Consider the following 68,318-nt stretch of genomic DNA (forward strand, 5'->3'; position numbering starts at 1 on the left):
TCTCTCTCTCCAAAGTAAATAAAATCTTTTAAAAAATAAAGTACTTTCTTATGTTCAAAAGGAGAAATCTTGTCTGAACCTGTGGAAAATTTGAGGTTGGAGATTAATCACTCAGGTATAATATCATACCAGTTTGTGATGAAGAAAAGAAAGAACAAATCTTTAACCAAGAAACTCAGCCAACCCCTCTAGACAGATGGGTTGTCTATAAAGAAGCGCTCTGACAAGCCATCCCCCCAACCCAGTGCTGCTGTCAGCGTTCTCGCTCATAGCCAGGCAGTCTGAAGGCTTGCTTTGGGTGGAAAAAATTGCCTTGGCCTTGGTTCAAGTCTCTTCGCTCTCTCTCGTTGACAAGTCTTAAAAAGAAATCAAGAACCAGAAAGAATGAAAGGATTGCCCATTTTTCCCCATTCAGAGGGTTTACTGCTTCTAACATTCATCCTGAAGTTCTACTTTTGATCTTTCCCACCCCCCCGCACAAATCAATAGTTGTCCGAACCATATTTACAAAATGCAAATAGTAATACCATTAATACATTAATAATTAGTTTTGGCAAATGATATCAACAGGGTGAACAAGTGTATAAATATATGTGAAAAATATATAAATATAATTTGTAGTATGAATATGTGTTCATGTGAAGCAGCAAATCAGCCGATTTAAATTTACCAAATGCCAACATGAAATCAATTCAAGTCAGTCCAGCCATGAGCCAGGCTTCATGCTGAGGACAATTAGACCCAACCCAATGGATCCGCCAGTTCTGCAGGCAAAATAGGGTCAGATACTGGCATTTGACTATGATTCAACCTCATAGAAAAAAGAAAGTCACAAACCCGGGGTTCAAAATTTTAGAAAATAGAATTTTAGAAATATTTTAGATATTTATATTTATAAAATATTTTAGAAAATAAAATGAAATAAAATAAAATAGGGGCACCTCAGTCGGTTAAACATCTGGCTTGGGCTCACATCATGATCCCAGGGTCCTGAGTTGAGGCCTACATTGGGCTCTGTGCTTAGCAGGGAGTCTGCTTCTCCTTCTCCCTCTGCCCCTCTCCCCGGGCTCATGCTCTCCTTCAAATAAAGAAATAAAATATTTTTAAAAATAAATTAAATATTACACAAGTATCAGAAAAATGAAAAAGTCCCTCATATTGTGACCCTCCAAGGATAATTTACTTTATCAATAGTTTAGTATATTTCTAGACTTTCCCAACATGTATGTTTCTATTTCTTCTATTTGTTTTTTAAGAAAATTTGTTCATACAACCCATATTGTTTTACAACCTGGGTTTTTTTTTTTTTTTCCATTTAAGTATATATCTGGAACATCTTTCTGTGTTGGATCCATCTCATTCTTTCCAAACTGCTGCACAGTATTCCATTGTAAGACACTGGAATTTATTTCACTCTCCCTCGTGAATGGACAATCAGGTTGCTTTCACTTTTTGACATTTCAAACATGGTTGCAGTGAATATCCACGAACTTAGATCTTTGAATCCGTAAAATCAGTGTTTTCTAGCTTAAAACCCTAAAAGTAGAATCGTTAAATCGAAAGATACAAACCTTTTACATCTAACGAGCATTGTCAGATTAGAGGAAATGGATTTTAAATTGACCTTGGAGATCAGGAAGAAAATGGGGCTAGGGTTTCCAGACTGAAGTCGCTGCCTGGGAAAGGGCGCAGAGCTCTAAGAGTAAGCAGCATGCTGATTCCTGGAAACTATGATTTAGGGCACTGGCAGATGAGGCCAAAATGTAGCTTGGGGGCCGATTGTGCTTGGAAGGACCAGGCAGTCACAGCACCTCATTAGGTCTTACTTTCTGTCCCTGTGATTTTTTTTTCTCAAACTCTCACCCATCTTTGTTGTTGGTGACTGAGCTGCGATGGTGCTGAGGACAGTGGCTGGACAGTGGCTGTGGCTATGGCCCTGTGTGAAGTAGTGTCTCTCTACTTATAGGCAAATCAGTAGGAGGGGGACTTCCCCATCCCTCCACCCAATTCTGAGCCACCTGAGCTCTGGCCCTTGGCTGCCCATCAGGAACCAGATGGCCAGGGCTTGAATCCAGCTCCGGATGCTCACTCCCAGTAGGACCTCAGGTCAACCTGCTACCTCCCGTGTCTCAACTGATAAGTGAAGATAATATCAGCCTTACACCCTGTGGTGTCTCCACAAGGACAGCGTGAGATTTTACCTACAAAACCAACAGAAGAGGGCCTGGCATGTACAAGAGCTCCTGGACTGTCAGTTCCCGGGGTGATGGTTCAGTGACAGGTCATCTGCAGCCCCTCTCCTCTCCAATGACAGTGATCCAACACCTCTCAGTGTGGGGGGAAGGGAAGAGCAGGGGCTTTAGCAGCCAGTGGCCTCAGATGTAAAAGGGAGAAAACACTCTCTACTTCTACCTTCAGGCTTGTTGCAAGAATCCAGGTAAGCTACGTAAGGGACCTTGCACCCAGCTGGAACTCAGTAGCGCCTAGGTGGAAATATTATTCCTACTGATATTATCAGAAGTGCCAATACATTGTTGTGTACGTGTCTCCTTCATCTTCAAGGAGTTATTAATTCCCTGAGCCTCTCCAAGGTGGTAGACAGAACCAAAGTCCATATGTGATGCCATTGATCAAGCAATAGAGCAGGAAGTGTTTAAGATGGACAAGAGCCATTTGGAAATCACTGAGGCAATGATAGGAACAGAAGTGATGGGCCGTATTCCGTGATGGTTAATTTTATGTGTCCAGTTGACTCGGCCAAGGAATATCCAGATAGTTGGGAAAACAAGGGAGCTGTTTCTGGGTGTGTCTGTAAGGGTATCTCCAGAAGAGATTAGCATTTGAATTTGCACACAGAGTAAAGAGATCACCTCCTCCAATGCAGGTTGGTACCATCCAGTCCCAGAGCTTGACCAGAAAGACAGGATGCAAGAGAGATGATTTTGTTCTCTCTGCTTGAGCTGAGACATCCATCTGCTCCTGCCTTTGGACACTGGACATTGGTGCTTCTGGTTCATCAGACCCTTGGACTCAGACCAGGATTCTTGGACTTGGACTTACACCATCAGCTTTCCTGGTTCTCCAGCTCACACAAGGCAGATTGTGAGACTTCTCAGCCTCCATAATTTCATGAGCCTATTTTTATAGTAAATATCCTTTTATATCTATCTGCCTATATCTATATCTTTACCATACTGGTGTTGTTTCTCCAGAGAATCCTGACTAATACAAGAGCGGTAGGCAATAATGATAGAATTAAGAGAGACAGATGGAAGCTTACCTTCCTTTCGCTTGGAGGCTGTGGAAACGGTCTTCCCTGGAATCTGAAGGGAGAGAAGGGTATTGAGGAAGAAGGGAATGCCCTCAGAAGTGGAGAATTTCAGAGACAAAGCATATGTGGAGAGGAGCAATGTTTAAATGAGAGAACCTGAGCCCAGGAGTATACGAAAGCTTTCCAAAGTGTATGTGGGCACAAATGGCTCAGAGGAAATTAAGTTCCACATGCTCCATTTCCTTGCAAAGTCTCTCCTAGAATTAATATTCCCAAGAACACGTCTGTGGCCAAATGTCCTAGAGATTTTCCTTCCCCACCTTTCCTTTAACAAACACCCATTCCCCATTTTTAGCTATTATTTTGTTGTGGTGGTTGACTATTCCCTAAATGCATAGATTTTCTATATTGGGGCATGATTTTGCCCAGAGGGGAGTCTTGTAAGATTCTCATGGGGAGATCAAGAAAAAGATATGATCAGTCAACATCAGGAAACTGGGAGAGGTGTCCTAACCCCTTGTGTGTGGTGAAAGATAGCCAGATCAGAGCTCTCATTACACTCGGTCCAATTCATGTATCAGAAGGGATCCTGACACACGGTGGGCTGCATTCTGTAACCGATGAGAAATCGTCAAAAACGATTTTTTCAATGAATTGCTTAGATGACATTGCGCTTTGAGAAAAATGACCCTATGTTCGGAAAAAAAAAAAAAATCTCATTTTTTAAAAGAAGCAATTGCAGTAGCTAAATATTTGAACGTAGTTAAATATTTATAGATTCACAACGTTAAATATTCAGGTTACCTCTGGTAGGCAGATGCTCCCTGGCATCAGTCACGGCCTCACAGATGCGTGTCTCTCTCATTACTTACTTCTTTCGTTATTCTTTTAAGCCCTTTCAAGTCACCTAATTGCTCCAGCAGCCAGGACATTTTTATCAACCCCTGTTAATTAAAAGGCTTAACTTCCAGTGCTCTGTGCCTAGAGCCAGAACTCATCTGGAATTCTTCAGCTTGGTCCTCGGCCAAGGACCTACTACCATAACCCCCCGCAGTACCTCCAGCCCCGTCCCTCGCCTGTTCGTTCCTGGCCCCCTCTGAAGCCCCTACTTCCCCTGCCCCTGCCCCTGCCATCTGTAAAAGAAAGGGGCAGGCTCTCCCTGTGGGTCTGCTTCCTCTGTAGGAAACAGAGGACAAATTAGGGATTGTCCTGTAAATCTTGTGGCTTGGGTCAAAAGTAATAGGACAGAGCTCTGTCATCTACTTAATCATCTTCTGTGATCATAGGTGACCCAGATGATCATCCCCCTTTATCCCTCTCACTCCTTACCCTCCCCCCTCACCTTATATGTGCTGCTGTAGCAAGTCCTCCTTCCACCTTACCTTAAAGTTAACTCCCAGGCAGAAACTAAATGAGATCCAAATAACGTCTACACAACACACAGAGCTGTCGATCTCTGTCCCTGAGGTCCTTGGGTCTACCCCAGATAGTTCATCTTCCTCCTCAGTTCTGCAAACGTGTGTCCTTCCAACAAACCCTTTTCTGTCTAAGCTGGCTTGCATTGCGTTTCTTTTCACTCACACATTCATCAATGAACACGCACACAAATATAGAAATTTCTGATTCTTTATCATCACATTGGTAGAACAAGGGGCCGCTGCTCTATTCTTCCACAAAACAATAAGGCTGCTCTGATAGGCAGTACACACCAGGAACGCACAGATGGATACCGTATCCATTCACCAGAATCAACAGACGTTTTGAGTTCCAGATAGAAGTCACTGCCCCCATGAATTTGCTATCCAAAGAGGGCACTCACCACTAATTTTGACAACTGTTATAGAAGAAGGGCCAAACTCTGGCCATGATGGTTGAGGACAGGAAGAGTAATACCCCATTTGGGGACAGGGGAAAGCCTTTGTGGAAGAGAAGCCATCTTTGCTGTGCACTGAAGGACAGTGAGAGTTCCAGCCGGCCAAGATCCCAGAAAGGAACATTCCAGCCAGAGCACTAGACGCAAAAGCAGAAGAGCAACTAAAGGCAAGTAGGGAAGCAGCGGCCATGCTGTGCCTGCCTTGCGCGAAGCCAAAACAGCGTTCTCTTAATTTAATAAACAACCGGAAGAAGTTATAAAATGTTTCTGAGCCAAAGAATGACACGATCTGAGCTACACTTTAAGAAGATTAATCCAGGGGCGCCTGGGTGGCTCAGTGGGTTAAGCCGCTGCCTTCGGCTCAGGTCATGATCTCAGGGTCCTGGGATCGAGTCCCGCATCGGGCTCTCTGCTCAGCGGGGAGCCTGCTTCCCTCTCTCTCTCTCTCTCTCTGCCTGCCTCTCCATCTACTTGTGATCTCTCTCTGTCAAATAAATAAATAAAATCTTTAAAAAAAAAAAAAAAAAAAAAGAAGATTAATCCAGTGGCATTATGTGGGATGATCTCAAAGGCAGAGAGAAGGCAGGCAGAGAAAGGAGTAAGAAAGCCGAGGAAATCATCTTAGGCGGCAGATAATGAGGGATGGAATTAGGACAGTAGGAATGGGAAGGAGGGGGTTGATGGACGGAAGGCATACGGCAGAAGTAGCAACTGACAGGCTTTGACAAATGTACGCATGAAATCTTTCACCAAAGTGTGTATCGTTCTTATCTGGTGTTACTTAGGGTAGTCGGGATTGTAGACCATCTGTCATCGATGCTAAGAAGTGAGACAGATTTTTATCCCCATCGGAAGCAGGCTGTTGGACACTCAGGGACCCGTGCTTACAGGGGGTGCAGCTGGGAAATATCCCAGGGCAGGGCGTTTCCAGGGCCAGCCACGGACTCAGTGCGATGCCAGGGATCACATCAGACTCCTAGGCCCCCAGCACCTCCAGAAGCAGAACAGCCCGTAGGCAGCTGGATTATCAGTGAGCTCATAAGTTGGCTGGGGATCCTGTTGGGCTGCACTGCACTCAGACACTAGCCTGCTTCACGGTGCCCCCTGGGAGCAGACCCAGGACCCAGGACAGGGACCGAGTTTTTGTAAGTGTTAGAGGACAGTGAGTGCGGCTGCCTGTCTCTCACTGGCATCCCAAGCACCCAGCACCCAGCCAGCCTATACATAGAGATGCCCAATAACTGAACGCATTAGGATTTCTAGAATGTCCAACCCTACTATGGAGCCACCCCCCCCCAGCTGCCACCCCTCTCCTTCTGCTAGCATCCTGTCTGCCCCCGCTCCTCTCCTGAAGCATCCCAGAAAAACTGAGCTTCCTATGGCTTCAGCTGCAAGCTGAGAGGGGCCAGAGCACGACCCCCACTGCAGGGGAGAGCAGAAGCGGGAGCAGGAGAGAGGGCTGGGAGAGGACCGGCTTGCAGAGACAGGAATCCAATGCAGCCCCACCCCCGTCAACTGCGAAGGCACAGAACAACTGAATACATTAAATAATCATTTTTTAATTTGAGTCGGTAAAGCATTTGGGAATAGCAACAGTGTGAACAACCCTCACAACCCAATAACATTCCAGGCGGACACCGCGGTGACTGCTTGTCTCAACACTTGTTCCCCCCCTCTTATCTCTCTATTGCTTCCAGCCACGATTTGATGAATCTCTGTGCCAGGAAAAAAATAAAACTTATTAAAATTATGCTGTCAAACTGTTGTAATTTTCTTTTATCTTGCTCTCAGCTGTTTAAAAAAAAAAAAAAAAAAGAAGCAACAAACTGTTCTCTCCCAGGCCCCAGAGCCCTCAGCTTGGAAACAGTATGGGTTTCAGGTCCTTCTGCTTCTGCCTTGCACGAACAGGGGGGTGTCTCGTGTACTAATGGGGGTGTACAGAGGTCTAGAGAGAGAAATCCCTTGTGGTTCCCCTCCCCACTGCTGACTCTATGTGGGTCATCATTACATATGTGTGAGACATTTTGAAATAGAGAAGTTATAATGATCAGAATTCTGCCCCCCCCACACACACACACACAAACGCACACATGTTCAGGCAAAAAGCCTCGACCTCTACTGGGCTGCGGTCATGTCCATGATCTTGGTCCTACAGATGAGGTCAATGGGAGCTACTCAGGAACTGCTGAAGCAATGATCTTGGACTGTGGAAGGTAAGGGGCCTGCCAGTCTTCTTCGGGGGACAGGGACCTTCATCCCTTCATCAAGGATGCCCTCCCTGCAGATCACATGGCCTGGTGAGCCTCAGCCTTTTGTGGCCAGTGAAATGAAGACCACAGAGGTGGGACCTGCCTCAAGAACGAGCTGGTGAAAGTACCTCCGGGAAGCACTTTCAGCCACAAGCTGGGAAAGAAACAAAAGGTTTGGGGGCCTGGCAAGCAGCAGCAGCTATACTGGTGGAGCGCAGACCTTTCCAGAAGCTAAGATAAAGAATCAACTCTCTGTGGTCACATGCATCGCCTCAACTCTTGTATTTCCGGGTTGTTTGCTTTGGATTCACTGTCCATGCATTTCCTCATAAGATTCTTTGGGGAACGGTCCATCCTCACGGCAGCTGAACAAAGGGAGGAGAGGGTATAGGCTGCTGGACCAACGTACCCATGAGTGATCAGGCCACTGCTTGGCCACTTGGAGGAGTGGTGGCCAGGGCGGGCGCCCAGGTGGAGGCCAGGCAGGTGGGTGGGGGAGAAAAGTGAAATGTGGGGGCTGGAGGTCAGAGACCCATCCTCCTGGGGACAGCCCCCATTCCCCCTTTACCTCCTCTGCCTTCTCACCTCCATTGGCTGTGCTGGAGAGTGTGGCTGGGGACTGGGGAAAGAGAGGTGTTTAGATCAGGGACTTGCATTTGGACAGAAGGGGCGCAGCAACTCACTCTGCCAAGGTTGGCTGAGGGACCTTGGACAGGATATTGAATATCTCAAAGCCTCAGTGTTTTTATTTGTTAAAAGGGAATAATGTTGTTGTTGTTGTTGTTATTGTTGTTGTTGTTGTTGTTATTGTTGTTGTTGTTGTTTTAAAAATTTTATTTATTTATTTATTTGACAGACGGAGATCACAAGTAGGCAGAGAAGCAGGCAGAGAGAGAGGAGGAAGCAGGCTCCCCACTGAGCAGAGAGCCCGATGCAGGGGTCGATCCCAGGACCCTATCATGACCTAAGCCAAAGGAAGAGGCTTAACCCACTGAGCCACCCAGGCGCCCCAAAAGGGAATAATGTTAATGCCTACTTCAGGGGCAGGTTGGTGCTGGAATTCAGTGAGATATTCTATGTACAAACTGAGCAGGATTTCACTGTCTCATCAGCACATTACCCCCTCCTCCCCTGAAAAGCACCCTTCCTCTTTCAGGGAACTGCCTTTCCTGACCCTTTCACTTGGGTGGCCACATGGGAGTTGCTACCTTTAACACGACCTGGACCACAGTGACTGATGGAGAGGCAATCACCCTTTTTCAGCCATGCTAAAGCTAGTAGACACCCTACAACCACAGTCATTTGTCCAGAGAGGGTGTGTGTCCCTAAGCAAGTCATCGGAACTCTTCAAAAGGAACAGGGAGTACAGATGTTCAAGTCCTTGGCTCTAGTCCCCCGCCCTCTGTGATTTACCTCTATGCTAATTCTTTATTTTTATTATTATTATTTCCAGTTAGCCACTGTATAGTATGTCATTAGTTTTTGATGTAGTGTTCAATTTTCATTAGTTGCATGTAACAACCAGTGCTCATCTAATCCAAATCATGTCACGAGCAACCAAAGAATCCTATAAAAACCAGAAGTGGGATGTTGAAAGTGGCAGACCCTAAAAAGGGTCAGTGGGTGGGTGAAGGTCAGGAGAGTGGTTTTGACATTCCCTTGAAACTGGGCCAGTCTTGGTGACTGTCTCCACAAAGCAAGTGGAACGGAGATGACACTTTGATTTCTGAGTTTGGGATAGAAAGAGCCACGGAGCTCCTGCAGGTTTATCTTGGGACACTCAGCCTGGGAGACTTCAGCTGCCAGGTACAGAGCCCAGAACCCTAAGGCCCCCAGATGGAGACAGCTTGAGGAGAGAGAGTTGCCTGAGGAGCCCAGCCACTGGAGTCTTCCCAGCCAGGCAAGCTTGTAGGATGAAGAAGCCTTTGAGACGACCCCAGGCCCAAGTGCTGCCTGAGGCCGTGGTCGAGAATGGCCCGGCTGAGCTCAACCTTCAGAACCAGGAGCAAAATAAATAACTGTTATTGCTGTCACCATTGAAAACTGAGGTGGTTTACTGTGCAGCAACGGATGGCCAGAACAGCAAATGGAAGGCAGTCAGCATCGCTTCACTCTGCTAGAGATCTTACCTGAAGAGTCAGGTAAGCTATTTGTTACCAGATTATCTGCCAGGTCTGGGGACTCAGCCCACTGAGACCAGAGCTCTAGGGGCTTGGGTCAGTTGAGAAAGAGTAGTTGTTCATACTGCCTGTAAGTTTCAGAATCACAAGAAGCTACACCAGGGGCACCCGGGTGGCTCAGTTGGTTGAACGTGTGACTCTTGATTTCAGCTCAGGTCATGATCTCAGGGTCCTGAGACGGAGACCCGCAGAGGGCTGCCTGCTCAGCAGGGAGTCTCCCTCCCCTTTCTGCTCCTCCTCCTGCTCATGCTCACTCTTTCTCTCTGACTCACTAAAATAAATAAATCTTAAAAAAAAAAAGAAGAAGAAGAAGCAGCAGCAGCAGCAGCTACACCTAGAACTAATGAAAAGGAATGATGTATAGGAGTGGACATGACTTTGAAACATTTCAGAACGTGAAGGAAAAAAGCATGTCTGTGGTTTTGCACAAGTCCATGCATTTTGTGGTTTTGCACAGAAGGTGCCCGTGCATACCCAGGTACCGAATAGCCAAGGGCGTATGATAGCAGACTTCCCTACCATGACTGATCAGGAGATACAAACGTGGCCCCCCGCGAGCCATCCCAGGGCCTTCCCGGCCGTTGTTCATGCTTGAGCTGGGATGAGACTAGTGGGGCAGAGGGAAAGACCCTTCCTCTCTAGACTCGAATCTATAAAGACAAAAGATCAAATCTGACCGTGGAAGCGGTTCTAGCCTCATGAAGAATGACGCCAGCACACAGAGAAGAGAACTGGTGCAAACCGGGGAAGCCTGTCTGGGATTTGAGGACCTGTGTTTTCCACCATTGTTTATGCCGGCCAAAAATTCACGGCCAAAGCTGTTTAACTCAATCATCTGCAACCAAAAGAATGTTTAACACCATTCCAGGGACACAGAAAGCCCCAATAAATGCTTTTCACATGTAGTTGTTGCCCATTGCTGTGCTTCTAGCAGAAAGGGTAGAAGTCAACTATGTATGAGGAATGTATTCAAAGCCGCACCCCACTGGGGCTCAGTGGCCCATGAAGTCAGCTCACCTCATCCCCCTACTGGGAGCCCGTAAAGTATAGGAATGCCCAGATCCCGTCTCACACCCCTTAATGAGAATCTTTAGGGATGGGGCCTCGGTGTCTGTATCTTGTTAAAATTCCATTATAGGACTTCTGATTATATAAACACAGGTGTTTATCTCTACTTCCTCCCCAAACCTGATAAAATGACAGCAAAAGAATTAAAGAGCTAAAAACATGCAAACAAACAACAAACAGGAGAAGACTAAACAGATGAGAAATGTCAATAACATTTTGTACCGTGGAAATTGTATGGGAAAGGCAGCAAACAAAGCCGAATCCAAGTGCCTGCAGGGGAAGGCAACCAGAAGCAAACCTATTTATACCCCAGGACCCCGGAAAGCTCAGGAATTCATAATACTAGGTTCTCCTGAAGGCAGAGAGGCACAAAGCAGGTCCCAGTGAGGAGGTCTGTGTCCCAGGTGCCTGCCCCACCTACGTAGCCAGGCAGGAGCCCTTACCCTGCCAGGCAGAAGATGAGGTTCATTCGGAGAGGATCAAGGAGCCAGGTGCTGGAGTCTGGGGCTTAGGCACACATGAGGGCAAGAAGAGCTTCATCCAAGAAAAGAAGAATGAAAGGAAACACCGCACAGACTTTTAGATGCAGAGAACCAGCTGGTTTCCAGAGGGGAGGGGGACCCAGGGAGGGGCAAAGAAGGTGAAGGGGATTAAGGAGTACAGTCTTCCAGTTATAATATAAATAGGACATGGGGATGTAATGCACAATATGGGGAATACAGTCAATAACACTGTAAAAACTATTTCTGGTGACAGATGTTAACTGGACTTACCAGGGTGACCATTTCTACGTTGTACACATGAAACTAAAATAATACCGTATGTCAATTACACTGCAGTAAAAATTAAAATAGGAGACCTGGGGGCTCAGTTGGCTGAGTGTTCCACTCTTGGTTTCCATTTGGGTCACGATCTCAGGGCCATGGGATCAAGCCCCAGCTCTGTTCTGCGCTCAGCGTGGAATCTGCTCCAGATTTTCTCTCCCTCTCTTCCTCTGGAGCACCCCCACACACACACACAACCCCCTGGCATGTTCTCTCTCTCTAAAAAAAAAAAAATGTAATAATATTAATTAATTAATTAAATTAAAAATAAAGACAATACTACTGGCTGAATGGAGAACCTTCTGCCCCCTTCTATTCTTGCTCCTCGAGCTTAACTGAAACTCTGAAGGCAAGAGTAGAAACAGTTCCATTCTGAGAAAACTGCTAGGATCCAGGGAAGGACGCACAGAAGAAAACGTTTTTATATCCCCAACAAACAGCCAAGTCCCCATCTGTTGACCATACCAGTTCGCAGTCCTGCCCACGCACACAGAGCTATCACTTAGCTTGTGGGGGCCTCACACTCCAGTATCGGTGACAGTCAGATAAGTGAGGAAAACCACTGCAGGGGAAGAGACACCAGAAGCAATACACAAGACAAGGAAACCTGGAAGAAATAAAGACAATGCAGAGACTAGAAGAAAGCTTCTGTAGTATTTACAAACATGTGTGTGCACACAGGCACACACACGTGCACGCACACACACACACACACACACGTGCACGCACACACACAGGGATCGTCCCTTTCTCTCACTTCTTCAGTAGCTGCTAACAAGTTTTACTATCTGCTTTTTTTGGGTTGTTATTTTACTTTTCAGAAAGACTTCGTCCTTTCTGCCGCTTCACAGTCTCAGTTTTCAAATAAATTGGCAGTTTTCTGCTTTTCATTTGGGAGCTTTGCACACAGAAAATGTCAGTCCTGGAGTCTGCCATAACCACTGTTATGGCCCTTTAACCTCCCATCATTCTTTGGAAGTCAAAATCCCCTAGAAGAGAAATGCCGTCTTTTGTCCATTTAACTAGGTAAGGACATGCTCGGGAGGGCTCTGCGGGGACACAGACAAGCACAAACGCCGGTACCTCACCTCCTCTGTGAAATGCAGAGACTAGCTTGGGAGCCAATATTGATAGATCTTGGGATAGGAACAAGACTGCCTTTCACCAAGGAATGTTTCATTTGAAATTACGAAGATAATGCCAACAGTGCCTGTCTTTGGGCTTTTTCTGAAGAAATGGTATATATATTAAGCTGGGCTGAGCCAACCCTCTCCTCATAAAGGCAATGACAGAAACTTTCAAGATGCGTTGGCTCTTAGGCACTGAAAAGCTCATAGAGCACCCATAAAACGCCCCTCAAAGGGTACAATGTTGCTACACAGCAAGAAGAGGATTTTCTTCAAAAATGCAGATATATGCGATTTCTTAAGTTCTATCTGCTCCTCTACGTGATCTCAACATGTTGGTTTTGACAGTGTCTCGGAGGCCCCCCTCCCACTCTGCAGAGGTCCTGAGCAGCTAATGCCCAGTTTTTAGCAGAGATCACCTCTTCCAGAGGAGCGATGATGGAATTAGGACTGGCTCCAGGCCGATGTGGCCACCTGTATGTCGCTGAAGCAGACAGTAGAGAGATCAGGAAGCAGGGGGAACATAACTACCCAAAGGAGAAATGTTGGGTACAATGATGGGCCAGTGTTCATGAGGCGGTTCTCCTGGGAAGTAGTTAAAAACAACTCTGTGGTAACATGAGAATATTATTTTCTTCAGCCACTAAATTGTATTTATGCCGTAAACCACCTTATAGATTATTAGAATACCGGAAACCACCTGTGGATCGAAAGAAACAAATGGCAACATTCAACAAGCAGTAGAAATCTTTAAATCATCCCAAAGTGGGTAATATTCAAGGCGTTTCACCTGACTATTTTAAAATTGTTCTCAATTGCTAAAATAACAAAGTCTTTTGCCGTATGCCTAGTTTTTTCCCCCATCATTTCATTTTAAGCCTTACAATACTTTTAGGGAATGAATAAGGCCTGCCATTACTCTCCCCAATTTACGAAGGAAAATAAGGCTCAGGAAAGCTAGGAGGTTGTCGAAGGTCCCGCAATTAGCAGGAATAATACCTAACTCGGTACAGTACTTTGTAAGACGCGAAACACCTTCGAAAACATCAGAGCCCCTGGAAGCCTCCCAACAGTCCTGTGAGAAAAATGTTACTAGTAGGTTCATTTCTCAAGCAAACGGAGTCTCTGAGAGGTGAGAATGTTCACGGTGGCCAGCGCTGTCCACAAAGACCCAGATCCCAAATCCTAATCTCACCCTCTTCCCACTTGAACTCAAGGTCTATTGCCCACAAGGCAACTGCCCTTTCTGGTAAGTCATCTGCCCTTGAAGAAGATAAAGAAATAAATCCTTCTCCTCCTTGACTGGCAATAGTTGAGCCAAATGCTTTGAAAGCCTTAGTGTTCTTGGGCGCTACGTTGACTCTTTCAGCAACAATCCACCCGACAGTCCGTGTAAACTGATTTACAAATAGAGGATTCCTGAGAACTTGTAGAAGTCTTAACATGTCCATGGATAGCACAATATTTGGCATTTTAGATCCAGCCAAGAAAGGCTGTGGCTTTAGAAGAGCTAAGTGTGTCTTGGCATGCCATTGCTAAACCCTGAACCAAGCCTACGTCCTTGAAAAAGCATAGGTGAGGTAATAATAGCAAACCAGGCTATATTAAGTGTCCACCTGCAAAATGTCAAGCTGTCTGTGTGCCCCAGACACCTTCCCCTCTTCACGGTAATCTCAGTCAAGGTCCCTGTGGGGGACAAGGCGGCAGGGAGGTGGGGTGCGTCTACTAACAAAGCCCAAAGGTTATTAGTCTTCACTTGGCATTTGGTTCATTTGGTTACTTCTCTTATTTTTCCATTCAAAGCTAACCTTAATTCGGCACTGATTTGGGTGTCTAAATATTTTCATTTCTCAAGCAAAATTTATTTATTTTTAATATTTTATTTATTTATTTGACAGAGAGAGAGATCACAAGTAGGCAGAGAGGCAAGCAGAGAGAGAGGGGGAAGCAGGATCCCCACTGCGCAGAGAACCCGATGCGGGACTCGATCCCAGGACCCTGAGATCATGACCTGAGCGGAAGGCAGAGGCTTAACCCACTGAGCCACCCAGGTGCCCCTCAAGCAAAATTAAAGACTTCCATTTCTACACCCCTTGCCCCCAGTAAGAAGCAGCTTCAGTGACAACTTTTTTATGAAAGTTCCTCATGACCCAACAATGGTGCTTCATTCATCTGACTTGAAAGACAGGGTTGTCAGAAAATCTGTAAGCTGTTTCCACAGAAATCCCCGAGTGCTGTGAATAGTATGTCTGTCCGGCTCCAGCTTCAGCACAAAACTTGGCGTGGTGGAGTTCATAAAACCAGTCTTCAGATGCCATAAATGCCCCATGGGTTTTGTGTTGACTCTAGAAATGCCATACTCTGTATTTAATCTTTCCACATTCCTGAAATACCAGAAGTTTCTCATGTGCTTAGGGTGCACTTTTGGGAAATTGAAATGGCTTATTGCTTTTTAAGTTTTGTATAAATACTAACTACTACTTCTCCTTTCAACGTTTTTACTTTTCCTAAACAAAGCGAAGGCAAAAAGAAAGAAAAGAACTGAATAGTGCTTTGCAAAAGTCCAAAGTTTTTCCGTTTTAGTTTATCGAATTCTGATGTCACTAAGAAAGTAGTCTTTGAATTAATACTGAGTCTCAATGTCCGTGGAAAACTGGGTCCCAAGAGAATTGCTGGGGCTTTAAAACAGAAAATAGTTCACATGATACATGCAACCGCCATAAATCTGAGAAGACAGCTTATTAGGGAAGCTTCTCTTTGAATTGCAGCATGAAAGACTGATCTAGTTAAGAGAGAGATCTTGACTTCGAAGAGAGAAGGTAGAGTCGGTGCCTATGGTGATTCTCAGAGTATGCATTTGATTTTTTTTTTTTTTTTGCAATTAAATAAAAATGTTGGAGCCTCTTGATTGCTCATGTTTGCTTCTGTTACAGCTGCTCCCTGGGGAAACGGTATTTTTGCCATCTGTAAATTGGCAGTAACTCCCAGCTTTTCTTTATGTCACAGCATATGTTATCAACAGTTTTCTGTTTCGCCTGCACTGGATCTGCTCCTTTAAATCCCTACTTAAAACTCACTTTTCCTGTGCTTCCCTGTGTTAAGGCCCACCAGCCTCCTTCGGTCTGTCACTACCATGTGTCTTGTTCCTTCCCATTCAATTCAGCACCTACTACATGCCTGCTTATCGCCCGGCTCTCCACAACCTTCACAGGTAGGTTCTGATGTCCCAGTTTTACAGATGACCGAACTGAGGTCCTGAGAGATGACAAATAACTCACCTACAGTCACAGAGTTTATTGGTGGGAAAAGTAGCGGGGCTACAGACCACAGAGCCTGGCCCATCCATTCCAATGTGCTCTACGTTAAATGACGTGCCACGTCATTCCTGGAGCAGGAAACAGCACATGAACGTCTAAGAACCTCAACACCTTATAGAAAGGTCACACCGATCATGGGCGAGACTCATAGACTCAGCAGGTCTTTGAGATCATCGAGTTCAGACTTCTTTTTTTTTTTTTTTTAAGATTTTATTTATTTGACAGAGAGAGAGAGATCACAAGTAGGCAGAGAGGCAGGCAGAGAGAGAGAGAGGGGAGGAAGCAGGCTCCCTGCGGAGCAGAGAGCCCGATGCGGGGCTGGATCCCAGGTCCCTGGGATCATGACCTGAGCTGAAGGCAGAGGCTTTAACTCACTGAGCCACCCAGGCGCCCCGAGTTCAGACTTCTGATCAGCACTCCAATCAGCAATTCCCTCCGCAACAGCCTATGCTTGAGCTGTTTTTAAATTAAAAAGAAAAAAAGTGGAGAATCGCTGTGGATTGGATCGCATTTATGTATCAATATCCATCCAGCGGTTGAGTTTCTGCAGCAACGTTGCGCTTGGGAACAATTGTGCAAACGGCCTTGCTCAGGTTGAATCAAAATATTCCCACCAGCAGAGCCAGGCACCCAGGAGAGACCTGGCAAGTGAGTGGACAGCGACACATGTCGCTGTTCATGTGCCTTCCAGGGACCGACGCTCTCGAAAGTGGGCCCCGAAAGAGCTAAACAGCATCCTTTCAAAGCAGCACAAACAACGTGATAAACACCAATTCCAGAAGATGAGGAATCCCTCACGATCCCACCAGCCGAACTAATCTGTTTTCATTCTTCTTGCTTCCTGCTAGTCCTTACCCACATGTAAACACGATGTTTAGAGTTGTAATCAAGTATACGTGCAATTTGCTCTTCTGCTTTGCGTGCTTGACATTATAGCATAGCCATTTTCTGTTGCTACACAGTCTGCATAATTATAATTTTTAGTGACTGTACAAGAGTCCATCAAATTGGCACAACATAATTTCCTTAACTACTCTTGTTTTAGTTTTTCTTTATTATAAATTACTCCACTATGATCATCTTGATTTTTACTGACTTTTCCCCCTTCTTTTGGATTATCTCCTTGGAGTCAAAAATTAGCATACTCTTTAAAAAACAAAGTCAGTGCAAATGGCCTCTGTTTTGAATTTTGTGACATGCTAAAGATCCCTGTCCTTAGCAGAATTGACATCAGGTGTGGCTGTTCTTTTATGTATTAATATTTAGGTGTCCCACAGCTTTGTGTCATAAAGAGATAAAACTTTGCACTCCATGAGCGTACCTTCTAAAAGAAAATAAAAAGAGAACTTTTTAAAGAAGAGTAAAATCATTTTCACGTCCTCCCCAAAAGAAAGTTTTTCCAAAAATTTTTGTTATCTTGGGGTGCCTGGACGGCTCAGTCATTAAGCATCTACCTTTGGCTCAGCTCATGGTCCCAGAATCCTGGGATCAAGCCCCGCATTGAGCCCCTTGCTTGGTGGGAAGCCTGCTTCTCCCTCTCCTACTCCCCTGCTTGTATTCCCTCTCTTGCTATTTCTCTCTGTGTCAAATAAATTAATGAAATCTTTAAAAAAAACCTTTTTTTTAATCTTTCCCTTTTAAAAATCTGCTACATTCACCTCCTATACTCTTCAAACATGAGTTTTTAAGCAGGAGCTTGGGGTCACTGGATTTGTTATTCAAGGAGATCACTTGGTCCCCAACATGGGAGGTGGCTTAGACAGAGTTGAGGCATAGCTGGGGTCCGGTTGAGAGATCCCAGAAGTAGGTCAGGCAGGATGGCGTGAGGCTCCGAGGTAGGCATGGCAGGTGGAGTGGGGATGGCCAGAAAGGGGCAAATGCTGGTGACACTTCTTAGAATGGTCAGGACTTGATCAATTCGGTGTGTGCATTAGACAAGTGCACCTGTTGGCCAGCTCTCTGGAGATTTTCAGAAGAATGATCCTGTCCCAGGCTCAGGTTAGGAAAGCTAGATCACTGCCAAGTCAGAATCATTTGAAGCATTCCAGAATCTCTGAGCTCACTTGCCCAAAATGTCTCTAGAGAGAGTCATTCATTGAGGGTGACATCCTGCCTCGCCATCAGCCTTCAATTACAAGGCAACCTGCTCCTGAATGAATGACACACTGTGACATTTTTCCAAATGTGGTAAGGATGAAGCACCGGGCTGGGGAGTCAGAGAACTGAGTCCTAGTCCTTCCTGCATGGTCATGGTAAGTCACTTGATCTTGCCAGGCCTCAGTTTACCTAGCTGTAAAGTGGGGATAACGAGGACTCTCCCACCTGTTTCACAAGCTGTTTTTGAGTATCATGTGAAATCACCTGTGTGAATCTCTTTGTAAACTCTGATGTCGGATGGCCTGGGGAGTAGAAAGAGGCAGGAAGTTGATCACATCGCCGGTTGTTGCTGACTGATAGAAAGCAAGGCTTTAAATGAATGGGACATGGGACAAGTAAATTTTGGTGAGTGTGCCTGAAGGGTTGTCTCTGTCTGCTTGGGCTGCCATCACAAAATATCACAGACTAGATGGTTTAAACAACAGACATTTATTTCTGAAAGCTCTAGACGCTGGAAAATGCAAGATCAGCTTGCTGGCAGATTCAGTTCCTGGTGAGGGCCCTGTTCTCTTCCTTGCCAACAAACACCTCTTGCTGTGTCCTCATAAGGTAGAGAGAGTGAGATTTGATGTCTCTTCCTCTTCTTATAAGGGCGTTAATCCCAACATGGGAGCCGCACCCTTGAGACTTTATCCAAACCTAATTACCTCCCCAAACCCCTACTTCCAAATGTCATCACACTGGGGTGGGGGGGATGGGGGTCAAGGCTTCAACCTCTGAATGTGAGGGGGACACAACATTCAGTCCATAACAGGGGAGAACACAGCACTGACAGGAACAGACCCACAAAGGAGGCTGATGGAACTCGGAGTACCTAGTGCAAGAGGATCCCTGAGGACAGTGAATGAGGGCGTGAGTCCCAGCTCTGCCCCTTTCTAGAGCTCCATGACATGGACAAGTTACTAACCTTGTCACACCTCGACTGCCTCATCTAAAATGAAGCCTGGTTCCTTCACCAAATATTTTATTGAGTAGCTACTATGTGCCTGACAATGCTCTAGGTGCGAAGGATGAAAAGGTAAACGAGACTGGCCACATCCCTGCCCTTGTGAGGTGCCCATGACCGTGGGGGATGGGGGTGCTCTGAGGTCCTGTGGGGGTCCCATGGGGGTACTCTGAGGAGTTCCTGGTATAAACTACATGGCACGGCGGTTGTCAGAATAAGTGTTCTAGAACTGTTAGCTTCTATTATCATGTGTCATCATTTTTCCGGGGTTGGTCCTGTGAAGACACTATATGAGTAGAACAAATGAATAGAAATCAGGGGCATTAACCCCGAGGTCCATTCATATATTCCCCTCTGTTCGTGTTTGCTGTCGTGGGTAGAACTTGCAGGGTCACCCCCACACCGCTCCTTTCACTGGGGAGCCAATATCTGCGCTGCTTAACCATTCATTCTCTGGGCTTCCTTCTCCACTGAGTCCAGAAGGGCATTGCTTATTTAGAAAATGACATGTTCCGAGTTATTAATACATTCCAAATATTAAAATTTCAGTGGAAGCACTGGGAAAATCATGGCAGGATCATAATTTAGGAAGGCCAGGTGGCTAATGAATGCTTGGTGCCCAGGAATATCTTGATTCCTCTGCCCCTCTCTCCCAATTAACAAAGGCGCTGATGATCTCGGGGCTGCTTCTGGCCAGCTGGGATAAATCAGCCTGCTGACAGCTGCCCAAATGATGTATTTTAAGGGCACGGGCCATGTGGCTCTCTATTGCAAAGCAATTGGGGTCACCGTGTTTGCATATGGATTAACTTGCTGTGCAGGGATCCTACGCACTTACTGCGCACGCTGTGGGTTGACAAGTGGTAGCGATTCAACAGTGATAACGAGGAGGAAGACCTGACGACCCTTCAGAATGCCCCCATCTTCATTTCTCTCTATTCCTATTTTTAGGACTTCTAGCAAAGAGAATGCAATTGACGTTCCCTATCTATTTTCTCAGCCCCTATTCTTAGAAAGAATTTCCCACAACTGACAGAAAAAGGTATCTGGATGAGCATGGATGGAATAAAGAAAACCCATAAAGATCCATACAGATGGGACTTGAAAATTATCAGCGTGGCTCATATTCCTAGTGATTCTAAGGCAAGATACGTTGAAGTTATGGTCATGTTGAATACACTGTTAACTGGAGGAGCCATTCTCTAGGGGTCCCCAGGGCTAATCCCAGTGGGCTCAAGTGGTAATTGCTCTGTTGTGAACAGTCTAGAAGTCCCTGAATATTTTGTCTCGATTCCCCTGAGCAATCATGTGTGACACAGGGGAGATGACTAACTTAGTCCTTATTTAGCCATTCAATAAACTTTTATCAATGACCTACTATGTCCAACACACCATACCAAACATTGGAAGGATCCAAAGACATAGGAGGCAGTCCCTAGCAAGCCAGAAACCTGCCGTTTCAGAAGAGCGATTAGGAATTCACAAAATAACCACCACACAAGGTCATACAGTTCTCATGCCAACTTTTCTGTGATTCTTGGGACCTGTGATCATAGGTCCCAGATTTTCTGGGCTAGTTCTGATAGCTCATGATCTACGTCATTTTCCCCTCTAAATCTTGGAGGTACTCCCAAAGTCAGAACCCAGCCTCTATTTCTCAGACTGCCTCTTTGATCTGGAAGCAAGGCAAAAATCCTCTGATTCTTAGCTAAAAATGGTGGTCCCTGAACACACGAGTAGCTTATACCATAAGGTGACTGACCGTTCATAATTCTACAACAAGCACTTAATGAGGAGCATGAGCCCTTTCAGCAAGGTTTTCTGAACCATGACTTGGCAAATGTTTTCGATGGCCCTTGGACTGCTTTTCTTTTCATTTATTAGTTAACGATGTATCTGCAAATGAACAACAGTGAACAAGACACAGTCTTGACCTCGCAGAAGCTTAGGTGACAGTCTAGTGAAGAAAACAGACTCCCCGCCTCAAAAAAATAGGGAACGATGTTCCTGGGGAAATGGCCAGAGCATCTCCCATGCATTCAAGGACTTTATTTATTTATTTTTTTATTTACAGATTTTATTTATGTGTTTATTTGAGAGAGAGAGAGAGAGAGGGCATGAAAGTGGGGGGAGGGACAGAGGGAAAAGCAGACTCCCTGCTGAGCAGGGAGCCTGATGGAGACCTTGATCCTGGGACCCCAGGACCCTGACCAGAGCCCACAGCAGACATTTAACCGACAGAGCCACCCAGACGCCTCTCATTCAAAGAGTTTAGACTTGACTCCGATGGCACCGCCAGCCACTGTGGGCTCCTCCTAAGCTGAGGTGCGAAGGGGTATGAGTTGCACTTTAGAAGAGCGGATCTTGAGAGGGTACCAAGAGAGAGAAGCAGGCAGGGTCAGAGGGAGGTGGGAGGATGGGGAGGACGGTCTCGTATCCTCCTGGGGATGACTGCCACAGAAAGCTCCATTGAGAGGGATGACAGCTCATGAGAGTGAAGGCTGAGGTGGAGCCAAACAGCCATGAAACAGCCCCTGGGCGGGGGGGGGGGGGAGGGCAGGAGCAGCTATCCCCCCAGTTACTCACCCACAGTTCGGTATCACTATGTTCTGAGCACTTTCCCTATACTTTGGCATTTAGCTAAGGAGAAGTAGGCAGCAGCAGAGGGATGAGTAGTTAAAGATAACTTGAAAATTAACTGATCTATGTGGATGAACACAAATTTGAAAGCCTCAACATGGGCTAAATTGAAGGGAAGGAACTCTGCTTTGATAATCCCCAAAGGCAAACAATCCCTGGTACTTAGCATTGGAAGAGGACGCTTTTTTTTCCTCCAGTGCATCTACCATCAGTGCAAATGCTTTTTATTATGCCGATACAGGAGTACTTGCTATATTAACTCCAGACTGGCCAGGTAGCAGAAAATGGGAAAGGAGAAGCAAATAGGACCCGTGAGCCAATTAGTTCATGAGTGCAGGGATACAGGGACTCTAGAATAATGCACTAAAGTTAATTGTCCATGATAGCTTTACATCAATGTCCTCTTCGTCTCTCTAAGCTGGGGAGTGTCACCATCAGAAACTTCTAGGGAGAATCCTGCTGCCTGTGTGGAGTAATTCCGTGTTAGTGGCTCTGTGGAACCCCCCTTCTGTCTTCGACGACTTGTCCCTAAACTGCTTGCCTTCTCCTCCTAAATGACCGAGTGTACAGAAGGAAGTCGTGGCAGAACTAGTGGGTATGATGCCAAGCATAATAAGTCCGTCAGAGAAAGACAATTATCATATGATCTCACTCATATGTGGAATTTAAGAAACAAAACAGAGGAGCGTAGGGGAAAGGAGGGAAAGATAAAACAAGATGAAATCAGAGAGGGAGACAAACCATGAGAGACTCTTAATCATAGGAAACAAACTGAGGGGGAGTGGGGCGATGGGGTAACTGGGTGATGGGCAGTAAGGAGGGCACTGGACATTATGTAAGACTGATGGATCACTGAACTCTATCTCTGAAACTAATAATACACTATATGTTAATTGATTGAATTTAAATTAAAAAAAAAAAAAGAAGTAGTGGCAGAAAGCTGTGTGTAAAATCCTGATGTCAGAGCTCTGTGCCCTTTTCCATGCCTCTTCTGGAGGAGGGAGGTTCTGAGGCCTCCATTCCCCAAAGACAAGAGCAGGTTCTGATTGCCTTTGTCCATTCCAGAACTTTGTCTCACCACATTCTTGCCACAGTCTTTTCTCCTAAAGTTCCCACATCCATTCATACGACCTTTGTCATGCTCTCATCTCTGGCTGGGGAGTCCATGGGGGAACATTCTCCTGTTTTCCTTAACTACCTCTGCAATTCCTTCACGGTTTTCCTTTGCCACGTCCCTATCGAGCCTACTTGCAACTTCAAAACCAACAGTGACTCTGAAGCCAGACTTCAGTAGCCTCAGATCCTGGAAGCCATCACCCCCACCCTGCTTCGTCACCAGGCCTACACGTTAGACCATGTTCCCACACAGAACCGGTCCACCTATAAGATCTCAAAGACTAAGTTCTCCCTCTCTGGTTATCTCTAGAACTCTTCCTTTTCCTGTCCCTCAGACCACCGCCATCAGGCCAGCTTTCCCCTCTCCTCCCAGTTCACCACCCCGTCCCTACTTCACAACCTCCCCTCCCAGCCCACACCCTACAATTACCCGGCCCCCTGACCTTCTGCCCTTCCTAAGACCATTTTCAACACCCAAGGTGATGGTTAATTTTTTTTCTCAGCTTTACTGAGGTACAGTGGACATATAAAACCATAGAATATTTAAAGTGTACAATGTGAAAATCAAATAAATAAAAATAAAAGTGTACATTGTGGTGATTTGATACACATATACATTGTGAAAGGATCCTCCCACCCCCACTGAGTTCATTAACACACTGTGATGGATAATTTTATGTGTCAGCTTGACTGAGTTTAGGGATGCCCAAGGGGGCCGGTAAACATTTCTGCCTCTGTCTGTGAGGACATTTACATAAGAGATTAGCATTTGAATGGGTAGACTGAGTAATCATTGTGTGAACCAATTCCTCACAAGGATCTCTCTTTCTGTATTCCTATAGGTATCTTACTGGTTCTGTTTCTCTGGAGAACCCTGGCTAATACACCCAATTTCCCCCAACATCATCCGTCATCCTCTCTCTTGCTCTGAGTTTGTTCAGTGCCAGTTGGCCAAGAGCCAGTTGGTGCCAATGTCTTGTTCTCCAGCCGCAAAGGATCATTGCTTTTGTAAACTCCATATTGTAGCTCTCATATGCTATCAATTTCTCCCATACTTTGTAAGCCCTTCTTGGTCCCCCACCTTTCCATCTCAGCAGATGGCCTTCTCTGCCTCTTTACTGATACTAGGTATGACATCTCCCCTTGAATTTTCATAGCTCTCAAACTTAATGGGCCCCAAACTTAGCCAATGCTTCCTATATCTACCTAGTTGTTTGTGCTTGAAATCTTGACATCTCCCTCTTCCATGTACTTCACACTTCTCAATCTCCAGAGTTTGTTGATTCTACCTATTAAACAAATCTCAAGTCTGTTCTTCCCACCTCCATCACTTATGATTGTTTTAGGCACCATCATCCCACTCGGATGCCCAAATGATGTTTTTAAAATGCAAATCTGGGGCGCCTGGGTGGCACAGTCAGTTGAGCATCTGACTCTTGGTTTCAGCTTAGGTCATGAGCTCAGGGTCGTGAGATCAAGCTCCACATCGGGCTCTGCACTCAGCACCGAGTCTGCTTAAGAGTCTCTCTCCTTGGGGCCTGGTGGCTCAGTCAGTGAAGCATCTCCCTTCAGCTCAGGTCATGGTCCCAGGGTCCTGGGATCAAGTCCCACAGCATCGGACTCCCTACTCAGTGGGGAGCCTGCTTCTCCCTCTCCCTCTGTCTCTCTCTGTCAAGTAAATAAATAAAATCTAAAAAAAAAAACAAAAACAAAAACAAAAAAACTCTCTCCCTCTCCCTCCACCCCTCTCAAAATGAATAAATAAATCTTATAAAAAAGTGACTTCCCATTATTAGGAGGAAAACATTCAGCATCCTTAACATGCCCTAGCAGACCCCATTTGCTCTCTGGAACCTGCCATTCTTTCCTTCTCTGCAATGCACACTTCTTTCCTTCTTTCCAGTGGCAAACTCTTCACCACCACATGGTAACACTCTGTCTCTCCACACTTCCCACACCTACACTCATCTCCCCCTGGAAAATTCCTATTTGTCTTTCAGTTCTCTGCTTAAATGTCACTTCCTCAGGTGCCGCCTGCCTCCCTCACCCAGTGTAGTTAGATGTTATTTTGTCTTCAGTACACTGGGTTTTTCTCTCACATTGTTTATCACAAATGTAATGACACCATTATTTTGTGATTACCTGCTTAATGACTGTCTTTTCCACTCCTCTAGAGGCAGATCAAGAACTGGGACCCTGTCTCATTTTCTTGTTGCTGTGTCCCCAGACCTGACACAGTGCCTGACACAGGGCAGAGTTGGGCTGTCACCTCCAAGGAAAGAGCCTATGAATCAGGTCCATCAGTAGGTGGGAGAGGGGAGAAAGTCTATGAAATGGGCACCCTTTGATCCCCTTCTCCACGGGACTCCCACTGTGCTGCTCCTCCCATCTTCTCATCACTGTTGACCATCTTCATGTAAACATATTCCTTTAAAATTGTTGAAAATATGCCACTTCAACAGAATGAGCTCAGAGGGTGCCATGGTCTCCCCACCCACCGCTTACCCCCATTTGTTGTATGAATGAGACAGAAACTTGCATTTCAGGGGAGGAGCAAGATGGCGGAAGAGTAGGAGACCTAAATATCATCGGGTCCCAAGAGTTCAGCTAGCTAGTTATCAAACGATTCTGAACACCTATAAACCCAAGAGGAGATTGAAGAGAAGAATAGCAGCAATTCTATAAACAGAAAAGTGACCACTTCCTGGAAGGTAGGATGTGCAGAGAAGTGAATGTGAGGTGATATCAGAAGATAGACCACGGTGGGGGATCAGGGGGAGGTACCAGCTCCCAGCAAGTGGTGAAGACCCAGAGCACAAAATCAGAACTTTTAGAAGTCTGCTCCACCGAGGGACGTCACTCCAGGGGCTAAGTGGGGTTGGAGCCCTCACGGGGACAGTGTGGTCTCAGGTCCCCGGGGGTCACAGAGAGGCTGGGGGTGTCTGAGTGCAGCAGAGCACCCAGGTATCGGAGCAGGGAAGCCAGCTGCAGAGACAGAGCCAAGGAGTGAGCTTTCAGCTCTGGGTTACCTTAAACTGTGATCCGAGGCACAGTCAGGTCACTGCTCTTTGGGCAGGGACCCTACAAGCAGCAGAACCAGGGAGACTCACCTTCCTCCTCCGGGGGCAGGGAGCCAGAGCATGAGCAGGCTGCAGGAACCTGCAGGGTTTGGAGACTCCAAATGGGGCTGTGTGCCTGTGATAGAAACGCTCAGTCACAGGCCAGGGGAGCACGGAGCGTGGGCCAGAGACCACAGAGGCAGGAGGGATTGACCACTTTTCTCCAAGGGCGCACTGAGGAGTGGGGCTCCAAGCCCTCAGCTCCTCCAAGCCGGAGATTGGGAGGCCGCCATCTTCATTCCCGTCCTCCAGAACTCTGTGGAAAGCGTTCAGGGAACAAAAGCTCCACGAGCGAACCCAAGCGGATTACTTAGCCCGGCCCCTGGCAAGGACAGTGCAATTCCGCCTTGGGGAAAGACATTTGAGAAATCGCTGCAACAGGCTCCTTCCCCAGAAGATCAGCGAGGACAACTAGCCAAGACCAAGCTCACTGATGAACAAGAACTGCAGAACAGCAGTGTTAGGGGAAAACAACACATAGAATTCACGGCTTTTCCCCCATGGTTCTTTAGACTTTCAAATTTAATTTTTTTTTCAAATTTAAATTTTTTAAATTTTATTTTTTTCTTATCCTATTCTTTTTTCATCTTTCCTCATTCCTGTTTTAATGTTTTTTAACTATTTTATCTTATCAATACATTTTTAGAAAAATTTTAAAATTTTCATTGTTATAGTCATATTTTATCCCTTCATTGTATTTAACTTTATTTTTTGTATACATATAGGTTTTTCTTTCTTTAAAATTTTGGGATACAATTTCTTCTAATAGATCAAAATATACCATAAATATAGTGGATGGCTTTGTTCTAGTCTCCAGCCTGATCACATTCTTTCCTCCTTTTTTTTTTTTTTTTTCCTCTCTTTTTTCAACCAACTTCTTATCTTGCCAATTCCTTTTCTGGAATCCTTTTTAATTTTCATCTTTACAGTCATATTCCATCCCTTAATCATGTTTGCCTTTATTTTGTGTGTGTGTGTGTGTGTATGATGTTTTTCTTTCTTTAAAATTTTGGGAGGTAGTTTCTACTAACAGACCAAAATACACCCCAAATCAAGTGTGTGGCTCTGTTTTAGTCACCAGTCTAATACACACACACACACACACACACACACACACACATATATATATTTCCCCCCCTCCTTTCTTCTCCCCCAGTTTCAGTCTCTTCTGATTTACTTAGTGTCTATTTTTCTGGGGTCGTTGCTACCCTTTTAGTATTTTCTCTCATTCATCGATTCTTATCTGGACAAAATGACAAGGTGGAAAAACTCACCACAAAAAAAGAACAAGAGCAGTACCGACGGCTAGGGACCTAATCAATACGGACATTGGTAATGCATCAGAACTAGAGTTCAGAATTTCGATTATCAAGGCTCAAAAAAAGCTGGGCTCAAAAAAAGCATGGAAGATACTAGAGAATCCCTTTCTGGAGAAATAAAATCCTTTCCTGGAGAAATAAAAGGACTAAAATCTAATCAAATTAGATTTCAAAAAAATCAAAATCTTGCCATTTGCAATGACGTGGATGGAACTAGAGGGTATTATGCTAAGCAAAAGAAGTCAATCAGAGAAACAGTTATATATGATCTCTCTGATATGAGGAATTTGAGAGGCAGGGCAGGGGGTTGTGGTGGGTAGGCAGGGAAAAAATGAAACAAGATGGGATCAGGAGGGAGACAAACCATAAGAGACTCTTAATCTCTGGAAACAAACTGAGGGTTGCTGGGGTGTTGGGGGGCAGGGATAGGGTGGCTGGGTGATGGACATTGAGGAGGGTATGTGCTATGGTGAGTGCTGTGATATATGTGAGACTGACGATTCACAGACCTGTACCCTGAAGCAAATAATACATTATAGTTAATTTAAAAAGGGGGGCTCATTAAAAAAAAAAGAAACTTGCATTTCTCCCCCACCCCTCACCCTTCCCTAGTGCACCTCTCTACAGAGCCCATGTGTCCCCAGAACATCCCTGCCATCACTTACTCCTACCAGTCCCTCTCTCCTCAAGCTTTATCTTCCTGCTTGCTTTGGCTTCACCCCCTCCTTCCCTATCTTTCTGTCATCTCTTTCCCTGTGGCCTTCAAAGGTCTTTCCAGCTTGGGGGGACCAGTGGGGGTGTGGGAGTGGGTCAGGGAGAACTTTCTTGATCCTCCAACTCCCTTTTTTTTTTTTTAAGATTTATTTATTTATTTATTTATTTATTTGACAGAGAGTGAGAGAGGGAACAAAAGCAGGGGGAGTGGGAGAGGGAGAAGATGCAGGCTTCTGGCTGAGCAGGGAGCCTCACAAGGGGCTTGATCCCAGGACCCTGGGGTCATGAACTGAGCCGAAGGCAGATGCTTAATGACTGAGGCACCCAGGCACCCCTATCCTCCAACTCCCTTGACCCAGCCCCCTTACTTTCTTTTTCCCCTCAATGCCAAAGTTCTTGAAAGAACTGTCTTCGTGTGTTACGTGCACTTCCTCCCCACCTCGCCGTTATTTATTATTTCATTCACTCATTTTATGAAGTTAGTAAGGGTTCTCAATACAGAATTTGAACATTCCAGAAGACACACAGTGAAGTATCTCCCTTCCATGGTGTCCCCAAGCCACCCAGCTCTCCTCAGGGGCAACCCCTGTTGTCAGTATCTTGTGTATCTTTTCAGAGAGCATAAACATATATATAATCTTGTTTGCATTTTTTTGATACAAAAAAAAAGGCATTTATACACATTTCCAACCCTTGTCTTTTTTCACATAAAATATGTTAGGAAGTGCTCTACATCAGGAAATCCAAAGCTGCTCCCTTCTTTCAAATCACTGCCAAGAACCCTCTGTGAGGACGTACCATAAATTCTCCACGGTGGACACCCAAGATGTTTCCAGTCCTTTGTTCTAATGAAGATGCTGCAATGAATATCTTTGCATATATAGGATTTTTCCACCCTTGTGAGTGTGTCTGTGGGATGGATCCACAGAAATGAGACTGTATTTTGCATTTTGGAATTAAATTATTTTCCATAAGAGTCGTACCAGTTCACCCACCCACGACAATAGAGGGGAGGCCCTCCGTCTCTCCAGCCCAACAGCTGTCAATTCCTACAGACATCTTCTGTGGGCGCCGGTTCCATTCTTGCCTCCTTTCCTGGCCCCACTGCACCCTGCTTGTCACACGTCCTCCCTCTCCAGCAACCCAGAATAGAACACCTCTTCCTGCTGCCGCCCTGCCCATCCAATCTCCCTTCAGTCAGGACACCTGGGTTCCTCTCCTGGACCCTTGCACCTGATGACTCACCCAGCAGAGGCCTCTGCACAAAGCTAGAACTCAGTATGAATTAATGAAGCTTGGCTCCAAAATGAGGTGCTCTGTCATCCTAATAGTGGCAGATGGCATTTCCAAAAGTGAAAAATACTTTCACTGTTCTTTTTAAAAAATATATGTTTTAGGTATTCCTTCGGACATAATGTTTTCAAGGTGCGTATGTGTTGCCATTGTTGATTTGTTTGTTTAACTCACGAAGTCCACCAAACAATGCACTGTCATTCTGGTCTCCCCAACTCCTTCCCTCCAGCTTCCTCTGCTTGGCTTTTGATTTGGCTAGCGCTCTATCCTCCTCCTAGACCTTCTAGAGACATGGGTGACCAGGGCCATCTCCCAGCCCTGCTCAGTGCTCTAGTCCCAGGGACCCGCCAGCAGTGCCAGACTCTCCTCTCCACTCTGTCCTGTTCTACCAGCTTCCAACCCACACACAAAGTCAGGAAAAGCACCTCCAGCACCATGTCACAGCAGGGTCCTCTGACATTTAAAGAGATCTTTGGATGGTAGAAAGAGTCCTGGCACTGTCACATTTTTGGGATTGCAGGACTCGGCATCCTCTACCCAACCCTCCCATCTCCATCCCCACCGTCACACACTAAGGGCGCTGGGGCGGGGTGGGGTGGGAGGTAGGAGACAGGAGAGGGTCCGGAATGCAGGACGAGCTCACACAGCGGCTGGGGCGGGAGAGGGAAGGGAGGAGAGAGGTGAGGCTCTGGAAGGGGTGGGGACCGCTGGGCTGGCCCGGGTGGGACAGGGCACTGTGTGTGCTCGGCCTTGAAATGCCCGGCACGTCGGGGCAGCGGGACAGAGCCCAGGGCGCGCGCGGAGGCTGCCAGGGTCTCGCTCCTCCGGCCACAGCCATGACAGAAAACTCCGACAAAGTTCCCATCGCCCTGGTGGGGCCTGACGACGTCGAGTTTTGCAGTCCCCCGGTGAGTAGGGCTCGGGATTCCCGGTCCCACTGCCGGGTCAGTGGACACTCAGGGCCCGGCTTTTGCGCGCGGGTCCGAATCCACTGCCCGGAGTCAGGGATTTGTGCCACCGAATCTGGGAGGCTGGTGCCCAACCCCGCGCGTGTGCAGGGTTCTCGGGACCCCAGACGGCCGTGAAGGGGAGGGTGGGACCGGACGCAGGAGCGGGCGTCCTGTGGCGGGCGGAGCGTGCACAGCCGCGGGGCCCTGGCCCTCCTCGGGCAAAAGTTTGCTGATCGCACATCCACGCCTGAGTACAAGGGACCTTCGGGACGGAGCGCGGCGAAAGGGGACGCGCCGTTTCCCACCTCCACGGGAGGTGCGGGGTGCGGGGGTGCGGGCGGTGCCGACGTGACCGGCCCCCCCTCCCCGACCTCCCCGACCCCGGCCCGCAGGCATACGCCACGGTGACCGTGAAACCCTCCAGCCCCGCGCGGCTGCTCAAGGTCGGAGCTGTGGTCCTCATTTCGGGGGCGGTGCTGCTGCTCTTCGGGGCCATCGGGGCCTTCTACTTCTGGAAGGGGAGCGACAATCACGTAAGTCCAGAGGCGGCGCGCGGGGTGCGGACCCGAGTCTGGGTGCGCGGGGCGGGGAGGCGCGCGGGGCAGCGGCGTCCTCACTGTCACCCGCTTGTCCCCCCCACCCAGGTGGAGCCAGAGCGCTGGGCCGCGGGGGGGGGCGCCCGCCGCTGCCCGCGGGCCCCCTTCCTCCTGCCCCCGCTTTTCTCTAGGTCCCCCGGGGCACCTTCTCCCTTCTTCTTCCAATTCCACCAGCTGCTTTCCGCTCTCGGCAACTTCGTTGAGAAGCAAGTCAGAGTTTTAAGGGGGGATATTAAAACATAGAGTAGCGGGAGAACGCAGGGGACAGTTGGAGGAAGGCCCTTTCCGGAGGATCTCAGCCTGGCGCTTGCTGCCAGCGGCCCTGAGACTGTCGGTGAGGCCCCTCACCTGTCTGGAGCTAAGTCATCTCCAAGGCCCTTCCCAGCCCAGAAAGGCTACGAATTTAAGAGCCTAGGGCAAAGATGGGCCTGGGGAATAGTCAGACCCAGTAGCAGGGACGAACTTGACCTTTCAAGAGTTTTTGTTTCTTTCACTGCATGTGACCTCTCCATGAATGCTCCCTTCTCTCTTGCCCTGAGGAAAAGAAATGGGCTAACTTCGCTAAAGGTGGCAAATCTCTTTAAAAATCAATTCTGGCCTAGTCACGTGTGATTTAATGGTAAATGTTTCACTAACTGCTGTCCTACTTTCTTTGAATGTAACTATTTATTTTAAAGCTCCATTGGCTCTCAAAGCATATACAAAGCGCTTCTAATATGACTGGGCAGAATTCCAGGGTGTTCTCAAAGTACTCTGAATTTTGTTCACCTCTCTAAAGGGGAGGGGGGCATTTTATCTTGATGACCATTGCCAGGCCTGGTATAAGCTTATTTCCACTAATGGAAAAGAATTCCATCTCCAGGATGCACACAAAGGGCTTTTTCTTAATCACTACCCTCAGAGGATCTGTGACTGCTGTTTGTCACCCCACCCCTCTCTCCCACCATGAAATTCAAAGCATGAACGAATTCCAGTACTTAGAGAAAATGGTGCTAAAAGCAATTCAACCATTTTACACATCACATCTTCTGCAGTCACTGCATAATTTGTATTTTTAACTCAAATGCCTACTGTAGATAATCATGCCATTTAGCACTGAGTCTGTTTGAGAGACTATATCAAATTTACGAGCATCGATTTGTAAGATCAGAACTGCACAGTATTTTGTGTATATTTGAAAAGTGCCTTAATGTATTTGTATTTTAAATATAGAAGTTAGGCCAGATTCTCATGTTTGAAAGCAGCAAATCCGAACAGGAGAATGATTTCAAGATCTCCTTCTCCATTAATAGCAGGGTTGAGATTGTCATCCCTTGGGAAATTGTATGGTATTCCACCGCAAATGCTATCTTTTAGATGACAAAGCCTCAGTGCTATAGGTCATTTGGAGGTAAAAATAGCTTTGCTTTTTTGGGGGGAGGGTAGGGATTTTAGACATGCTGTATATTCAAATGAATACTATTTGGCATTTAATTATTCAAGGCAAATACAACTAACTGACAAGCTTCTAAAAAGAGAGACTGAATGATCATCTTAAGTGAGGCTCCGTCTTTTCATCTCATACTTCACCACAAGAGTCTGGTTCAAGAGAGCGGTATTAAATTCCAAGACTACAGAGGAATAGTGAATCACATTTTATTGCCAACAATCAACGTTGTTTCTATTTCCTGTACAGGCAGAAGAATGCAGAAAATCACGTATTGTTTTGTTTTGTTTTGTTTTGTTTTGTTTTACTCCCAAAATATTTGGTGCTGCTCTAGATTACTTAAGTCTGAAAAACAAATCACAAAACACGAAATAGGGTCCATTTGGCACCCTCTCTGCGGAGCACACGCTCAGGTGTGCTTTCCTTGAACACAAGTATAAATAGCCCAAACAAAACATAAACCCAAAGAGGTAAGTCTCCATCAGACAAAAGACATCCACCACTAAACGGACTTCCCCACTCTTCAGGAAGAATCCACGCTCTGCTTTTCTATATTAGTTTTGTTTTTTTTTTAAAGATTTTATTTATTTATTTATTTGACAGACAGAGATCACAAGTAGGCAGAAAGGCAGGCAGAGAGGGGGAAGCAGGCTCCCCGCTGAGCAGAGAGCCCGAAGTGGGGCTCAATCCCAGGACGCCGGGATCACGACCCGAGCCGAAGGCAGAGGCTTTAACCCACTGAGCCACCCAGGCGCCCCTCTATATTAGTTTATAGAGGAGAACCAGCTGTCATTCCCCTCCTCTCCCTTTCATATGGGCAAATCCCCTCAGGACAGGTTTATGGGAAGTCATCTGGGGGACTAGGAAGCATGAGAGTGCTCACAATTGGGGGACAAGTGCCTGGGCTCAAATACTGAGGCCATGTCTCATCCACGTGACTGTACATGGAACAAGTATTGAAATATGAGGAAAGTCCCACCAAGAAGAGAGAGCCAGCAACCCTGCTCTGTGGGAGGAGGGGATGAGATCAGTGCTTGAGACCTTTATTCTCAGACTGATGTTTCTAGAGAGTGTCCCAAACATGATGTCATGAATCTTATAGAACCCAGGCTTCATTAGAAACTCATTAGCAAATATTCCTGGCCGCAAAAAGCACTGTATGGAACAGAATTTTGGCAAATAATAAACTCCCTTGTATTCAGAGAATCTCCTGAGGTGCCAACGGCTCTGTAGGCTCAGCAGACAATGTGACCACTGCCCCACCAGCCCAGCCCCCTGAGCTCAGGGCTCAGGACTTTGGAAAAAGCTTTGGACTGTGGACTCTCCCACCATTCACTTCACCAGGGCACAGGCCTCCCACAGACACCCCCCCAACCCCCCACCCCTGAGCACAGTGCGCTCCTTCTGTAGGATCGGCTGAGCTACGTTACAAATGATGCAGGTCCTCTGCCTGGCCAGGGAGCTTCTTTCCGGGCAAAGGGGGTGGGAGTGGGGGAAAGGAAAATTAGGACCACAAACCACTCTTCTAGTATTCTAATTTTGTCTCCTTAAGACCCGCTAAGAACTTGGAAATGGTTCATTTGTGAAATTTTGCATTGTCTTACGAGTAAAAGCTTATGTGCAATGTTTTCTCAAACACACACACACACACACACACACACACACACAGCTTCTTATTGTACAAGTGAGGGACGCTTGTTGCAGCAAGAACTCACACACATGTGGTCTGCCATACTCCCTCTGACGGTCATGCTTAGCCCGTGTGAGTGGTGGCTGCTCAGAGAGCCCAGGGACAGAACAGGGCCCGCTTTCTAAAGTTTACCTGCAGAAAGCACCGGCTCAGCCAAAGAAAACAGGTTTCCCAAACTGGGCTGATCACGAGGACCCCCTGAGATGCAGAGGCAAACAGACTGGTGGGCTCTGCCCCAAATTCTGGTAAATCAGAACCACTAGAAGTGGTTCTTGTGATCGGGCAAGCGTTGGGGACAGCATACCACAGGGATCCCAGTGCAGGGCAGAAGGAAGGGCACTGGAGAGACGGTCGGCTGAAATTGCGTGCCAGGATTTTCTATGCTGCGGAATAAAGGCCATTGCCCAGAAGGGGACTGCTTTGCAAAGCCATTTCTACATCTCTGCTGGTAAAATAAAACTGTGCTCTGTGGGTCTCGTGATAATGAGTTTTCTACAAGTAATGATCCGGTAATAACAGATACTTCTTCCAGGGTCTGTCCATGTAGCAGTCTTTCTTCATAATGAGGGAGAAAATCAGACTTGAACTGAATCTCAGCTATTTGAAGTTCTGACCTACTGACCTGACACTAAGTAGCAAGTGTCTCTTATCAGTTCTTGATCCTTCCTCTCTAAAGATTTTATCTTCTATGTCACATAAGATATATAGAGATACGCACACATACATTTGCTTCTAAGTCAGAAAAAGAAAGAGGGAAGGTGAGGGAAGAGAGGGAAGGTAAGACCCACCTATTACCCCAAAACACAGAGAAAGTTCAAGCAGGGTAGCCACACACTGAGCAGGAGCAATGTGTGAGTTATTTTGTTAGCGTACTTACATGATGTCTGAACTAAGAGAGCCCTTTGGGTGATCTAATTTAGTGGTAAACTAAAAAATATTTCATGGGATTATTTTTCTTAAGATTTTACTCAGAAATCCAACACATAACACAGATAGCAAGCAGAGCCGCTCTAGCTAAATTGTAGGTGGATGGGAGAGAAAGGACGACCGTCACTATCCCATCTGGTCTGCCACCGTCACCTCTGGGCCATCTCTGTGAAGCCTCCAAGTTCGAAGGACAGAAATGAACACCATCTATATGGCCCAGCTTCTTCATTTTACACCCAAGGCACCTCCCAAGACCCAGGGATAAGTGGTGCAGCCCCTCGTTTTTCTGATTCGTGGACCGCTGCTCTTCTCCCATGCCAAGTCTCCCTCCCTTCTTCCCCCATACGTCTCCTAACAATATGCCCTACAACACCATATGCCTGTCCCATAGTCATTAAAATGACTAACTCTCACTTTGAGCTGAAACAGATGTGCACATTGACCTTGATCTCCACAAGCGCTGCTCTACATCCGGCATGTCCCAGCCCTGCCTGTACTCCTCACTCTATACCAGAGGATGTTGTAAAAACCTTTCAAATTGAGGTGCCACTGCAGACTTGTTCAGTTAACAGCCCAGTTAACCATTTATCCATCGATGGCTCTCAACTTTGACTGCAAAGTAGAACTGATCTAGGAAAAGAAAGATCTACATCCAAGCCCCATCCCCACAGGGTCTGATTCCAGGACACGCTTGCGCGGAAGCTGGAACTTCTACGCAGATACCTGTAGGGCGCAGCCAAGATCGCAGATCACTTCGCTATTTGAATAAGTATCCAAGACTACCAGAGCTTTCGGTTTTAAGGCATTTTTAAAGAAATCATTGTATTAAGTGATTGGGTGTACAGATGAAGCCCTTATATGTACATATATTAATGATCATTCGGTATATCTCTAACAGATGTGAAAGCCACCTCCTATACTGCAGGTCTAAAGATAAGCCCTGAATTGCTCTAAAAAGGAAGCATCACTGACTCCTGTGTTCCCTTCCAGATTTACAATGTCCATTATACCATGAGTATCAATGGGAAATTACAAGATGGGTCAATGGAAATAGATACTGGGAACAACCTGGAGACCTTTAAAATGGGAAGTGGAGCTGAAGAAGCAATTGAAGTTAATGATTTCCAGAATGTAAGTATATTTCATGCATTTAGAGAGTTTAACTAGGCAAGCCTGCAAGGCTCTCCTAATCCAGGCAGAAGCAACATCTCTCACACACAACCAAACGGTAACTGTTCTTTATGGCAGTCATGGCGCCACTAATTCACATACATTAGGCAGCATATTCTCTCTGAGAAAGGACCACTCTTTGTCCTTTATATTTTCTAAATGAAAAAACAACATGTTGGCACTGAAAAGAACAGGTACTTGGAACTATATAAAAGTCTTGGCAGAAGGACTCGAAAGACCTATTTTCTGTAACACAGTGAAAAAAATGCTCAGAGCACCCCCAGAATGTTCCGAGGTCTGAAATGGGAGCCTGCAGAGAGGAGGGAAATTGTAATGACCTGGCAATCTCATCAACAACTGGTGGGATCTACTTACGTACTTCTCTCCATTCTTCAGATTTCCCATTTAATCCAGAAAATTAGCATGGAGAAATTCCCCTACCATAATCCTATGTTTTCCGACCATGGCCAATTACAGATAAAACATTCGAGTCTCCTTTGAGAGGGGCAAACACGTTTGTTTTCATAAGTTCAATTTACAGGCAATTTGAGACATCAAGCTCTGCGACCGTGCTTCAGTGTAGGACCTCAACACAGCGGCCCTCGGGGCCCTCTCTCCTCTTGGCCCACGTAAATATTTTATTCCCTTCATGTTCAAAGATGAGGAAAAGGCATCACTGTTTGTGTTCTCCTGTTAAATCTGTAGATGGAGTAGGTGAGACTTGATAATGAAAAAAGGCACTTGAAAATAATGTCTCTTCTGATAGTTTATTGGCCTACGAACATCCCATCGACCCGCCTTGCTCCAATTGATGAGAAAAACTAGAGATGCTTTTCATTTGAATGAAAGAACTCCCCTTGCTGATGCCAAAAGGCATTTCACGAGTCCCGTTGAATACCAAAGAGATGCTAACCTTGGATCTCCGAGGATGGGTGATGTTAGGTATTCCTTGCTGTGACAAGGACTGGCTATGTTCAGAGTGGGCTCTGGCTGGGGGCCGGGGGGAGGGGTGGGCTTTGCAGCCCTGGATGTGACCATTTAGTCAGAGCTTTGCGAATGGTTCTGGTCAGTACACAAAGATAATTTCTCTGGACGTATTAAAGGCTTTTACTGCTAGACCCAGGACAAGGTAAAAGCATTTTTTCTTTGTACTGCTCAATGAAAGATGACAAAATGTAGCTCCCACACACACATCATTCAATCCAGAACAGAACTGAATACCTACGATGTGTCACAAGATCAAGATACGCAAAGGGAGGTACACAGATGAATAAGAAAAGATCTATGTCTCTCAAACGTGCATGAATCAGGAATACACTTTTAAAATATTTTAATCCCAAACCTATATTTCTGTTTTATAATCCTTCGGTTCTAATAATGGTATTGATTGTGTTTTGTCCTCGTAGGCCAACAGGACCACAAATATTTTATAAACTGATCAATTCTCTTTGATAGCTTCCACATTTCTCTAAGTCAGAACTGGTGAGTAGGACATTTTTTTGATGGATGGAACCTGTTAGGGGTTTAAACAAGCCTGGACTTTTGAAAACACATGAATCAGCCACTATGGCACCTGCACTATTACTTTCTCCTATATTTTAAACCATCCATCAGATTCAAGAGGTGTTTATCAAGGCCTACTATGTGCAAGGGACAGTGCTAAGCACAAGGGATGCTCTGACACTTGGTCCCTCCCTCAAGGACCTTGCAGTCTAGACCAGGAGGCAGACATGCCATGCAGAAGTGACTTCAGGCCCACCTGGGAAATGTGCTATGACAGAGCTGTGAACAGAATGGAACATACCAGTGGTGGGGGGTGAGGGGTTGGGGGACAGCTGTTGGCAACTTGGAGCTGAGGTTTTACAGAGGTGATGACAGCTGCATCAGGTCTTGAAGAATGATGAGGATTTCCACCAGCAAAGAAGTAGGGGCAGGGCTTTCCAGACCCAGAGAGGAGTCCCGAATACAAATGCACAGGCCCACTCTTGAGTTCTAAGGAGCCCAGTGTGGTGGAAGGTGGGGAAGGGGAGCAGAGGGGTAGAGCCAAATTAGGAAAGGCTCCAAATTGTGAACAGTGAACAGTCTCCCCTGCTGAGCTAGGACTCCACCTAGGTTTTAGTAGAGCCAGTGGGGAACAAGGCCCTCGCAAAAGAGAATAGCCCTGAACTAAGGGCGCTAGGCTGTATACTGTGAAAGAAAAAATTATCCAGGCCACTTGTTAAAAAGGAGAAGGCAGGCCATATTCAAAGGAAGCTACTACGGTGTGGTTTTACAGTAGGGGAGAGAGAGATTGTGTTCAACTCTGAATACGGTAAGGAAAAATGAGCGTTTATAGCCAAGGAGTAGGGTAGGGGTATTGGTGGATAGAAATTTACTAAGCTATGGAGTAGTTCTTTACTAAACTGAACCAACAGGATTGTTGCTAAAGGCAAGCCAGGGTGATCAGGTATCAAGGGTGGTCAGATCTAGGCCAAGTCAGCTGGATTCTTGCTCAAACTGGAATAAACTGACCAAGGCAGAGCCCACAGTTGGGGCCTGGTCAAAAAAAGGACTCAGAGGAGACTGACTCGAGGTGAGTCAAGGAGGGTCTTTGTCAGTGCCCTCAAGGAATACAAAGAGGGGTTTGTTCAGAGTGTATGAGTTATATTCTAAAACATTTTACCCTCAGAAGCGTAAATGCTGTTGGCTTAAGCCAATCCTTTCTGGCCTAATGACTCATTTATATAATGTAAACCCTGGTTAGAAATTAAGATAGAATCAGCTAGTGGGTATATACAAGTGTTCACTCCCCAATTCTTTTAACTTTGTGTATATTTGAACATTTGAATTTAAAAAGCCAAAGGAAAGAAAAAAAAATAGCATAACCTACCTGGTAGGTTAACCTACATAACCTACATAACCTACATAACCTACACCTGGTAGGTAGGTAGGTTAGTGATTTCAAAAATCAATATAACCATCAAAAAATTAAAAATGAAAATACCATTTGGTGCAATAATTCTAGTACTAGGTATTTACCTAAAGAATATGAAAACATTAGTTCAAAAAGATATGTACACCCCTATGTTTATTGCAACATTTTTTACAATAACCAAGATATGGAAGCAACCCAAGTGTCCATCAATAGATGAATAAAGAAGATATGGTATATATATATATATATATATATATATATATATATATATAGTGGAATACTACTCAGCCATGAAAAAGATGAGATAGTGCTATTTGCAGCAAGGTAGATGGACCTAGACAGATTGATGCTAAGTGAAATAAGTCAGAGAAAGATAAATACTGTATGATTCCACTTACATGTAGAATCTAAAAAACAAATGAATAAACAAACAACAACAACAACAAAAACCCAAAAAGCAGAATCAGACCTATAAATACAAAGAACAAACTGATGGTTGCCAAAGGGGAGAGGGATGACGGGATAGGCAAAATGGGTGAAGGAGAGAGGGAGATACCGACTTCCAGTTATGGAATGAATACGTCACAGAGGTGAAATGCCCCCCAGAGGGAATATATTGTGCATGTAATAGGTTGTACGGTGACAGATGGCAGCTACACTCGTAAGTACACCACCACATGAAGACTTGAATCACTATCTTGCACGCCTGACACTAAGGTAACATTGTCAGCTATACTAAAAAAAAAAAGTTTACAAAAAAATGGCCCCAACTATAACAGCAAAGAAACATAAGACAAAAGCGATTCATACTATAACTGGGACTTCTGTATGCAAACGCTCAGCCTGATGCACTTAGAAACATCATGACGTCACGCACTTGCTCCAAGAGGGGGTATCCCTCACAGTGCCACAGCTAAAAATACGGACTGACTTAAGTGTGTGTTGGCAAATACCAGGTTATTTTCTCAGTGAACAAACCACAATTTTCTGTCCGTTTTCGTGGTAATTGCATTCCTCAGAATGTCCTCGTGCATTGAGACTGTGCCGGAAGTCATGTTGTGTCGATATGTAAAAGCATGTTAGATTCTAGGCACAGATCCTTCCAACCAGGTTTTCCAGCCAGGCCCCGGGGTGCTCGGTTCTGCAGGACTTCCCTGGGCTCTGTGGGACCCGGCCCCCTGGACCCTGCCCACGGGAGGCCAGGAGAGCCCCCCCATCACCCTGTCTTTGTGACAACCAAAAACTCTCTGTAAGATTTCTAAAGTGCCCTCTTGGGGGAAGGACCCCTTCTTGGAAACTTCTAGTTTAACCCACAGAATTCCATTAGATCCTCTAGACAGAAAAAAAACGGGCAGCTAAAATGAGATCGCTGACTCTTATTTTAAAAAAAATGCTAGAGCATTGGACTCTGCACTCATTATCTTTGCTAGCAAATTTCTTCATTAGCACCAGCTTCTAAGGCCTTGTTTGTTTGCAGAAACAGGGGTTTGCTTGGCTTTCCTGTGCTTTCCCATTCCCTCTGTTTAATCTCTTAATATATCTGGCTGCTTGATATGGATTTGTAGCCAGACAAGTTGGTTAATATGTGTGAATTCCTTCCCGCAGGACCCATCCCTGTGGGGTTTCAGTTCTCTTTGCAGCGTGTAGACTGTCAGAACTAGCTCAATACTAGATTCACATTCAGGGCTGCAAATCTTTCAATAGACTCAGCCCTGTCCTCTGGGGATATGGTCGTGGCGATATGGTGTTTCCTCCCTTGCAACTTACCTTCAGAGAATGTGGGGGCTGCAGGTGGAGGGAACATATCAAATGAAGGCGGCAGTCATCCCCCCCACAGCCACCACATTCTGTTTTTCTGTGAGCCCTAGATTCACATGCAGAATAAGAGCAGCAGGCCTTCAAGGAGAGAGCAGGGAGCAGTGGTTCTCAAAGGTGTTCCCCAGGCCACCAGCGGCAGCAGCACTGAAGAGAGGAGCATGGCCCCCATTCAGACCTACCGTGTCAGAAACTCCAGGGGTGGGACCCAACGTGATTTTTATTGATCCGGTCTTCTGGGTGAATTTGATGCCAGGGGCAATTTGTGAGCCGCTGGTACAGAAGAAACTTGAATTCGAAGGCTGTGCCTTAGCCCGTTCAAGCTACTGTAACAAACTCCCGGAGTCTGGGGGATTTCTGAACACCAGAAATCGCTCACAGTTCTGGAGGCCGGGCAGTGCGAGATTAAGACACCAGCAGGTGAGCATCTCTTGGGGGCCTGCTTGCTGGTTCGTAGTTGGAACATCTTCTCGTGTCCTCACAGGGCAGAAGGCGTGAGGGAGCTCTCCGGGGTCCTTTTCGGGAGGGCACTGATCCCATTCTCGAGGGCGCTGCCTCGAGGACACCATCGCCTCCCAACAGCCCTCCCTCCAAATCCATCCCACTGCAGGGAGGTTTCAACATAGGAATCTGGGTGAGGGGACAAAAACATTCCGTGTATAGTAGGCTATTTCAGTCATTTAACAACTTTGTTATCCGGAGTACATTCTTTTCTCCCTGAACAGGTGCTCTGTCACCCTGGCTATACTTTCTAACCATGTGGGGAGCTTGGAAGCTTGGAGCTTGCTGATGGGCACTGGCCCCGGGCCAGTTAAGTGGGAATCTCTGTGGAGATTCCCCCAGGCATCAACGGTTTTTAAATCTCTCCAGGTGGTTTTGGTGCAGGGAGTCCCTCCTCCTGGAGAGGGCAAGGATATTGCTACCCCCTCTTTCTGGGTGAGAGGTGATGCTAGGACTCATGTGTCACATATGTGAACAGGGCCCATGAGGCTACAAGGCAGAGCACGAGGGGCTTTAGGAGGAAGGGGCCTTTCTTTCTCTGTGCTCCGGCACATCGCCCCTCAGCCCTAGGGCTGCTGGCTCTCAGAATACATACAGGAGAACTGGCCGTCAATGTCCTCTGTTCTTCGTGGAAGAGGGCTGAGTCCCGAGTCAAAACCCCGAGAGATTTCTGAGTACTTTTCTTCCCCCCACCCCCTGCAGCACTGACGCTGGAACAAGTCCTAAATCTTCTTGACGTTCATCTCAACTGAACAGAAGATTAACAAGTTGAGATGTTTGGATTTCTGTGGGTGTCTGTTGTTAGGGCATAAAATATGTAGGCGTTTGCCTCTGTTTTTGGCCACTCACTCATCATGAAAGCCACAGGTTCTCCACCAGGGTGGAAGTAAACACCCTTGGGACAGAACGTGCTCTCAGGCTTCGTGCACCTGCCGTAGCATCGGGCCTGAGCCATGAGCCAAGCCCGGAGTCCTGTGGCTGATGTGGCCCCGGAGGCTGGTCCCTAGCGTGACAAGCAGGAGACACTGCTTGTGTCTCACAGGGGACAGAAACAAAGCATCCAAGTCCTCCAGTAAGGTCTGGGAACAAAGGACAGCTTCTGGTGGTGTAGGGAGCTTTGCTATTTCCCTGCCTCAGTGACTTAGCAAAATCTGAATTCCTGGAATTAATGAATTGGGTGCACATCTTTGGAGAACCTTTGTGGGATCACCAAAAAGAAAAAGATTCAGATACTAATGTCAAGAGGCTTATAACTGAGTTAGGACAGAACCTTGACAAGGAGTGGCATGGAGTTCTAAGCGCCAGATGCGGGGGAAGGAAGGCTTGTGGAAGGCAGAGGAGGAGGAGCCCGCCACACCTGGGAGTCCATTCTGTTCATCCCTATACCCAGTGCCTGGAACAGGGCCCATCTCGCGGTTAAATACATTGAATGAACGAATGAATGCATAGCGGGATGGATGAACTTTTCTTTCCTAGGGCATCACCGGAATCCGTTTCGCTGGAGGAGAAAAGTGCTACATCAAAGCACAGGTGAAGGCTCGCATTCCTGAGGTGGGAACCGTGACCAAACAGAGCATCGCTTCTGAGCTGGTGGGTACCGGTGCCATGCTTTGACAGACAAAGGGGCTTGGTCTTCACATGGCCCTTGTTTGCCTAATGTTGGGGCGGGAACTGATTAGTGATGAAAACAATGTAAAGGACTTCTCATGACAGAATCTTCATTAAAGGGGCCTTGGGAGCTTTCTAGCCTCAGTTCCACTCAGTGTGGGAATTCCTCCTGGAAATCAGCAGCCGATCACCACGCCTGTGCTGGAAAACAGCGACGCAGCTCCCTTCCCCCAGCGCCAGCAACTTTGGGAGTGGGGGTGGGGGGTGATTAAACCATTGCGCCTATTCTGAGCCAAGCTGGTTCCCCCTACAGTTTCTTCTCCTTGAGTTCAGCCCAATGAAGCTCCTTAACATGTATTAATTCCTTTCCTATGTGTCAGACTCATGAGATTTTTTAAGCACAATTCTTCCATTTATTATTAACAACTCGCCTTTGAGCTTGATTTTATAAAAATTTACTTTAAGAATTGCACAGAATTCTAAAGACACATCTACTACCTTATATTTATTCCATGCTGTAGGGCTTTCAACGTGGCCACATGCGTCATCGTCCTCTATTTAAATTGTGGCAGGGTATGATGGGGAGAAAATCGAAAATCGAAAAATATGGGTTCAAATCCCAGCTCTGACACTATGGATGTGGCTTCAATTCTTTGAACCTCAGTTTTGTCACCTACAAACTAAGGATCTGCCTCCTGTCCCCAGGGCCTTAGAACCTACTGGATAATGACTACACAGCTGCTGCTATAAATTACTAATTCCATTATGATCAGCTTTGGTCCTCCCTGTATCCCTGAGAGGGAGGTAAAGCCAGCATCAGCTTCCTTAAGGCAAAGGAAGAAAAATAAGAGTAAGCAGAGGTGCCTGGAAACTGCCTAATTGTTTGCTGTCATAGGAGCAGCAGCAGGTGTCTCAAAACAAAACAAAAGCTACAACAAACCGTTGAGTTTTTAAAGCTGGCCGTAAAAGTACATACTATAAAAATGACACCCAGACCTCCTTTGTTCTGAGCCTTGAGCTTCTCTTATCACATTACCATTTTGTTAACAGTCCTAGCACTCCATTTCTGTAACACAGAATCCTTTACATGTTCTCTGTAAACGGCCAGAGAAGCAGTTCTCCTCTCCTGGCTTCCGAAAGGGCCGGCTCTCCAGCCACAGCTGACCGAGAGCTAATCCTAAATTTGCAGTACATTTCCGGGGCTTTTTAAAAACAAGTAGTTTGTTTTTTTTTTTTTTAATTTTTTATTTTTTAAGGATTTCATTTATTTCTTTGAGAGAAAGGAAGAGCACAAGCAGGGAAGGGGCAGAGAAAGAGGGAGAAGCAGAGGGAGAAGCAGGCTCCGGGCTGAGCAGGGAGCCCTATGTGCGGCTCAATCCCAGGACCCCGGGATCATGACCTGAGCTGAAGGCAGACGCTTAACTGACCGAGCCACCCAGGCGCCCCGTTTTTTCTGATTTCTTAAAAACAATACTTGGTCATTACAGAAAATTTGGGAAATACATAAAAGAATAGAGAAGAAAATCACCCACAATTGCTTAATCCACAGATGTTCATGTTAATACTAATGTTAATGTTTGGGTGAATTATTTTCATGGGTGTGTGGGATACTCTTCATGATTAAAGTTATCTTGCTCTGCATTCTTACTATCTTTAGTTCTAAAATGTAGATTATAATGAATATATCATATGTCATCAGATGGTTATAATTTAAGTCTTTTGTTCTTGAATACTTTAGCCATCTTCTGTTTTTCACTATTTCAAGTAGCAATTCAAAATAATTATTTGAATATAGAAATAATTCACGGTGATGAACAGTTTAGCATTTTCAAGCTTTGTCTGCATCTGATTCTTTTCTTTAGACCATAGAGGCGAATTATTTTTCCTGTGTTGTTTCTATTGTGCTTGGTGGGTCCTCTGGTGGACAAAGCCAGATTCAGGCAACATGTTTGTGTGAATTGGGAATGTGTCCAGCTGTCAGTAGCTGAAAACTACACTCAGAGTGACTGAAACACAAAAGGACTTTTCTTCATAGTAGGCAATGTTAGGAGGGGGCCAGCATTGCTGATGTTTTTGGGCTTTCCTTCCCAGCGCCAACCATCAACCACGCATTAAGGAAGGAAGTCAGGAAGAGGTTGAGCAGTGCCAACCGTGACTTCCCTTTCATCGGGAACAGAAGGCTTCTCAGCCCCCCAGCACACTTCAGTGTGAACTGCAGGGTTTAGAACTGGTCACATGGGCAGCCCTAGCCACTGGAGGATCTGAGCAAGGGAGCAGACAGCGTCTCTCCGGGGGTGGGGACACGGCTGCCTCACACAAAAGCAGGGCTGTGTGGCAGGGGCAGGGAGAGGTGAGGCGGGGTGGGCAGCTGGGACTACGTGCTGCAAGCTGATTGCACATCACCAGCTTGTAAGATGCCTAGGTCCTAGGTCTGAGCACCCCACGCTTTCCCCGCACGCTTTAGCTTATGATGGGGTAGATTTATGCACCACTTGGCCTTATAAATTTTTCATCAAATGCTGCTATACCCAAAGAGCATTCATTTCCTGGATGGAGCCATTTAATTTAAGGTGAATAAGTAGATTACCTGAGTGTTAGCTTCCTCCAATAACTTTAAGTTGTTTTAATGCAGCCATAAGCCTGGGGGAGAAAGTATAAATGAAGTGCTGCTTTTAGCTAAAAATAGGGAGAAAACATTTTAATTTCTCCAGCCTATTGCAAACTAACAAGTCCATGAAAGGAACAACCTGGCAAAATAAATTTGTCTTCTGGGTTATCAGACGGTTCTCAGCATCTCGTGGTAGAAGAAAATCCAGGGTTTAGCTTTGAAATCTCAGTGGTGTGGTTGATGTGAGGGACACCTGAAATGTGTTTTGTTATAGCTGGGAAATGTAGAAATGGTTTATGTTAAATAATACTTTGAACTGAAGACATTAAAGAACCAATCACTTGCTTTTTTCCATTGTTGTTCAGAAGCTGCAGAACAAAACCCCAAAGGATTTTCACTTCAAATGAGGGCTCCTCTATCCTTTATAGGATTTCAGAGTCCATTCAATTGCTTTTCCTCAAAAAATCTTTGATCAAAAACATCAGATTAACCTAAGTCTCAAAGTTGGTATCAAGTAATTTTCACTTCCACTCAGGACACTCAGTATTCACACATTTCAGTTATCCAAAGGTGGGGGGACAAGCGGGCAAAGACAATATTGTGCAGAGAGTCACAAAGACAAGACACACACCACACCACACCCCACCCCCCTACACACCACATACATACCACATATATATACCTCACAACCCCACACATACTCCCTACAGCCACCCTACCCACCCTACATATCCCCCATATACACCACACATCCCAAATCCCCACTCACCACACACATACCACATACATACCCCACCACCCGACACATACCCCCTACACATACACACCCCCACATCCATCCCACGCACCCTACATGCTCCCCCATATACACCACACACACACCCCACACCACATACCCCAAATCTCCACACACCACATACACACATCCCCACACCATACACACACCACATACACACCCCACAACCCCACACACACCCTCTACACATACATACCCCCAAACCCACCACACAATCCTACATATCCCCCAACATACACAAATGCCCACACATACTAGACCACACACACACACACACCCAACCCCACACATACCCCCTACAAATACACACCCCCACACCCTACACACCCCATACATATACAACTCCCCGCCATCCCACACACACATGCAGTTCTCATTAAGTTTTTATTAGGTGAAATAATCTACCAGCACGTGACTCTAAATACACAGCATGCTTCATTGTCCTCTTTGCTCAATGCATTTCATTTTTACTTACTTGCAGGAAGGCAAGATCATGCCAGTTAAATATGAAGAAAATTCTCTCATCTGGGTGGCTGTAGACCAGCCTGTGAAGGACAACAGCTTCCTGAGTTCTAAGGTCTTAGAACTCTGTGGCGACCTTCCTATTTTCTGGCTTAAGCCAACATATCCAAAAGGTAACATTTTAAATTCTCTTAATGCTGCTGGCAATTACCCTGTTTGGGTGAGTTTCCTGTGAGCCTTCCACAGGCCTGAGCCTGTAACAAGGAAGATACATCAGGATGCGTGCCACGGTGTCTCAGTAATTGGCAAGAAAGATCAAAGAGAAGGAAGGTGACAGCCATGAATGTTTTAGGGAAGGGACTGAGCAGCAGGGTTAACAGGAGGTGGATCACGGAGACAGAATACCACTGCATTATCTGCCATTTTTATTTATGATACTTCCCCCCTTTTTCTGCTCTGCCCCTTAATCTAAGTTGTTTGCGCTTTCCAATTTTACATTTTTTTATTCCTATGGCAGAGAATCAAGGGACTAAGAAGCCGTCATACTGCTGAATCTTTATTATGTTCAAACCTAGAATTATGGGACAGCCAAAAGCTGCTGTGGGTATAGTCTGAGATTCTTCAAGTTCAAGGCTCGAGCATCGGCTTCCAAGTCCCTTGAAAAGTAATGAAGGGCCCATGGGGTTCAGAGCTAGCTTGGAACACACCTTCAAGCTCTCTGTGGATGGTGAAGGCCAGGTGAGAGCCCTGAGGGCCAACTCTGTCGTGAATTTCTCTGTACCCAGGGGTCCTTTCACTCTTCATCACCAGTCGCCCCACTGCCCCCAACCCCACCCCAAAGGCCTACTTTGGAGCTGCGGCTCAAGAATAGAAGAAAGGCCTTTCTCCCAGCACAGCTGAAATATACTCTGTCTTCTGAAATATTTTATGGGATACAGAAGAGAGCAGCATGATAATAAAATACAGGCACTAAAACCATCAAGCTTAGAAGGGACAATGGGCAGTGATTATTGAAAGGGAATAGTTACAGTTTCACAAGGCGAAAGAACTTATGGAGATAGACGGTTGCACAGCAATGTGAACGCACATAGCACCCCTCAACTGTACAATTAAAAATGGTTAAAATAGTAAATTTTATATTTTACCCCAATTAAAAAAAACAAAAAGCAAAAAACAAACAAAAAACCCTCACTAGGCTTAGAGAGTCCAGGCTTCTGATTCTGTCACCCCTAATTTATTCCTACAGGTCACAAGTCTCATTACGTCCCAAAGCTTGGATAAGATGGTTACTTTCTGGTCCAGGCAAAGCCAACAGGATCCAATTTATAAGCCACTAGCCGTGGCTTCCTGGAAGAGTGAGTGGAGAAGGATCCTGAGGCCACATGCAGGCTCAGTCAGGAGTGGCATGAGCAGTGGCTGTCACCACTGGAGGGACTGGAGAGGGCTGCCAAACCGAGTCACTTTTGCTGTCCCTGCTCTTGCTCCAGTGGGCGCTTGCAACTCACAATACTGTGGTCTTTTGCCAAATGCTGGCTTTTGATTCCTCACCTGCCCCCACATGCAACACGCCTTCTTGCTTTCCACCTCCCAGGAACTACCCCAATACCTGTCCCTTGTCCAGTCAAGGACAAAAGCCTCTGACTCTACTACTATGTAGAGCTCTAATCACTTTGTTTGAGGACAAGCCTCTTACCCAGGAGCTCATTCGTTTACTCCACACACACTTTTCTGAAGGCTTACTCTGTGCCATTTACTAGCTCGAGGTAGTTGGGATGCATTGGTGCAGAACAGACAAGAATCCCTGCCCTCAGGGAGTTCATGCTGTAGCACGGGGAGACAGTAAACAAACACTAAATTAAAATAAAAAAATCATATGGCAGCCTATGCAGTGCTATGGAAAAATAACAGAGCAGGGTATTGGCGGGTGGGGATCTGACTACAGAGTTAGTGTGACTGATGGGATGAGAAGCTTCACCCTTCGGCAAAGCAAGCTCTGTACTTCCGAGATGTAGCTTGGCCCCTCACCGCCCAAAGCATTCAGTCCTCACAACACCCACCCCAGAACTACATGTTAGGCCCAACACCAGAAAAGTGGAAACCACCTAAATGGAAAGGGGTAAATAACTGTTGGGGTCGCTAGAGGGCGGAATATTACACACATTAAAGATGGAGGTTATTTTTTTCCCAGTCTTTCATAAATGCAGTCACATTTAACAATAAAATCAAGGAAATGAAACCCGCTCTGAGGATGCCTGGTCCCTAACACCTAATTCTAATAAAAGCCCCCCAACTCCAAGGTCCAGCAACCCCTGCCTTGGATCCTTAAGCAGGCAGGTCATCAGCGTCACACGGCTGTGTTTTCAGAGACAGTGACGGCTGGACACGGTCAGGGGGAAGGCTGAGCACTGGCGGCTGCTGAGCTCTGGCTGGGGGCCAGCTGCCAGCCACTGTGCTACAGCTCAAGGCTTTATCCTCAGTCATTCTTTACCTATAACTGTCCAGGTAATTACAAATATCCCCATTTTATAGATGAAGAAACCAAGGTTCACGGAGATTTAGTAACCTGCCTGAAGTCATTCAGTTAGTTAAAAGTAGCGCTGAGATTTGAATCCAGGGCTCTGTGATGCTTCTCCAACCATGAACTCAGAAACCTAGAAGCTATCTGTGGAAGCTCACGTGGCAGTAAAGCCCATCTAAGTTCTCAGAAATAACACAGCATTATGTAGTCATCATCACCTAACATTTGAGTAATTTTATGCCAAATGCTATGCTAAAACCCTTAGACACAGCTCTACTCTCTATCACTACTCTGTGAACTGGATACATTACCTCCATTCTACAGATGAATAAAGACTCAGACACCAAGGCCAAAGCTGTGTGCGACTTCCCACAAGTTATTCGGCAGCCATGGGTCATGCCACAGGCCCCCTGTGGTGGTGTGAGGAACTAGAGCACTGGGCTGGGAGCCAGAGAAGTTCACGTTTGGCTCCTGTTTCTGTCACCCATTCTGTGATCTTGGCCAAGTGTCTTGGTCTTTCTGAGCCTTGATGCCCCCATATATAAAAGTATCTGCTTTTTCTGTCCTCCTACAGGATTAAAAAAAAAAATCAGCCAAGATAACAAATCTCCTGAAAACTATAAAGCTTCATACACATACGGTCAATCTACTAAGAATGTACAGGGCTGGGATGCCTCATTGGCTCAGCTGGTAAAACATGTGACTCTTGATCTCAGGGTTGTGAGTTCAAGCCCCATGCTGGGTGTGGAGCCTACTAAAAAACAACAACGAAAGAGAATGCTCAGGACTGCAAGTAACAGAATACCTGATCATTGGTGGTTTCAATAAATACAGGGTTTAGTCAGAAGTCTGGAGGTCGGTTTCTGACATTAGCAGCTACTCAGGGATATCACCAAGGCTCTTTCCTAGCTTACCGTTTGCTACCCACAGCATACTGGTTTATCATTCTTGCCCCTATCCCTTCTGGTCACAGATTGGCTCTCATAACCCAGATATATCTATGTTCAAGAAGACAAGACAGAGAAAGCTGTTTCAGTCCTCTTTTATCAAGAAATCAAAAGCTTCCTCAGAAACTGCACCAACATATTCTGCTTACATCTCACTGGCCAGAAATGTTCCAACTGGTCTCTCGTAATTGGAAGGGAGGCTGCGGAAACAAGTGGTATTTTACTTCCTCAGTCCCTATAGTAGAAGCACATAAGGAAACAGAGAATTGAGAATGGATTTTTGTCAGCTCACAGTATCTCCCTCAGGACTATAAAACCAAATCTTAGTTATCTGTATCTTTAAGTATTAACCTAAGACTCTGAAACTATTAAAAATTCCTCAAAACAAATTTCAATAATGAGACAAGAATGTGTTTTGATACCCCTTTATGCTTTTACCTTGATAAACACAATACTTCCTCAGTTATCCAAATAAATGAATTAACTTACAGCAAAAAACCTTTTTTTTTAAAAGAAATCCAGAGAGAAAGAAGAGAATTGGTAAGAAAAATTGTTACAACTACTACGAGACCACACAGCGGACCACAGGGCAACCCAGGCCCTGGAGGACCAAGTAACGGAACCAGACCTAGTGTTCAAGAGGATTCAGAACCCTTTAACCCAGACAACCCTTACCATGTACGTACTGCTATTTTCCTGATCGCTCAGACATATCCCTTGAATAGAACATTGAAGTGGTGGTTATTTCTACTTGAGGTTTCAAATGAGCACTTAATAATCATCTTGGATTTTTATTCAATTATTTAAAAAAATACATATGAATTTGTCACAAAGTTTATAAAATGAGGGTAAGACACTTAAGCATGGTCTCTCTAGTGCGAAATCCAGTTTTGTTGTAACCCTTATTCAAAGTTTTTTCTGTGCTCTCCCCTTTATTGAGTCATAGGCAAATCCGTGAAGACAAATTCGTATCAGGAATTTGATTATTCAAAAGATATTTCCAAGAATGTGCCCTGGGGACAGTACATGGAATGAAAGTATTCTCTCCCCCCCCCTTTATATCCACTTTATTCATCCATTCAGCAGACATTTGCTGAGAACCTGCTCTTTCCCAGGCCCTGTGCATGCAGAAAGGAGTTAGCTTCTGCCCTCAGGGGCTCTCAGTCCAGGTGGGGGACAGACTCATACACACAGATAAAACACTCCAGACTGAAACACTGGGCACTGCTATTTATAAGGATGGCACTAACGTGCTAAAGACTTCTCAAATCTTCAAAAAAATTTATTTACCGTAAGTGAAGGGAGCAAAAGAATAGTAAATTTTTGTAACTAGTATTTTAAATGAAAAATAATGCATTTTTTAAAAAGTTTATAAAAGGGTAAAAAATGTGTTACCCTTCCATCTCAGACACCTTTCCCACAGCCCAGTTTTCTTTGCACAAGAGTGTACCTCATTAACACATTTTTAACACCATAGAGAATACAAACTTCTATACCTTGCTTTCTTTCCAGTCACAGTATTTTGGAGATTGCTCTGTCTCCTACATACGTATACCTCATTTATTTTAATGGCCACATCATCATATTCCATTGTGTGGATAGATGTACAGAAATTTAACTAGTCTTACTTTGGTGGACATGTAAATTATCACCCTATCTTTTGCTCTTAAAAAATACCGTTAATAGTACACAACATTGTATATGCCCCACCTGGTCACAGGAAGGAGTAAATGAGGTAATGCAGGCAAAGCTCTTAGACAGTGCCTGGCACACAGTAGGCATCAACTTGCTCAGTTTAACTATTAGTCTTCTTATATATATATCTCTTGTACATGTGTGGGCATTTTTTTTTTTAGCATAAATACAGATATATGGGTCTACTGGGTCAAAGGAGATGGTAATTTTACATTATTTAATGGAGGATGCCAAATTGTCTCCCAAGGAATTACACCAGCTTCATGTCTTCAATTGTAATGAACGGGGCTCATTTATTATCAAACTTCAAAAAAAAAATCTTTACCACTCTCTCGGATGTAAAATTGTATCTTCTTATTGTTTCATCTTGCCGGTCTTTAATTATGTGTAAGGTTGAGCATCTTTTCTTAGGCCAATTCATCTATTTTTTTTCCTGTGTAGCCTCTTCAGTTTTATAGTGTTTCACATGTTGCAAATTTATTTTCTAGTTTTAGACTAACATATTTTAGAAAGATTTTAGAACCAAAAGTATTTTTTAAATGACCTAAGCTTATTGGAAAACTCAGGACCACCACAGTACTTCATCCCCTGAAGCTCAAATAGTAAAAAGAGAGAAATACATCTGAATAGGCAAACAGAAAATTTAATATAGTTTAATCTCCAGGTAGCTGAGCTAGGTAAATCTGGCTCAAGGGAGAAGGCATCAGCCCCTTCACAGGGGCAGGATGTGACTTTGCCTGTCTTGCTTCCAGACTTGAGTGATCCATTTTCCTTGAAAAACTCCAATTCTTTATCAGTTTTTCCTTTATTTCGTGCTCAGCTTTAAGAAGAAACATCTCCCTAGGAGCTCAGTCCTTCACATGTTCCTTTCAGGAGGTATCCTGGGGCAACAACCTGAGATTTCCTCCCAGCTCTCAAATCCTAACAAACCTTTGTTTAACCCTCAGATGAGGAAATGCCTCAACAAACAGGCTTTTGACTACCCCCCGCCCCACACCCTGGAAAAATCAGCTGTAATCAATTAATGAGGTAGTTTTCTTTTTGCTGTCTCAGATGAACCTAGTTCGAGAGATAAGGAGGGGGAAAATGGAAAGAGTCTGAAGAATAAAGAAAAAAATGGTTTAAGAGTAAGGGAAATATTTTGACGATTAAATTTGAACATAAGTTCTATCAGATGGTGTTAAGGAATTGTCAATTTTGTTAGGTATGATAATGGCATCGTAGTTATGTAGGCAAATATTGTTTTAGAGGCACACCCTAATGTATGTATGTGTGAAATGTCACAATACCTTCAATTCTCTTTAAAGTCACTTCAAAATTTAAAATACTTCAGAAAAGATCAAGCAAATTTGACTAAAGGTTAGTGGAACTGTCAAAACTACATGTTCAGTTCACAGTTTTTTCCCCTTTCAAGTATGTTTGATATTCCCAATAATAAAAAGCACCCCCCCAACCACCAAAAGGTAAGACTTGTTGGTATACCAGAAAAGGTGATAGCATTCCAAGGTTCACTTTGCTCAAGCCTAATCTATATTTGGTGCTGCATCTCCCCAGGTTCGAGTCCCTCAAGGAGAGATTTCAAGAGAATTAAGAATACACATTCTTAAAAAAAAAAAAAAAATACACATTAAGGGCTTTTTGGCAATGTAACTCAGTAACAGAGAATTCAGAATCTAAACCCCTAGGAACCTATGAAAAGGAAAACCAGATACACAGATTTGGCAGAGGTCAGCTTCCTTCCAGTTCTGTGATATCTCCAGCAGTGAAAATGGGGATTGTGTAGGTGATTTTTACTGCATCCATAATTTTATTTAGATAATAATAATGGCACATAGGAAAATAAAGTTTAAGATCTTGAATTTTTGGACATTATATGGTGCCTTTTCCTGAGTGTTATAGAACCCTTAAGGTTAAAATGAAGGCAGAAATCTAAATGATGCCAGCATTCTCAGCCAGTGCAATTGTCACAGCAATCTATTAGCCTAGATCAATGAATTTCAAAAGGTGCTCCGGCACCTGGAAGCCATCAGTACAAAATGGCATCAGTGTTCCACTAAAAGTCAGTAGTCACAGAAATGCTACTTTTCAATGTCTCCTTTTTGTTTGGCTAACTTAAAACAAGCTGAGTCACTATTGAGTGGGAATCCTAGCTCATTAAAGGCATGGAGAAACTGTTTAATATTAAAAACAAAAAACAACCTTCCTTCCAGTGACAGATGGACGTTCCTTGATACTTTAGAAGGAATTCTGAATTATAAGGGTCTAATAAGATTGAAAACCTCTTACAGAAAATTATGCTGATTTCTTATACCAATGAAACATTCAGGATCTTATTTTAGAATAATGTGCATGCTACAAAATTTTTATTATGAAGGAAATGAAATAATTGCCTTTTATTTCACAGCAGCAGGAGGGGGAAGGCATGACATTTGACCCTAGACTGGATCATGAAGGAATCTGCTGTATAGAATGTAGACGGAGCTACACTCATTGCCAGAAGATCTGTGAGCCCCTGGGGGGCTACTACCCATGGCCTTATAATTATCAAAGTTGCCGTTCGGCCTGCAGAGTTGTCATGCCATGTAGCTGGTGGGTGGCCCGCATCTTGGGCATGGTGTGAAATCACTTCATGTACCAGGGGCTTGTATCATAAAAACTCAAGAGACAACCAGAGTATGAGGCATCCTGATGCTGAAGGGACCACAAAGTATTTCATACTCAATTTGAGCAATGTTACTCAAGATACCTTTCCCAGAAGCTCTCAATTGTTTTACAGAACTTTATCCAGAATGTGCAAATGTACTGAAAGGGTAGTTTAAAATGTCATAACAATTGTTTTATTACTTGCTATTTTTTATCTGCTTTGCTTTGCGAATAGGCCTACTTAATAAGACTAACTTCCCAAGCTACTTTGAAATAAACATGAAAAATCACTTACAACGTCAAAGATCTCAGTTGTACACTTGAGTTCTTTTTAATCAAGTCACTGAAGTAATTGTTTTTGGTTGCTATTTATACAGAATTCCTCCATTGTTCTTAACCTTTATTGTTCTTCCCAGTCTTGCAAATGTGCTCCAAAGTTCCCATATAAAAATACAAACAAAAGAGTAAAACGGGACATACAATGGAATTTACCTGAAAGCAAGCAGTATCAACTTCAAGGTGGAGCTCACAGGAAATCTGTAATTTTTAGTTTGTGCAGGCATGTGATTAACAGGGGGCTGCCCTATGTCAGGAGTCACCCCATGGAAAAGAGCATTAGGATAGAGAGGGAAGATGAAGATAAATCTGACTTGTACGGAAGGACTTTCACTAACATCCTGAAAAGCAGGTCTTCACACCCTTTTCAATCTGTTCAGTGGTCAATGGACATAAAGAAGCAGAGTGGTATCTACCCTTATAGTACAAATCAGGCTGGTGATGTACTCTCACAGTGATAGGACTGACAGTGCTGCCTGGCAGATCTGGCCAAGAGGAATGGCTTATTTATTTATAATGACAGAAAGGCTCTTAGGAACAAGGATTGTCTTTAGAAACTGAAGTATTAGATCACGTAAATGGGCAGGTATTCCGTATTTTTGACATTTTAGTTTTGAATCTCAGTTTGAGAGACAAAGAACTTTCTTAAGGAAAATAAAAGTTTTCTAAATACAATCATTTAGAGAGATGACAGAAAGGTCTTGATACCATGACTCACACCAGCGCCATACTCTAAATAAACCGTATTACTGTAGGTCTGGTTTGCCAATTTAAGTTGGTAAAATTTTAACAGTTTCTTAAACCTGGTTTATCAGATCATCATTCATATGTCTGCATTTAATGGAATATACAGTTAAGTTAGGTCTCTACATGAGATATGAAGGAAAGACACCTGCAGAATTAAAAGTCCAATGGTCATACTGTTCTCAGGTAGCAGCGACTTTTGGCATAGACAGGAATTTTACATGTTTAGTCTTCAAAAACGGTTGTTAACTCTATTAACTAAGCAAATGTGTGTCAATGGTTCTGCCTATCATCTCCACCTCACTGTCCAGCAACAGGTACTTGATTCTAGACTAAACAAAAAGGGGAAAAAAAAAAAAAATACCACAAAGACTCAGTGATCCCAGCCCACAAGAGCTCGTGGTCTCAGGAGAAACACAGATAATCAGGACTCACAGTCACAAAAAAGCCTTGGCAAGGATGGGAGCACTGGGCTTCTTGGAGGAAGAGAATGCCTTTGCTAGGTCTTCAAGAATGAGTAGGAGTTAGCTAGGTAAAGGTGACAGAGGAAGGGCATTCTAGGCAGAGGAAGGAGTTTGGTAAAGTCAGAGGTATGAAGATGTACGATATAACCAGGCAAATAAGCATTCTGGTTGAGGAAGAACATATTAAGGTGGAAATGTAGATAGAAGAAAGGTTGCTGGCACAGAGGGAGCTGATGAGGTCTCCAACCTTGGTAGCTTTCCTTGAGAACGGAGCAGGTGCTAGACTTAGTAAGGAGCAAAGCATGTCTTGCTAAGGAAGGCTGTCTCTTGGAAAGGTACTCCCTTCTTTTCAGAGTACCATAATTAAACAGAAGAAATATGGGAAGTGAATAGTCTACTTCATAATTAATAATAGAGTTATGTTGTGTTATGAAAAATCACAAAATACCCAAGAAGTCAACTTAATAGAAAAAAAATATTGATGTTTTAAGGACAGAGGGGAGATTCAAGGTTGATTAAGGGTAGAAATGACAGACTCAAATAAAATGAAAGGCCTACTTTGAAGGAGGAGAATGAAGTGTACAAAGGAAGAACATTTAGTAAAAGAAGACACACCAGAATATAAACTTTTCACAAACTGGTACTAATCCCCAGATTATCTTTAACCAGGCCAATCTAAAAGTTGCAAATGTAGCCCAGTTTGCTGTGCTGAATCTTTTTTTTTTTTTTTTAAGATTTTATTTATTTGACAGAGAGAGAGAGATCACAAGTAGGCAGAGAGGCAGGCAGAGAGAGAGGGGGAAGCAGGCTCCCTGCTGAGCAGAGCCCAACGTGGGGCTCAATCCCACCACCCTGAGATCATGACCTGAGCCACCCAGGTGCCCCTGCTGTGCTGAATCTTAACTCTGTGTGTACACTGTGTATGTATATATTATATAAATGATACGTGATATTTTATTATTTTACGGGTACTCATTTAATTTTCAGCAATGTTGTAAACCAATCCTAAGGACATCACAGGTTAATTTTCAAAGTCCTCATTTGACTCAGACTGGAAGGACTACTATAGCCTTAGATGTGATAGCTGCTGCTACATATGCACAAAGAAAATGAAGAATGGTCATGCTGGGTTCCAGTAGTTTCTTTCTATGTTACATTAACATATCTCACCAAAATATGCCAACATATGTCCACTGCAATTTTAAAAACTTGTCAAAACTTCATCCTTATGATATCAAAACCTCCTTCCACCACCACCTCAAATAAATGACAAGAGAAAAGTAAATACATTCAGAATAATCACTTAACCCACTCAACAGTTGTTTCTTACACCAGATTTTATTGCACTCTGATAAACAAGCTACATTCTTACAAAATAGAAATTCCTTGTGTGTAGGGGATAAATTTCTGTATAATTAATTTATATAACATAAGCTGTATAAGCGGAATATGCTGATGTTTTGTGAACATTTTATAGAAAGGGTCACAATATTTTTTAGAGTTAACTGCCTTACTGAGCAGGGGAAGAGGGAGCGGACAAATGTCTACATGCATAGATAGTATTGGTAGCGTACCTCAAAGAGGAAGGTGTAAATTTGAGTCAATGATGCAAATGTTAGCAAAAACATTTTACAGGCACAGTTGAATTTTAGTGTTTATAAAAGGAAGGTGAACTCTTTCTGAAGGGCTTCTGTACATATATGCATGCTCGTATCCTATATGCATATACAAATTACACTTTGAAAAAGCCCAATATAGTATTCAGAATCAAATTTACAAACAGTTTAAGTTAGTGTTGCCTGACTTTTAACAATAAAAGGAATTACTACAGATTTTATTTAAAACTGTTTACATTCAAAAGTAATCAATTTCCATATAATTTTTAGGTACTTACCCCATAGAGGTTAAGTACATCTAATATATACATTTATTGCATGGATGAGCTAAACCTAGCAAACAGCCAATTTTAGGCTTCCTGACTCTTTTCCTCATCTTAATAGTTTTTAAAGTCAAATATATACGAGTCAGTCATTATTAGGGTATATGTTATCATCAAAGTGATAAAAATCAGTAATAGGACCGGAAATAGTATATCCACTAAGCTATAATTAAGTCCTTAGATTAAAACACCAAATTATTAAAAACTATTTAAGAGGTATTCCCCACAAAGTTCCTTATATGAGCTTAGTAGTAACTTTACAGATGTTCTTGTCATAGTCCTGTTCTCTCTGTGCCTGCTCCTTTACAAAAATTCTCTTTGCATCAAATTCCTACAATTAGAACCCCAGAGAATTCAACCTCTTTTTTCTCAGATGGCTACAAAAATTTGAGTAACAATGAGATAGACTGAAATAACCTCTATCTACTTTTTTAAAACTAAGATTGTATTTGTAAATTCACTTGCAATTACTTAAAAAAACAAAACAAAACAAAAAAACTCCAAACATGATTTTGGTGGTTTCCTGTCCTTCAGACTTCCAAGGTGTGGATTATTTCATTGCAAAAAGTTCTCTTTTCAACTGTTATATTCCATTAACCTAGACTATTATCCATTTTTATATAATGAATTCACTTTATACTGACATAGCTAAAGACCTGGAATAAACTAGTCCAGCATAAACTTTCCTTTCAGAACATAATGCTTTTAAATGCCAGTTGTTTCTTTTCAATTAAAACCATATTCCTGCCTGTTAGTTACTGAGTTAGCTAAACAACTACACAGTAAGAGATCTCCACAGGATATAAGATACTCAACCTAACACACATGATACTCAACCAGCCCCATAATTGTTAATATTCACTTAGCACCTATGCATAATTAGGCAGCATCTGAGAACATTCCAGTTGCTAAAGTAGAAAGTATCTCATTATACACCAGTACTATGCCATTGCTCTCAATGAATACTGAGTTTTCTAATACTCTCTGCTCAACTTTACTAATATCTCAGCAGTGACAAGTTAGCATCTTGTCCAAATATTCTCAGTTTGTTTCACTTCAAAACAGATTTCCTTTCATCATGTGTAATACCACACAGTTACATAAATTCAGTTTATCATAATGACCCTACGGTTCTAATGACAGAGGAACAAAAATAATCATTCAGCGTCTCTCCTCTGCCTTTACATCCATGTAAGAGGGAAACAAATTCTACAAAGGAACAAACACCCAAGCAGCTGAAATTTATAGGAAATAAGGCATTAGAGAACTTTAAGTGCTAACATCACTTCTTTGGTCTCTCCTCTACCCCCCTGAAATTGGTATTTAAGGGCAGTGCCCTTCACACTTTAAAATTACCAGGTCATTAAAAACATGGATTTTTTCCCAGCCCTATTCCAACCTACAGATTCAAAATCTCAGGAGGGAACCCAAGAAAGGCTATATATTAAAAAACAAGCTTCACAGGTGAGGGTTATTCACCACTGAGAACTACTATGCTATGTATTATACAGAATATCTGACTACTGCTATAATTTTGAGTTGCCTGATAACTTGGGGCAACTGCCAGAAAGTCAGTAAATGTTAGGGGAAAAAAAATTTTAGGTGAGTTAGATTCAGATTCTATCACCAACTATGTATGTGTGCTGTGTTAATGAATTGTTATTAAAAAAACAAACAGTATTGTAAGTGCACTCTGGAAAAAAAATGCTCCTGTAAAACCAAAGGTTTGGACTAGACAGTATTTAAGATTCATTCCAGCCCTAAAATTCTGATTTCATTTTTCTTTGCTTTGTCTCCTTGTATTGACAGGGGATGAAATGCAAATACATGTTTAAGGGAGTAGTAGGTACCAAAGCTATTTCTAGTCTTGGCAAATGGGCCATAAAAACATGCCCTGCTGATCTGATTTTTACACTTCTATTAAAACATAAAACCACATACCACACTTACTCTTAAGTCCCTGTTCACAACGAGGCATTTTATTTAATTCAATTTTGACTCTGTATCTACTCTGCTATAAACTATACTTATATTCCAGACAAGAAATAGCTTTGCTAAACAAAGATTACACTGAAATGTGATATTACTGTAATTTAACATGTGAGGAGGAAAGGGCAGGTGAGTTCGGAGACTGAAGGATTCCCATATACCCATTAAGTCATATACTAAAACGGAAATTCATTCGTATCAGTACTTCCAGATATTCAGAGTAAAACTCCACAAAAATCCCTATTAGATTTATAAAGTAAATTTAACTTGACTATAACATTTGGTAAAAATAAAATTTTCAAAAAGAATGACAACGGACAATTTTGAGGACAACAGGATTTTCAGCTAGAACAAGATCTGGCTTGGCAACCATCGTCTCATCTGTACTCCCTGCAAGCCCTACCCCATCCAGACTTCCCTTCTCTCCCTTGTCCCCCCAATCAGGAATCCCAACCCTTTGTTCACTCCTCATCAGGCCTTCCCATCTGACATTCCTTCTGCAGGGAGGGCACCTTCTCAAGCATCTGCACAGCTCCTTCAAGTCTGTGTTTTAATGTCACCTGCTGAGTTCTTACTTCATCTTTTATCTCAAATTTGTTCTCTTTAAACATTTAGTTTTCTTCCTCAGCACTAACATCACTTAATATGCACGTTGATTATTTCTCTCATGAGCAAAGATCCATGAAAGGTAGGGGATTTGGGGTTCCTCACCAGTGTGTCCCTACTGCTCAGAACAGTGCCTGGCACATACCTGGCATTCAGTGAATTAATGAACAGGTATATCCTGAATTTTGTATTTTTCACTTTCCTATATTTTTCTAATACCTATATTAAAGTAAAAACCCACTTAAAAAATACATCGCTTTTGACAGAAAGACCTCAAGGGTGTTCACACTGTTAAAAAATAAAGTACACAACCCCCACCAGAGAGGGTCATATGATATTCAATATCTTAAAACTTCTTTGGAGGTTTTGAGGAAAAAAAATGTGCAAGTAGTTCAAATGTTTGTATCCAGAAAACCGGTATGTTTATAAGTGAAATTGCTTGACTCGCTCTTGGTTTCCAGACCTTTCCATATGCCCAAACCAATTCCATAATCTCTGGCCTCTCTGCCTCTTTAACTCTACCCAAGTTCGTTGAAGATTCTTCTGGAAGAATGACTAACCCAGTTAGAAAGCAAACTTCAGTCCCATCTTTAAGAAAACATATATATTTTGGTTTTCAAACAATCAAGACAAAAGAAAAATCTGAAAAATCAGTAAGAAAATAAAAAACACATGGATATCACCTTGGTTTTGATTACTTACATAATAACTGCTATTCCCTCTAGTAATGTAAGTTAAAAACAAATTAGATTTAGCTCTCATGGCCATGAGTTAAAAACCTACTGAAAAATTACTATTTTATCTATATTGATGAATAAGTGAAGTGATCAATTTTAAGGGAAGGATATAAAAATCAAGGTAAATTTTTAAAACTAATTAGTTTGGAGAAAATAGTTCCAATATTTGATTATCTACTATGTGAAAGGCACGGAGCTCTGCATCAATGATCCAAAGCTAAGGAAACACCACTCTGAGATCGACACACAAGGTGAAAAAGGTAACTGCAACGGATCCGAAAACCAGGGACCATGAGAGGTGCCGTAAAAGGCATCAAGGCACTTCCACATCACGGCTTGAGTGGCAAAGAATTCCTGTAGAGGACACGGAATGGGGCACTTCATAAGAGTACTGACATTCTCACTGGGGACACTTAAAGAATAAATGGGAAAAAATAGGGGCATTCTATGCAGCGTTAAGACCATAAGCAAATGCATCCATCATTCAATAGGTTAACAACATTCCACAAATTCTGAGGGCCTACTTCCTATGTACCAGGTACAGCAGATACAAAGTTGGAAGCCACCACCACCAACCTCCCCCAAGCAGCTGTCACAGGTCATGTATAGTGACTTAATAATAAAGAATAGATCTGACTCAAACATATTTGTAAGACAGATAGAGTAAGACTCAGGCCTATACACAGAAGCCCAATAAACCCATGCATGATTATGACAGCCAGCTCCACACCATTTATGGAGAGAATTCCAGTCTTCCTTTAAGTCACTGAATCCACCTGGGTTGCTTTTAAGTCATTAATGGGCTGAACTAGGATCATCTTCTTCTAGTTAAAAGGAGCAGGATGGAATAGGAAACTATGCCCACTCCAGATTTAGTTAATTTAGCAAGCCAGCTCACTTGCACCTAGATGATTTAACTAAAAGTAAGACCACTAAAATCTTTAACTTTCATCTCCAACAAATGGAAGCCCCTTAAAAAAAAAAGAAAAAGAAAAAAACAACCTTCCTGGTCTCTGCCATTACTGTAAAAGGCAAGCAACTGGAGACGGTTGCAAGCTTAAGTGCTCCAGGCACCTGCAGCACTCTAACCAGCCTTGTCGGTGCCCGGCCAATCCCCAGTGTTAGAACTCCAAGCAGCTACAGGGGCTTTTCCCAATCCTTCCCCTTCGTCAGCTCAAAGAAACCACTCTCTAGTTAAGACTGAGTATCTCTATCCTTACTGACACTGAAGCTACACTTGGTGCTTAGCTCCAATGTTATTAAATAGCTCCTGCCCTGAAATATTAAAGTAGTTCAAATAGTATGGGTTTCCAATAAAACTCAACAAGTTCCTACCTCTAAACCTATTCCCTTTTGTTTAGGCCAAGAGATATCCACCCTTTACTCCTTAGCTCTTCTGCCCCCGCCTTGACTGGGGGGATATTTCTTTGAAAATATGCTGGAATTTCTCCTGAAAGGGGGAAATAATTCTAGAATTTGAAAGCAGCAATCAAAAGAGCCAAATGGGTTAACAAAATGATCCTTGCAACATGTTTTATTTATTCTGTCTCTGATGGCACTAGAACTAATTATAAGGACACTGATCATTTGTCCCTATTGAACCAGCAACCACTCTCCTTATGGGCAAAACCCTCAACTGTTATTGTCAGAGTGTCACAGTGCACCTCCTATTAAGATACAAATAGATCTCTCAAAGCCTCTCCCTAGAATTAATCAATACCCTATAAATAAGGAGGTTCTCCAGGGTATTGAGCTCACAATGGAGGACTATAAGGCCTGGGGCCTCATTATCCCCTGTACTAGTCCCTCTCTATTTTACCTGTTTAAAAAAAAAAAAAATGGTTGCAGAATGGAGCTTTGTACAGGACCTCCAAGCCATAAATAGTACGGTGGTCATCCTTCACCACCCAGTTGTTCCCAATCTCCATACTCTCCTTTATTGGCCTCTATCCCTGATGAAAGCGAGTATTTCACCATGGTTGTCTTCTTTAGCAACTCAATAAATAACGCCAGACACCATCTCTTAGCTTTTACTTGGGAAGGACATTACACCTAGATAGTACTCCCCCAAAGTTCTCCTGAAAGTCCTTTGTACTTCTCACAAACCTTAAAAACTGATCTAGAGGGGTGCCTGGGTGGCTCAGTGGGTTAAACCTCTGCCTTCAGCTCAGGTCACGATCCCGGGGTCCCAGGGTCCCGGGGTCAAGCCCCGCATCGGGCTCTCTGCTCAGCAGGGAGCCTGCTTCCCCGCCCCCCTGCCTGCCTCTCTGCCTACTTGTGATCTCTGCCTGTCAAATAAGTAAAATCTTTAAAAAAAAAAAAAAAACACAAAAACCAAAACAAAACAAAAAACTGATCTCGATCATATAAAATTTCCTGAAAGCTCTACCCTATTGCAATACGTAGATTACTTGCTTCTCTGCTTTTCCATCTGTTAAAACTTTTAGCCTTATAGGGACAAGGAGACAAGAAAAACCTGCAATTCGTTCAAACTCTGGTTTGGTATTTAGAGCACCTAATTTTGGAACAGGGGCTATGATTACATCCAAACAGGTGTCACAGCATCCTACACTTCTCAAAAACCAAAACTAAGCACCACTTACAAGGTTCTCTCTTGGCCACTCTCAAAATTCAATTCCAAACTTCTTTCTTATGGACCAACTCCTGTATGTTTACTAAAAAACAACAAACCTGACCCTATTATTTGGTTAAGACCAAGATAATTGAGTCTTTAAAGTCTTAAACGAAAGACTAACAAATCCCCCTGTCCTTAGAAATCTTAATAATCAATTTCCCATTTTCTTTTTTACATAATGAAATGGAGAGAAATGTCCTTGGGGTACTTGCCCCAAAACATGGGAAACACCATTGGCACATAGGTTATTACAGCCAACATCTAGACCCTGTGACTTAAAAGCACACTCCACTCTCTGCCTCAGAGCCATTCCTGCCACTGTTCTTTTAATCAAGGTCCCTGAAGAAATAATCATGGGATCCTTTCTTACTAGTCGTGTTCCCTGTTCAGTAGAAGCCCTTCTAAATTCTCATTATATTCAATTCCTCTGTTAGTTGCCTCACCTCCCATAAAATCCACTTGCTAAGTACTCCTCACACAGCAGTACCCTTTACCTGTGGTTTCATGTCCTAGCAGAGTTGGAGAAGTTGTTTTTTTTTTTTTTTAAAGATTTTATTTATTTATTTGACAGACAGAGATCACAAGCAGGCAGAGAGGCAGGCAGAGAGAGAGAGAGAGAGGAGGAAGCAGGCTCCCTGCTGAGCAGAGAGCCCGAGACGCGGGGCTCGATCCCAGGACCCTGAGATCATGACCTGAGCCGAAGGCAGCGGCTTAACCCACTGAGCCACCCAGGCGCCCCGAGAAGTTGTTTAAGGAGACAAGACAGTATCCAAATCAAGTCTGCAAATGCAATGAAACTGGGCTCTTCTAAAAGAAGACGGCCAACAGAACCTACATTAATAAAAGAGCGAAAGAGGCAGTACAGCATAAAACAGGGAAGGACAGATTAACTCTGATACCATGTGACACTGCTGCAGGGTATATGATACAGCCAGGTATAGCATACAGAGGAAAGAACCCATGTGCTTGCAAAAACAAAAACAAATTATCTGCTTGCCTTCTGGTAACATAATCACAAAGCATGGGTGACAGCGATTTTATTTATGGGATGGTTCCACAAATGCTTCATCTCAGAAGTGAAAAAATACTAAGAGGAAGAGTTAGAATTTAAAGTCCTATTTATAATAGACAATGCACTTGGCTATCCTGAGTCTGTTTGCTATTTAAATGAAAATGCTGAGGCTGTAACTCTGACCTCCAAATATAACCTCACTGATTAAGCCCCCTGACCAAGACATCACTAGGTTTGTCAAGGCCACATACACCTGCCTTGAATTTGATCACATTCCACTGACTAATCTGGACATAATGCAATTCTGGAAGTCATTCACTATTGCTGATATAGTAACACTCATGAAAGCTGCAATGAATGAATTAAAACCAGAAACTATAGATGACTGCTGGAAGAGCTTATGGAATCAAGTCATGAGTGACTTTAAAGGCTTGCCCGGGACTGATGGAGAAGTTAAAAAAATCCTTCACATAGCAAGATAAATTAGTGGATTTGAACTAGCCAACCTATTTGATGAGTAAGTTGAAGCACATACTGAGGAACACCTAGAAGTATTAGCAAGTGAGGAAGTGAAAGAACTTGCTGAGTCATTTACAAAGGAAGACGACGAAGAAACGGAAGCAGAAAATAAACCAGAACCAGCAATGTGGACATTAGCAAAATTTGCTGAAGTGTTTTGAATTTTTTGTCGCTTAATAGCGACAAAATCACGGAATATGATCCTCAAATGGAACAAAGGACTAAATTCACCTGTATGATCCCTGAAGGATTACAATCTCTGCAGCAACACTCTGATAGTTAAAAATAAAGAGACAAATTCCAATTACAACTTTCTTCTAAAAGTTTTAGGCAAAAAATGACTGCTTATTATGAACGGACTCCCTCCATGAAGACTTCCAGGAAACTTCCTTTGGATAGCACTGATTCCATGCTTTACTGATGGTACTTATTTAAAAGGTGAAAATGGTAAATACTGTGCTGGTTATGCATTTCCAACTCACTCTGAAGTTACTGACTTGGCACTTTGCCTTTGGCCACCTTAGCCCAACAGGCTGAACTGTATGGTCTCTCCAAGCCTGCATTTTACCTGAGGGCAACACTGTAAATATGGGCATACCTTGTTTTACTGGACTTCACAGACACTGTGTTTTTAAAAATTGAAGGTCTGTGGCAATCCCACCTCCAAGCAAGCCTACTAGTTCCATTTTTTCCAACAACATTTACTCATTTTGTGTCTCTAGGTCATATTTTGGGTTTTCACAGTATTTCAGAGTGTTGCATTACTGTTGTATTTGTTACGATAATCTGTAACCAGTTATCTTTCTCATTTTTTTTTTTTTTAAAGAGAGGTCGCATGTGGGTTAGCATGAACAGGGGGATGGGGAGTAGGTGAAAAGGGAAGGGAGAGAATCTTGAGCAGGGTCCATACCCAGCAAAGACCCCCAACGCAGGGCTTCATCTCACAACCGAGATCATGACCTGAGCCGAAATCAAGAATTGGATGCTTAACCAACTGGGCCATCTAGGTGCCCATGACCAGTTATTTTGATATTACTATTACAGTTTGGGGGTAGCATAAACCACACCCATATAACACACTGAACTTAACTGGTTACTGTGTGTTCTGACTGCTCCACCAACCAACCATTCACCCACATCTTTTTCTTTAGTCCTGCCTGTTCTGTGAGACACAACAACATTGAAATTAGACAAATAACCCTACAATGGCCGCTAAGTGTTCAAGTAAAGAAAGAGTCACATGCCTTAATTTAAATGGAAAGCCAGAAATGATTAAACTTAGTGAGGAAGGCATGTTGAAAGCTGAGACAGGTTGAAAGTTAGGACTCCTGTGCCAGCCAGCCAAGCTGTGTGAATGCAATGGAAAAGTTATTGAAGGAAATTAGAAGTGCTATTCCAAAGAACACATGAGTGATGAGAAAGCACAAAAGCTTTACTGATGATGTGAAGAAAGTTTAGTGGCCTGGATAGAAGATCAAACCAGCCACACAATCCCTTCAGACAAAACCTAATCCAGAGAAAGGCCCCGACTCTCTTTAATTCTATGAATGCTGAGGGTGAGGAAGCTGCAGAAAAGTTTAAAGTTAACAGGTTGATTCAGGAGATTTAAAGAAATGCGTTATCCCCGTAACATGCAAGTGCAAGCTGAAGCACCAAGTGCTGATACAGAAGCTGGATCAAGTTACGGAAGATCTAGCTAAGATAATTAATGAAGGTGGCTACACTAAGCAAAACATTTTCAATGTAAGGTTGGCCCTTGATCAACATAGGCTTGAACTGTGTGGGCCCACTCACACACACATTTTTTTTTAGTACATATACTGGAAAATGTTGGGGGGATTTGCAATAATTTTTTTAAAAGATTTTATTTATTTATTTGACAGGCAGAGATCACAAGTAGACAGAGAGGCAGGCGGATAGAGAGAGAGGTGGAAGCAGGCTCCCTGCTGAGCAGAGAGCCCATGCGGGGCTCGATCCCAGGACACTGGGATCATGACCTGAGCAGAAAGCAGAGGCTTTAACCCACTGAGCCACCCAGGCGCCCCAGATTTGCAGTTATTTGAAAAAATGAACAAACTGCATAGCCTAGAGATACTGAAAAAAATTAAGAACAAGGTATATCTCAAGAATGCATAAAATACATACGATTACTAGCCTATTTTATCATTTACTATTTATAAAATATACACATATCTATTATAAAAAGTTGAAACTTATCAAAATGTACACAATACACACTAAACAGCATGCTACTAAACAACGAAGAGGTCAACCAAGAAATCACAGACAAAATTAAAAAAAAAATGAAGATAAATAAAAATAGGGGTACCTGGGTGGCGCAGTTGGTTGAGCATCCAATTCTTGGTCTTGGTCGACCTTGGCTCAGGTCGACCTCAGGGTCAAAAGATCTAGCCCCATGTTGGCTCTGCACTTAGTGCAGTCTGCCTGGGTTTCTCTCTCCCTCTCCCTCTGCCCTCCCCACCTCCTCCTCTCTCTCTAAAGTAAGTAAATCTTAAAAAAAAAATAAAAAAGAAGAAAGAAAGAAAAAATAAATGAAAATAAAAACACAAGTCCAAAATATCTAGGACACAGGGAAAGCAGTTCTAAAGGAAAAGTTAAGGCAATGCAAGCCTCCCTCAAGAAACAAGAAAAATCTTGAACAATCTAACCTTACCCCTGAAGAACTAGAAAAAGAATAAACAAAGCTCAAAGTTAGTAGAAGGAGATAAATAATAAAGATTAGAACAGAAACAAATGAAAAAGAGATTAAAAAAAAATAGAAAAGATCCATAAAACCAAGAACTGGTTCTTTGGAAGATAAACAAAATTGACAAGCTTTTAGCTAGACTCTCAAAAAA

At 43.9% G+C, this 68,318-nt stretch overlaps 1 protein-coding gene across 3 annotated transcripts; it reads left to right on the top strand.

Annotated features, from left to right (window-relative positions):
- The first annotated feature begins 29,939 nt into the window (after positions 1-29,939).
- CNMD (chondromodulin) lies at positions 29,940-57,088 on the top strand. 3 transcript variants are annotated; one of them, XM_032873918.1, is made up of 7 exons: positions 29,940-30,121; positions 30,556-30,696; positions 35,793-35,933; positions 42,679-42,792; positions 46,696-46,849; positions 50,656-50,819; positions 56,992-57,088. In XM_032873918.1, the coding sequence occupies exons 1-7, from the start codon at positions 29,969-29,971 to the stop codon at positions 57,001-57,003; spliced, it is 879 nt and encodes a 292-aa protein (XP_032729809.1). In that variant the 5' UTR covers positions 29,940-29,968; the 3' UTR covers positions 57,004-57,088. The 3 variants fall into 3 exon arrangements, with proteins under 3 accessions (XP_032729809.1, XP_032729808.1, XP_032729807.1); XM_032873917.1 differs by lacking the exon at positions 56,992-57,088 and adding an exon at positions 54,244-54,785; XM_032873916.1 differs by lacking the exon at positions 56,992-57,088 and adding an exon at positions 54,241-54,785 and having other exon boundaries at positions 29,942-30,121.
- Positions 57,089-68,318: the final 11,230 nt, after the last annotated feature.

The sequence above is a fragment of the Lontra canadensis genome, unplaced genomic scaffold, assembly GCF_010015895.1.
Source record: "Lontra canadensis isolate GAN:19392208 unplaced genomic scaffold, GSC_riverotter_1.0 scaffold51, whole genome shotgun sequence".
NCBI classification, from domain to species: domain Eukaryota; kingdom Metazoa; phylum Chordata; class Mammalia; order Carnivora; family Mustelidae; genus Lontra; species Lontra canadensis.

Bases quoted from the DNA above. Each gene is read 5' to 3' on its own strand.
- CNMD (XM_032873916.1), top strand. From the start codon at position 29,969: ATGCCCGGCACGTCGGGGCAGCGGGACAGAGCCCAGGGCGCGCGCGGA. The intron at 46,850-50,655 runs GTAACATTTTAA...TTTTTTTAAAAG, and splicing joins TAAGCCAACATATCCAAAAG to AAATCCAGAGAGAAAGAAGA. The intron at 50,820-54,240 runs GTACGTACTGCT...TTTATTTCACAG, and splicing joins ACCCAGACAACCCTTACCAT to CAGCAGGAGGGGGAAGGCAT.